Raw genomic sequence first — 68000 nt, 5'->3', positions numbered from 1 at the left:
CTTCATAGAAGACAAAGTCTACTCATCCCCTTCTTCAAAACAACCTTTCTGTTGGTTTTTCAGTCATGTCTTTACCCGAGGTGAACACCCAACTAATTGTCCTCCAACACAGTGACCTCTTCTCCCAGAATGTGTACAGGACTCGTCACTGTCCTCTTCCCCCTAAAATCAATCACCATTTCCCTGGTTTCGGCCACATTCAGGAGCAGGTGATTCCTCCCTCATTATTCCACAATCCTGTCCACCAGTCCTCTGTTCTCCGACTCCTGCCCATCTCTGATGCACCCAACTACCGCAGAGTCATCAGAGAACTTCTGCAACTGGCCAGACTCAGAGTTGGACTGAAAGTCTGAGGAGTGCAGTGTGTACAGAAAAGGAGACAGGACAGTCCCTTGTGGGGCTCCAGTGACACTCACCTCCACCTCAGGCACAGAACACCCAGCGGTACAAACTGGGGTCTGTCTGCCAGGAAGGCAGTGATCCAGGAGAGAGTGGATTTGTGTACACCCATTCTTTGCAATTTCTTGCTCAGAAGACTGGATGGATTACACTGAAGGCACTAGAGCGATTTAAAATTATGATTCTCACAATGCCACCAGCATCATTCCGGTGGGAGTAAGCTCACAGCAACAGGTGGATGACAGAACACAGAACCAAAGAGAATCTGCAGCACAACACAGGCCCTCCGGCCCACAAAGCTGAGCCCAACATGTCCTTATCGTAGAACTGCCTAGGCTTGCCCATAGCTCCATGTACCGGTCCAGGAGTCTCTGAAAAGACCCTACCGTTTCCACCTCCACCACGGTCGCCGGCAGCCCATTCCACGCACTCACCACTCTCTGCGTAAAAAAACACAGGTCCCTGACATCTCCTCTGTATCTACTTCCAAGCACCTTCAGAATACCTCCATTCGTGCTCGCCAGTTCAGCCCTGGGGAAAAGCCTCTGACTATCCACATGATCAATGCCTCTCATTATCTTGTACACCTCCATCAGGTCACCTCTCATCCTCCGTCGCTCCAAGGAGAAAAGCCAGGTTCACTCAACCGATTCTCATAAGGCATGCTCCCCAATCCAGGCAGCGTCCTTGTAAATCTCCTCTGCACCCTTTCTATGGTTTTCACATCCTTCCTGTAGTGAGGCGACCAGAAATGAGCAGAGTAATCAGAATGAGGTCTGACCAGGGTCATATATAGGTGCAGCATTACCTCTCAGCTCTTAAACTCATGCACCGCGTGCCTTCTTTACCACAAATTCAACTTGTGTAGCAGCTTTGAGTGTCCCGTGGACCCGGATCCCAAGATCCCTCTGATCCTCCACACTGCCTAGAGTCTTACCATTGATTCTACGTTCTGCCATCATATTTGACCTACCAGATGAACTACCTCACACTTCTCTGGGTTGAACTCCATCTGCCTCTTCTCAGCCCAGTTTTGCATCCGATCAATGTCCCATTGTAAGCTGTGACATTCCTGGGCGATCTCTACTCTCTTTCTTGGAAAAGGGAACAGCATCTGCATCCCTCCAATCGTCTGAAACGTCTCCCGTCCTCATTGATGATGTAAAGATCATCGCCAGAGGCTCAGCAATCTCCTCCCTCACTTCCCACAGTGTCCTGGGGTACATCCCATTGGGTGCCGGTGACTTATCCAACAGATGCTTTCCAAAAGCTCCAGCACATGGGATTGTCCACTCCTGACACACAGTAATCCAGAATGACTCACAGAACACAGAAAAAAACGGCGAAACGTAGGAGCTGCAGCAACGAGCTGTCACAAGCGCAGCACCATCTTAGAGTGTGAGTAGCCTGGAGTGTCCCGTCTGACAGTGACTGGTCAGGGTAGGAGACAGCCGGAGAGACTATATCTGCTGACCCGTCTGACAGTGACTGGTCAGGGTAGGAGACAGCCGGAGAGACTACACCTGCTGACCCGTCTGACAGTGACTGGTCAGGGTAGGGGATAGCCGGAGAGACTACATCTGCTGACCCGTCTGACAGTGACTGCAGGTCAGGGTAGGAGACATCCGGAGAGACTACATCTGCTGACCCGTCTGACAGTGACTGGTCAGGGTAGGAGATAGCCGGAGAGACTACATCTGCTGTCCCGTCTGACAGTGACCGCAGGTCAGGGTAGGAGACAGCCGGAGAGACTACATCTGCTGACCCGTCTGACAGTGACTGGTCAGGGTAGGGGACAGCCGGAGAGACTACATCTGCTGACCCGTCTGACAGTGACTGGTCAGGGTAGGAGACATCCGGAGATGCTACATCTGCTGACCCGTCTGACAGTGACTGGTCAGGGTAGGAGACAGCCGGAGAGACTACATCTGCTGACCCGTCTGACAGTGACTGGTCAGGGTAGGGGACAGCCGGAGAGACTACATCTGCTGACCCGTCTGACAGTGACTGGTCAGGGTAGGAGACAGCCGAAGAGACTACATCTGCTGACCCGTCTGACAGTGACTGGTCAGGGTAGGGGACAGCCGGAGAGACTACATCTGCTGACCCGTCTGACAGTGACTGGTCAGGGTAGGAGACAGCCGGAGAGACTACATCTGCTGACCCGTCTGACAGTGACTGGTCAGGGTAGGAGACAGCCGGGGAGACTGCATCTGCTGACACGTCTGACAGTGACTGGTCAGGGTAGGAGACAGCCGGGGAGACTGCATCTGCTGACACGTCTGACAGTGACTGGTCAGGGTAGGAGACAGCTGGAGAGACTACATCTGCTGACCCGTCTGACAGTGACTGGTCAGGGTAGGAGACAGCCGGAGAGACCACATCTGCTGACCCGTCTGACAGTGACCGCAGGTCAGGGTAGGAGACAGCCGGAGAGACTACATCTACTGACCCATCTGACAGTGACCGCAGCTCAGGGTAGGAGATTTCGTGGTTTCTCCTGCCCCAGAAATGACCAAGAGACGCAGAAGATTCTTCAAGAAGGGTTAAACTTTAATTTGCAAATCAAAGCTGAGACAGTCATTGAGCTAGTCGCTGATTGCCCACCGATCCTTGTACATAACATTTTTATAGCAATCTCTTGGTTTAGTTGCATTAGCATATCCGATCGGTCTACAGTTGCGTATCACAAGTACGTCCACCACTATTGTTTCTACCCATTGATTTAATCATGTTCTAAGCTACATCTCGTAGCTCGCCTCTCATTAACACACCATTGTCTTCTACATTCTTAAGATTTCATTCTCCTACTAAATTGGGTACATGTACTCAGCTCCGATGTCACTATTGGAGTATAAAAGTATAAATTTTGCTGTGTAACCAAAACTATGAAGTCAGTTTTGAAACTTGCTATTTGCTATTCTCCTAGTAGAATGAAATCTTAAGTATGTAGAAGACAATGGTGTGTTAATGAGAAGTAGCTAAAGAGATGTAGATTCGAACATAATTAAGTCACATAATCCTAGGACGACTAATTGCTATGCATGTATCCTAAAAATGCAGAAGACAATGGTGTGTTAATGAGAGGTAGCTAAAGAGATGTAGATTAGAACATTGGTTCGTTCTGAGTTTGCTATTTGCTATACATGTACCCAATTTAGTAGGAGAATGAAATCTTAAGAATGTAGAAGACAATGGTGTGTTAACGAGAGGCAGCTAAGAGATGTAGATTAGAACACGATTGGGTCAATGGGACGTACGTTTAGTACGTGTGAAACTGGACCAGGGGATTGATATAAAAATGCTGTGTCCGGGGATCGGTGGGCAATCAGCGACTAGCTCAATGACTGTCTCAGTTTTGATTTGCAAATTAAAGTTTAACCCTTCTTGAAGAATCTTCTGCGTCTCCTGGTCACTTGTGAGGCACGAAAAACCACGACATCACAAGGATTGTTACAGAAACTCTTTCCCACCAAATGTAATCAGAATACAACCGTTCATTTACTGCAACAGGAGAACACACATCGTAGTTCAATAGTCTCTGCGTTATTATTTAATATATAATTATTGTGTATATTGTAAATCTTTATTTTTAGTAAAGTCTGCACAGTGCTAAGTATGTTTTTAAATGTTGCTGCTGTAACGAAAGAATTCCCCACTCTGGATTAATAGTATTTAATAATAATAATTCTCCACCCCTTTATCACTCTCACCAATCAACTTCTCAGCTCTTCACTCCTCCCCGTCTCCCTGTTTACCCTATCATCTCACCTTCCCCCAGATTCTTACTCCCTCCCTTCCTTTCCAGTCCTGAAGAAGGGTCTCGGTCTGAAACGCCGACTGTTCTCTCCTCTCCATAGTTGCTGCCGGCCCCTTTGAATTTCCTCCAGTATTTCCCCTCTTTTGCTTTGGATTTCCGCATCTGCAGATTTTCTCGTTTGCTCAAATGCGCATGCGCAGAGGTCTGAGGCGGTACGACCTATCGCGCATGCGCTCAGTCGGCGTGAGGCTCACAAGGACCGGCTGCAGGTAGGAGGGTCTCCGGGAGGGAATTAATCGTGTCTGAAACGCGATTGAAGGGCTATTACTGTGAGCTCTTGCCGCACTGGTCCTGCACCCCAGGACAGCCCCGGTCCGGTCCCTCTTCCTCAGCCCCACGAACCGTCCCGGGCCTCGGGGAGCTGACGAGCGCTGGAGCCGCCGCCATCTCTGCGGCGCATGCGCATCGCGAGAACGTTCGGTGGCTGACAGACCGGTTTCTCGTTCGTGCGGCCTTCTGGGTAAAGCGGCAGCCATGCGTGACTCTGCCAGCGTTGTCCCAGTACAGTCGGAGGAAATGAGAGCGAATGTCTCTCTCAAACTCTGCCGAGGTCCAGCTGTATACATGCAAGGATTAGTAATTCGGAACAAAAATATGTTTTCTAGTTAATCTTGGATGAAAAGCCTGCCTTCCAATCAATTAAATTGTCAATTAGTGCTGTATGGCAAAAAAAAATCCTTCCGTCAGATTTAGTTCCCTCTGGGTAAGTAACCCCTTTGTCCTCGAGGACAAGTGACTTGTGGCTTTCACATCACAAAAGTGCCACACTCCAATGAGAATAACTGCTGCCCTCCCATTCAGGATTGCTGGCATTGACATTAATGGATTCATCACTATCAATCAGCTGGGGTGGGGATCTGAGTAATTAGGTAATCTCTGGGATTCTATATGTTGTGACAAGTGATCTTGGTAGTGTTGTGGAGCATGGCCAGAACTTGAAATAATCCCAAAGGACAGAGACAAATTGAGCCAAGTCATAGGTGGATTGAACGCAGAAACATCCTCGTACAGACAGGAATACAGAGAATTTAATGGTCAGCCAGGATAACTGATCCGTGCCTTGTTAGAAGATGAGGAGTTCATATAGAGACAGAAATCCACAGTGTAATTACAATTTCCCTACCACATCGCCCATGTACCTATCTAAAAGTCTCTGAAAAGTTCCTATTGTACCCACCCTTTGTGTGAAAAACATACCTCTGACATCACCCTTGTACCTACTTCCAAGCACCATAAAACTATGCCCCCCACCCATGTCAGCCATTTCACTCTTGGGAAAAAGCTTCTTGCTATCCACACGATCAATGCCCCTCATCATCTTATTCACCTCTATCAGGTCACCTCTCATCTTCCTTCGCTCCGAAGTTCACTCAACCTATTCACATGAGGCATATTCTCCAATCCATGCAACATCCTTGTAAATCTCCTCTGCCCTCTGTCTATAGTATCCACGTCCTTCCTGTATTGAGGGACCAGAACTGAACACAGCAGCAAAAGTGAGGTCTAACTAAGTCCTTATATCTGTAAATCTCCTCTGTCTGTAGTATCCACATCCTTCCTGTATTGAGGGGACCAGAACTGAACACAGTACCAAAAGTGAGGTCTAACTAAGGCCTTATATCTGTAAATCTCCTCTGCCCTCTGTCTATAGTATCCACGTCCTTCCTGTATTGAGGGGACCAGAACTGAACACAGTACCAAAAGTGAGGTCTAACTAAGGCCTTATATCTGTAAATCTCCTCTGCCCTCTGTCTATAGTATCCACTTCCTTCCTGTATTGAGGGGACCAGAACTGAACACTGTACCAAAAGTGAGGTCCAACTATGTCCTTATATCTGTAAAGTTACCTCTGGCATTTGAACTCGGTCTCATTGTTGATGAAGGCCTTCTTAGCAACACTGTCAACCTACCCAGCAGCTTTGTGTGCACGATTGACACAGACCCCAAGATCTCACTGATCCTCCACCCTGTCAAGAGTCCTAACATTATTGTTGTATTCTGTCTTCAAATGTTACCTACTGAAAGGAGCCACTGGGTTGAACTCGATCTGTCACTTCTCAGCCCAGTTCTGCATCCTATTGATGTCCGGCGGTAACCTCCAGACTATCCACAACAACCTCAACATTTGTGTAATCGACAAACTTACAAACCCACCCTTCTAGAAACGTAGGAAACCTACAGCACGATACAGGCATTCGGCCCACTTAGCCCTCTATTTTACTAAGCTCCATGTACCTATCCAAAAGTCTCTTAAAAGACACTATCATATCTGCCTTCACCACCGTTGCCAGCAGCCCATTCCACACACTCACTACTCTCTGAGTAAAAGACTTTACGACTGACAACTCCTCTGTACCTACTCCCCAGCACCTTAGACCTGTGTCCTCTTGTGGCAACCATTTCCGACCTGGGTAAAAGCCTCTGACTATCCACACTATCATGCCTCTCATCATCTTATACACTACTTCCTCATCAAGGTCATTTGTAAAAGTTACAAAGAGGAGGGGTCCCGGAAAAGATCCCTGCTGAACAGCACTGGTCATCATCCTTCATACAGCATCTACATCCACCCTTTGCCTTCTGTGGGCAAGCCAATTCTGGATCCACAAAGCAAGGTCACCTTGGATCCTTGCCTCATTAATTTCTCAATGAGCTTTGCTTGAGGAACCCTATCAAAAGTCTTACTGAAAGCCACGTCCACTGCATCCAATGCTCTACCTTCATCACTCCCTCTCTCTCCCCTTTCCCCCTCTCTCTCCCCCTCACTCCCTCTCCCTCTATTTGCACTGTACTTCTCTCTCTCTCTCTTACAGGCGTGATTCTTAAAGGCACAGTCCATAATGAATAAAACTTAAGATTTCATCGCAATAACCATTTCATACCTGGGATCATTCTCGTGAATCTTCGCTGAGCATTCACCAATGTCAATATATCCTTCCCAAAATGAGTAGCCCAATCCTGTACACAATACTCCAAGTGTGGTCTCCCGAGTGCCTTATAAAGCCACAACATCACATCACTGCTCTTATATCCTATACCTCTAGAATTTTCCCTTATTCACAACCGGCTCAACCTGGAGGTTCACCTTTAGTGCATCTAGCACAAGGATTCCCAAGTCTCTTTGCATTTCTGCATTTTGAATTCTCTCCCCATTGAAATCATAGTCTGTCCACTTATTTCTTCCACCAGATTGCATCACCACACACTTTCCAACATTGTATTACATTTACCACTTCTTTGCTATTCCCCTAAACTATCTATGTCTCTTTGCAGGCTCTCTGTTTCCTCAACACTACCCGCTCCTCCACCTATTTTTTTATCATCGGCAAATTTAGCCATAAATCCTTTCATATCATAGTCAAAATCATTGACAGGTATTGTAAAAAGCAGTGGTCCCAACTCTGACCCCTGTGGAACTCCACTGGTAGCAGGAAGCCAGCCAGAATAGGATCCCATTATTCCCACTCTCTGTTTTCTGCCGACCAGCCAATGCTCCACCCACTTTAATAACTTCCCTGTCATACCATGGGCTTTTATCTTGCTAAGCAGCCTCATGTGCAGCACATTGTCAAAGGCCTTCTGAACATCCAAGTACACCACGTCTACTGCATCTCCTTTGTCTACCCTGCTTGTAATTTCCTCAAAGAATTGCAGTAGTTTTGTCAGGCAGGATTTTCCTTTCAAGAAACCATGCTGGCTTTGGCCTATCTTGTCATGCGCCTCCAGGTACTCCATAATCTCATCCCTAACAATCGATTCCATCAACCGCCAACCATTGATGTCATGCTAACAGGTCTATAGTTCCCTTTCTGTTGCCTCTGACCCTTCTTAAATAGCGGAGTAACATTTGCTATTTTCCAGTCATCTGGTACAATGCCAGAATTTATTGATTCTTCAAAGATCATTGTTAATGCCTCCACAATCTTTCCAGCTATTTTCTTCAGAACCGGAGGGTGCATTGCATCAGGTCCTGGAGATTTATCCACCCTCAGACCATTAAACTTCCAGAGCACCTTCTGAGTCGTAATTGTCAGTGCACAAACTTCACTTCCCTGATACCCTTGAATGTCTGGTACGCATTCAGTTCCTCTTACTTCTCAGCAACTCTCATTACAATAAGTCCAGCGATATATTGTATTGGTCCTAAATCTACCCTCGACTCTTTTTACCCTTTATATATATATATATATTTAAAAAAGCTTTCAGTATCTTCTTCGATATTAGTCACCAGCTTCCTCTCATAATTCATCTTTTCCTTCCGAATGACCTTCTGAGTTTTCTTTTGCAAGTTTTAAAAAGCTGGTGAAGCTGTCTTCCCACTAGCTCCAACTTCCTTGTTTGCCCTCTCTTTTGCTTTTACTTTGGCTCTGACTTCACTTGTCAGCCACAGTAGTGTCCTTCTTCCCTTTGAACATCTCTTCTTATTTGGAATATATCTGTCTTGTATTTCCCTCATTATTTGCAGAAAATCCACCCATTCTGCTCTGCTGTCCTTCCTGCAAATGTCCCTTTTCAGTCGACTTCAGCCAGTTCCCCTCCCATCCATTGCAATTTCCTTTATTCCACTGAAATACTGACACATTGGTTTTATTTTTTCCCTCTCAAATTTCAATGTGAATTTGATCATATTGGGATCACCCAATCCAGCATAGCCGATCCCCTCGTGGGCTCAACAACCAGCTGTTCTAAAAAGCAATCCCTTAGATATTCTACAAATTCTTTCTCTCGAGGTCCTCCCAATTCACTTTCATGTTAAAATTGACAATGATTATCAATGTTATCATTGCCTTTCTGACAGGCCTTTTCTATCTCCTGCTGTAATTTGTAATCCACATCCCGACTGCTGTATGGAGATCTGTATACAACTGCCATTCCCCTCCCCATTTCGTAACTCAACCCGTAGAGACCCATGACCCCATCATGTGGATAGGGTGGTGAAGAAAGCTTTTGTTATGCTGGCCTTTATAAATAAGAGCATTGAGTTGGGATGTAGTGTTAAAACTGTACATGGCATTCGTAAGGCTGAATTTGGAGTATTGTGAACAGTTCCGGTCACTGAATTATAGGAACGATATCAACAAAATAGAGAGAGTACAGAGAAGATTTACTAGAATGTTACCTGGGTTTCAGCACCTAAGTCATAGGGAAAGGCTGAACAAGTTAGGTCTTTATTCTTTGGAGCATAGAAGGTTGAGGGGGGACTTGATAGAGGTATTTAAAATAATGAGGGGGATATATTGAGTTGACGTGGATAGGCTTTTTCCATTGTGAATAGGGGAGATTCAAACAAGTGGACATGATTTGAGAGTTGGGGGCAAAAGCTTAAGGAGGGAAATTCTTTACTCAGAGAGTGGTAGCTGTATGGAATGAGCTTCCAGTAGAAGTGGTAGAGGTAGGTTCGGTATTGTCATTTAAAGTAAAATTGGATAGGTATATGGACAGGAAAGGAATGGAGGGTTATGGGCTGAGTGCGGGCCAGTGGGACTAGGTGAGTGTAAGCGTTCGCATGGACTAGAAGGGCCGAGATGGCCTGTTTCCGTGCTGTAATTGTTATATGGTTAGACGGTCACACCTTACAATCCTATGTCATCTCTTTCCAATGATTTAATATTTTTTTATCCAGAGAGCCACACCACCCTCTCTGCCCAGTCACCTATCATTCTGATACACCGTGTATTCTTGGACATTCAACTCCCATCGGCAGCCACCTTTTATCCAAGTTTCAGAGATTGACCAATTTGCCAATTTGCAGCTGAATTTCAAGATCGTCCATTTTAATCCTCATGCTCTGTACATTCAAATAACACTCTCAGCCCAGGATTTGTTGCTTTCTATTTTCACTGCCCCACATCTCTGTTGCCCTGTTGCACACTATCTTCGATTTATTTCTGTTTCCCGTTTCCTCAGCCCCATCACTCTGATTCCCATCCCCACGCCAAATCAGTTTAAACCCTCCCTAACAGCTCTATTAAATGTGCTGGCTAGGATATTGGACCCCTTTGGGTTCAGGTGTAACCCGTCCTTTTTGTACAGGTCATACCTCCCCCAGAGGAGATCCCAATGATCCAGGAATCTAAAGCCCTGCCCCCTACACCAGTCCCTCAGCCACACATTAATATACCTAATCATGCTAGTATTGCTCTCACCAGCACGTGGCACAGGCAGCAATCCCGAGGTTACTACCCTAGATGTCCTGCCTTTCAGCTTCCTACCGAACTCCCTGAATTCTCTCCTCACGCCCTCCTCTCTTTGTCTACCTGTGTCATATATACCAACGTGTACCAAGACTTCTGGCTGGTCACCCGCTCCCTTCAGAATACCTTGCACCCAATCTGAGAGATCCCGTACCCTGCCACCTGGGAGGCAACACACCACACACGTATCTCTATCAGGCGTGCAGAACCTCCTGTCCATTCCCCTCACTATTGAATCCTATGACTACTGCATTCCTCAACTTCCTCTTTCCCTTCTGCACCACAGAACCAGGGTCAGTGCCAGAGACCCGATCGTCGTGGTCGTCCTCTGTCAGGTCATCCCCTCAACCGCATCCAAAGTGAGGTAACAATTACTGAGGGAGATGGCCACTGGGGCACTCTCCACTCACTGGTCTATAATTCCTGGGTTCCCTCTACTCCATTCCCTAACAAGGGGACAAGGTCTTCCAATCCTCTGGTACATCTCCCTTCCTGAGTGGTAATACAAAGGTCATCGCCAGAGGCTCAGCAATCTCCTCCCTCGCTTCCTACTGTATATCTCAGGTTGTGTTGCTCCAGCTTGAGTTGAATTGGGTAAAATTGTGATTCCAGCGCTCACATTGAGAGGAGATCTTACAGAAACATGTAAAGTTATGAAAGGGGTAGATAAGCCAGAGGCAGGAAAGTTGCTTCCACTGGTAGCTTAGTACGAGAGGACATTGCCTCAAGATTAGGGGATGTGGGACGGAGATGAGGAGGAACTGCTTTTCCCTGAGCGTGGTGAATCTGTGGATTTCTCTGCCTAATGAAGCAGTGAAGGCGACCTCAGTAAATGTGTTTGAGATAAGGTCGGATGGATATTGTCCTTCTCCCATTGATGTATTTTGCATTGTTGTTGATCCAGTTGGAGTTGTATCTGTGTCTGAAGGGAAATTTTCTTTTGTAACTCCGTGTTATCCACAGGAACCGGGGTGCTGAGAACATACCAGCATTTGTTCACTGGAGATCAGTTCTTCAACTCATTGATTGTACAAGGGATTCAAACATCTGACTGTCTGAATTGCCAGATGATTGATCGCAGTGAGATATCATTCTCCTTCTCTCAGTGTGGGAGGGGATTCACTCACAGCCTACCCACAGACACGCCAGTGAGTTCACAGTGGGGAGAGGCCATTCACCTGCTCTGTGTGAGGGAGGGGATTCACTCACAGCCTACCCACAGACACGCCAGTGAGTTCACAGTGGGGAGAGGCCATTCACCTGCTCTGTGTGAGGGAGGGGATTCACTCACAGCCTACCCACAGACACGCCAGTGAGTTCACAGTGGGGAGATGCCATTCACCTGCTCTGTGTGAGGGAGGGGAACTACCCAGTCAACCAGCCTGAAGATACATCAGCAAGTTCACACCACAGTGAGATGCTCCACCTGTTCTGACAGCGGGAAGCAATTCATTCTGTCATTGATGCTGAAGATATATCCTAAAATTCACCAGTGAGGAGACTTTTCTCAGAGTGCAGGAAGGCACTGACACAATCAACCACACTACAGAGACACCAGCAAATTCACATGGTGCCATGGCCTTTCCCCACCTCTGAATGTCGAAACAGATTCATTTAGTCATCTCAAATGAACGAACGTCACCAGTTCACACTGAGAAGATGCCGTTCACCTGCTCAGACTGTGGGAAGGAGTTCACTTCATCATCTCAACTGAGGGTACATCGGCGAGTTCACACTGGGGAGAGGCCGTTCACCTGCTCAGAATGTGGAGAGGCATTCACTCGGTCATCTCACCTACTGAGACACCAGCTGGTTCACACTGGGGAGAAACCGTTCAGCTGCTCAGAATGTGGGAAGCGATTCACTCGGTCATCTCACCTACTGAGACATCAGCTGGTTCACACTGGGGAGAAACCGTTCAGCTGCTCAGAATGTGGGAAGGCATTCACTCGGTCATCTCAACTACAGGAACATCAGCAAACTCACACTGGGGAGAAACCGTTCAGCTGCTCAGAATGTGGGAAGGGATTCACTCGGTCATCTGACCTGAAGGTACATCAGCAAGTTCATTCTGGGGTGAGTCCGTTCACCTGCTCTGAATGTGGGAAAGGTTTCATGCATTCATCCAAACTACGGAGACACTTGCTGGTTCACACTGGGGAGAGGCCATTCACCTGCTCTGAGTGTGGGAAGGGATTCACTCAGTCATCCAAACTACAGACACACTGGCTGGTTCACACTGGGGAGAAACCGTTTGCCTGCTCAGTATGTGAGAAAGGATTCACACGGTCATCTCAACTGAAGGAACATCAGCGAGTTCACACTGGGGAGAAACCGTTCACCTGCTCAGACTGTGGGAAGGAGTTCGCTCGTGCAGCTCAGCTGAGCGTCCATCAACGATTTCACACCGGGGAGAAACCGTTCAGCTGCTCTGAATGTGGGAAGAGATTCACTCTGTCATCTGACTTGAAAGTACATCAGCGAGTTCACACTGGGGAGAGGCCATTCACCTGCTCGGACTGTGGGAAGCGATTCATTCGGTCATCTCAACTGAACACACATCAGTGCTTTCACACTGGGGAGAAACCATTCATTTGCTCAGACTGTGGGAAAAGATTCACTCTGTCATTTCGCCTACTGAGGCACCAGTTAGTTCACACTGGGGAGAAACCGTTCATCTGCTCAGACTGTGGAAAGGAGTTCGCTCGATCATCTGGCTTGAAAATACATCAGCGAGTTCACACTGGGGAGAGGCCGTTCACCTGCTCAGATTGTGGGAAGGCATTCGCTCACTCATCCACCCTTTTGTCACACCAGCGAATCCACACTGGGGAGAGGCCATTCACCTGCCCTGAATGTGGGAAGGGATTCACTCGGTCATCCAAGCTACAGAGACACCAGTTAGTTCATACTGGGGAGAAACCATTCACTTTCTCAGATTGTGGGAAGGGATTCACTTAGTCATCTGACTTGAAGCTACATCAGCGAGTTCACACTGGGGACAGACCGTCAGACTGTAAGACTTAAGACCAGAATGAGGCTGTTTACCCCATCGAGTCTGTTCTGTCATTTTATCATGGCTGATCCAAATTTGCTCTCCACTCCAATCTCCTGTCTTGTCCCTGTATCACTTCATGCCCGGATCAATCAAGATTCTATCCACCTCTGCCCTAAATGTACATAAAGAATTGGCCTCCACAGCTGCCTGTGGCACGGAATTCCCCAGATTCACCACTCTCTGTCCGTTCTCTGTCATCTCCGTTCTAAAAGGACACCCCTCTATTCTGATGCTCTGTTCCCTGGTCGCAGACTCTTCCACCAGAGGAAGCATCCTTTCCACATCCACTCTATCAAGCCCTTCCACAGTTTGATAAGTTTCCATGAGGTCAGCCCTAATTCCTCTGCTGATCCAGGCTCAGGCCCATTGAACGCTCTTCATATGACAATCCATTCAATCCTGGAATCTGTTTTTGTGATCATACTCTGAACCTTCTCCAGTTTCGGCACGTCCTTTCCAAGATCAGGGGCCCAGACCTGTCCTCCGAGTGAGGCCTCACCAGTGATGACCAAATTCCCAAATTACATCCTCGCTGATATATTGTAGATCTCTCGAAATGAATGCTGACGTTGCGTTTGCCTTCCACACCACAGACTCGACCTGCAAATTAACCTTCAGGGAATCCTGAACATGGACTCCCCGTGACCCTTTGCACCTCAGTTGTTCGGTATTTTCTGTCCATTTCGAAGAAGTTAACACTTTCATTTCTTCTACCAAAATGCATGAACATACACTTCCCGGCACTGTATCCCATCTGCTGTTTTTTTTTCCCATTCTCTAAATCTATCTCAGTCCTTCTGCACCCTCTCTACCGAAAACTACCTGCCCCTCCTCATGTCTTCATATCGTCTGCAAACCTTGTAACAAAGCCAGCAATTCTGTCTTCCAAACTATTGGAATATTACAAAAATCACCAGTCCGAACACAGAGCCCTGAGGAACATCACTAGTAACTGGCAGCCAACCAGAGTTGGCTCCCTTTATTCCCAGTCTTTGCCTCCTACCATTCAGCTTGTCATGGTCCTGTCCATGACGTCTGCGTTCCGGTTCACGGTCCGGTCCGTGGACTCTGGGCTCCGGGTCTTCGGGCTGTCCATTGTTTCAGTTGGGCTGAATCACAGGCACCTGATTCTCAAATTGGGGCTGGAATATCAGTGGCCCTGGGTTCGAGTGTAGGTGCGGGTTGGTCTTGTCAGTATCCTGTCCTTGCCACTGTGGGGTAGGTCAGGCTGTCTTTGCCATTGCCCTGCGGTTGATTCTGTCCCTCCCTGTCCTCGCCTCCGTCGCGTAAGACAGGCCGGCTTTGCCGTTACCCTTCCCTGGACTGTTCCCTTCCCTTCCATCCCTTCCCCATCTTTCAGCAACCCACGCCTGAAGCCTTGCCTGCAACCTCGCCTGTGTCATCGCCTGAATCACCATCAAGTTTAACCGCTAGAGTGAGACTGGAGCCTTGTCATGCCAACAGAAGGAACTGTCTATCGATGAGCTTGGAACTGTCTCTTTGTGTCCCCGTGTTTAGTGTCCGTGTATGAGTCCCGACCCTACGTCCTGTCCCCAAGGAGGGGTCCTGACTCTGTGTAAATCCCCGGCCCTACGTCCTGTCCCTAAGGAGGGGTCCTGACTATGTAAAGCCCCGGCCCTACGTCCTTTCCCCAAGGAGGGTTCCTGACTCTATGTAAAGCCCCGGCCCTACGTCCTGTCCCTAAGGAGGGGTCCTGACTCTATGTAAAGCCCCGGCCCTACGTCCTGTCCCCAAGGAGGGGTCCTGACTCTATGTAAAGCCCCGGCCCTATGTCCTGTCTCCAAGGAGGGGTCCTGACTCTGTGTAAAGCCCCGGCCCTACGTCCTGTCCCCATGGAGGGGTCCTGACTCTGTGTAAAGCCCCGGCCCTACGTCCTGTCCCCAAGGAGGGGTCCTGACTCTATGTAAAGCCCCTACGTCCTGACCCAAGGAGGGGTCCTGGCTCTGTGTTCTGTGTTCCTGTGCTTGAGTCCAAGGCTCAGTAGGAAGACTGTTTGCCGCTACTCGAGTGGACTGCCGTTGTTTGTCGTTCCGTGTCCAAGTCCAGTCCAAGTCTCAGGCTTCGAGTCAAGTCCAGTCCGGGTCAAAGTCTCCGAGGAGGTTTCCACTCCATGTTCGAGGCTCCGAGGAGGTTCCCAGTCCTGTTAGCTTGCCACGTCCAGTCCTCGTCTGGATCCGGAGTCCGAGCCCGAGTCAAGACCCAGGTTCCGGGTCCCTCTCCAATCTCTGGCTTGGAATCCTTGTCCAGGTTCCTAGTTCCCAGTTCTTAGTTCCTCGTCCAGGCCTCACCTTCCTACCCTTGTCCTAGCCAATGCCCTGTCACCTAGTCTTGTCCAGTGTCGTTTCTTCCCCACTTCTTGCTTGATACACCTGGTCCTCTCCCTCGCACTTCAGTGTCTGTGTCTTGCATTTGGGTCCGTTGTGGTGCACCTTGTCAAAGGCCTTCTGAAAATCCAAGTATACAACATCTATTTCTTCATTCGGGTTGCTTTTCCAGCACGAGTTTCACTTGAGGAAACGAATTCTCCTTTGTCGATCCTGCTTGTGCTTCTTCCAAGAATGCTAACAGATTTGTCAGGCAAGATATTCCCTTCAGGAAACTTTGCTGATTTTGAGACATAGAAGGCTCGAAGAAAAATAGAGGGCGATGGGTAACCCTAGGTAATTTCTGAGGTAAGGGCATGTTTGTCACTGCTTTGTGGGCTGAACGGCCTGTATTGTGCTGTAGGTTTTCTATGATTCAATGACATATGGTCTTCAGTCAAGGATTAAAGGCAGAGCCTCGCAGCAGTTTTTTTTTTTCCGTTGGACCTTTGAGCCGCGGCCAGTCAGCATTTGGGTTTGCTCAGCAAGAACTGAAAGTTGGGCAGGAGCGAGTGGAGCGGTCAGTGTCAGAGTGAATGGAGTCGGAGTGGAGATTTTGAGGCTTTAGCTGAAGGTAGAGATTTTTTTGCCCCCTTCTTTTCAGTTGCTTAGTGAGAACAGCAGAGATTACAGACGGGGTAGCAGATAGCTCCTCTGGTGGGGTGTGGGAAGCAGGGACACCTCCATCTTCTAACAAGGCATGGAACAGGCACTCTGACTGACCATCAAATTCTCGGACTGTATTCCTGTCTGTGTGAGATTGGGCTGTTTCTGACTTCAATCAATCTATGACTTGGCTCAATTTCTCTTTTGACATTATTTCAAGTTCTGGTCATGTTGCACAACACTACAAAGAACACTTGTTACTACATGTACGATCCTGGAGATTTACTAATTACTTGGATCGCCCCCCCCCCCATCTGCTGATTGACAGTGATGAACCCATCGATGGCAATGCCAATGAATATATAGTGGAGGGCAGTGGTTATTCTCATTGGAGTGCGGCACCTTTGTGATCTGAAAGCCAGAAGTCACTTGTCATCGAGGCAAAGGTGTTTCATATCGTTACTGACCCAGAGAGAACTAAATATGATGGAAGGTTTTAATTCCATAAAGCACTAATTGACATTTTCACTAGTTCAACGGTCTCGGAGTCCGCAGCGGTCGGAGCATTTTCATTGTGTGCTGCGTCTGCGAGGCTGAGTCGGGCGGCGCTGTTGAAGTATAGCGGGGGTATTCCCTTCTGCCGCTTGCGTGGGATGACCGGTCTGTTGGGACCCTGAGGCCTTGTGGAAACTGTGTGGTGGTTTCTTTTCGAACTTATAGTCTTTTAACTTTTAACTTTTAACATCTTTGGACTATTTTAACTGTGCCCATGTTTTTTTTTAAATCAATTATGCTATTGTTTGCTCTGTTGTAACTATATGTTGTAATTATGTGGTTTTGTGCAGGTCTTGTAGCTTTAGCTTTTGTTCTTGTTTTGTCTGGTGCATTTGGAGCTCCTTTCCAGAGAACGCGCTAAGATCGTAGCGCGATATTAATAAGCAGCATCCTCTCCGGACTCTGGATTGAGGATTGCCAAACGTTACGTGGATTTTCTGGTGTAGTCTGTTCTGTAATGTGCTTTTGTGATATCTCACAAAACGTTGTCTCATTTTTTAACTGCATTGCATTTGTGGTTTCTAAATGACAATAAACTGAATCTGAATCTGAATCTAAATGGAAGGTAAACTCTTTAACTGAGATAAACTGGTAACTATATTTTTGTTCAGAGGTCATAATCCTCGGATTTAAATAGCTGGAGCTCAGTAGTGTTTGGGAGATACATTCGCTCACACTTCCTTCGACTGTACGAGGCAACACTGGTAACAACGGCCATGGCTGCCTCTTTACCCAGAAGCCCTCACGTAGAGAAACCTCCCTGTCCGCCATCGAAAGATCCAGGAATGCGCATGCGCCGCAAAACTGGCGGCGGCGTCGCCCACGAGTCGAAAGCTCCCCCCGGCCGGGTACGGATCATGGGGCTCAGAGAGAGGGAGAGGACCAGGACTGTCGTGGGGTGCAGCACTAGTGTGGCTGGAAATCACAGTAATTGTACTTTGGTCGCGTTTCAGACGCCGGTGAATAAGTTCACCCGGAGTTCGCTCTTACCTGCGTCCGTTAGTTCAGCGCCTCTCGTCTACTTAGCGCATGCGCGATATTCGGGAATCGGCCGCACCGACCACGCATGCGCATTGGTTTATGGTGTGACTGCAGATACGGAAACCCAAAGCAACACAGACAACATGCTGGAGGAACCCGGGGTCAGGCAGCGACTATGGAGAGGAGTGATGCTGAGGAAAGTCCATCTCACACCCCCCTCCCCCCAATCCTCATCATATTCTACAGAAGTTGTATTGAGAGCATCCCGAGCAGCTGCATCACTGCCTGGTTCGGCAATTGCACCATCTTGGATCGCAAGACCCGGCAGCGGATAGTGAGGTCAGCTGAGAAGATCATCGGGGTCTCTCTTCCCGTCATTACAGACATTTATACTACACACTGCATCCGCAAAGCAAACAGCATTATGAAGGACCCCATGCACCCCTCATACAAACTCTTCTCCTTCCTGCCGTCTGGGAAAAGGCTCCGAAGCATTCGGACTATGACCAGACTATGTAACAGTTTCTTCCCTCAAGCTATCAGACTCCTCAATAGCCAGAGCCTGGACTGACCCCTTGCCCTACTGTCCTGTTTATTATTTATTGTAATGCCTGCACTGTATACAGTCCTGGGTAGGTAATGGTAAGGAGTGAAAGTGAGCTTTGTAGGCAAGAGAGTGGGGAGGGCGGAGGGACAGAAATGGATGGGTATGTAGTGGGAGGTGCCTCATCTCATCTTGCCTTGATGACGGATGCTGCTTTTCCTTTTGCTAAGGCAGACGTTGATGGACTTTCGATCGGTCAGGGCATGAAAGGATACGCGGCGAAGGCAGGAAATTGGGGCTGGGAGGAATAATGGATTTACCATGACGAAGCGGCAGAGCAGTTTTGATGGGCCAAATGGCGTAATTCTGCTTCTTATGGTCCAAGAGCAGCCTCTCATTCAATGAGAGCAAGAGCAATGAGCTGGTTCTGGACTTTGGAGGAGGAAACAGGAACCCATGAGGCAATCCTCATCGGGGCTCAAAGGTGGAGACGTTCAGCAACTTTAAATTCCACAGTGTTAACATTTCAGAGGATCTGTCCCGAGCCCGGGACACAAGTGCAATTACAAGAAAGCGGGAACTCTCTGTCCTCAGTAGTATGGCCCAGCACATCATAGTGGATGTGGCCCAGCACATCACAGGTAAAACTCTGCTCACGACTGAGCACATCTCTGTGGAGTGCTGTCGCAGGAAATCAGCATCCATCATCAAGGACCCCCACCACCCAGGCCATGCTCTCTTCTCAATGCTGCCATCAGGAAGAAGGTGCATGAGTCTCAGGAGCATCAACTCCAGGTTCAGGAATAGTTATTACACTCAACCAACAGTTCCTGCTTTCTTTTTACAATATTTTTATTCAGAAGAAAAAAAAAGATTTACAGAGTGCAACACATAGATACATCTCATCATAACTTGTGTACTTTCATATATTGTAATAATATTGATCAAGATGTTATAGCATAACACATAAAGGTATAGCACTCGGTAATCAAAAATTTAAAGACAGATCAAATCATAAAATAAATGTTATATATATATATATATATATATATATATAAAAAGTCAACCCCCTACCAACTACCAAAGAAAAAAGCTGATGGATGACAATGGATTAGAAAAAAAACATATTCACTTAAGAAGAGAAGATAAAAATATACATCAAAGTCTGTGCACTGTTAAACTTTATAAATTGGAAACGCTATTTAGGAAAGGTCCCAAAATATCATAAAAAGATTGTTTCGAATTTAAGACTGAGCAGCGGATCTTTTCTAAATTTAAATACGACATAATATTACGTAGCCTTTGAAGATGTGTAGGACGGGTTGACTCCTTCCATTTAAGCAAGATTGCTCTTTGTGCTAAAAGAGAGGTAAAAACTAAAACCTGTAGGTTAGGAGTATTTAAAGTTATGTCTTCATTTGCAATAATACCAAACAAGGAAGTAAGGGGATTTGGGTCAAATTGGATCCTAAAAAGTTGGGAGAAGGTATGAAATACTTCCCGCCAAATCTTTTCAATTGTAGGCCAAAACCAAAACATATGAATTAAAGAGGCATCAGCAGAGTTGCATTTATTAGAAAGTGGGGAAACATTTGGGTAAAAACTGGACAACTTCTGTTTAGAAATGTAAGCTCTATGAACCACTTTAAATTGTAGAAGAGAATGACGAGCATGTGTGTAGATGATTTATTAACCTGTTTAAGAATTTTATTCCATCTATCATCAGAAATCTGACAATTTAGGTCATCCTCCCAAGCGTTTTTTTATTTTATCTAAAAAGTCTTGTCTAGAATCAATCAACAAGTTATAGATACTGGTAATAGAACCATTAACAAAAGGTGTTAAATTTAAAAGATCTTCCAGTAAATTTTTATCAGGACCTATAGGATAAGTAGCTAATTGGAAATGTAGAAAATCTCTAATTTGAAGGTATCTGGAAAAATGTGATTTTGGGAGTGCAAATTGATTTGACAATTGGTCAAATGATGCAAGAGATCCTGAGATAAACAAGTCCCAAAGACACTTAATACCGAGTTCATCCCAATCCTTAAAGACTTTGTCAGTCATGGAAGGGATTAAAAAAAAATTAAGGAGATTGGGAGATGATAATGAAAAATTCGCTAAACCAAAAAAATTTCTAAATTGAGACCAGATCCTTCAACTTTGCTATTCCCACAACGAATGGACACAATCAACAGCTCTTCATCTCATGTTCTTGATGTTTATTTCTGGGTTATTTTTTGGTTTTATTTCTTTTGTATTTGAATTTTGTTGTCTTCTGCACATGGTTATTTTGTTTGTCTTGTTGGGGGCGATCTTTCATTCATTTTATAATGGTTCTTGAGTTTACTGAATTTACAACATAATCAAATCCCAGGATTATACATGGTGATGTGCCTATACTTTGATAATAAATTTACTTTGCACATTTTAAATTGTACATTTCAATTTGTAAATAACACTGAAACACAAGAGCGGGTTATGAGCTCAGTCTGCTGGGTAAATGATTTTGTTCTGATCTGAATAGTCGGCCCAACACTGTGACCCGTCTTTCAAGGCACACCAATTACTGGAAATATTCCTGCATCGAACTGGAAAGCCTCAAGTACTCTGTCTCTCTGCTCAAGCATGCAAACACACGTAGACATACACACACACGCGCGTTTCAGAACGTCAACAATTATACCAGTGCCCAAAAATACCAGGGTGACCTGCCTCAACAACCATCGCCCAGTGACGCTCACTACTGTAATGAAGTGCTTTGAGGGGTTGGTCATGGTCAATCAACTCCTGTCTGTGTGCAGGGATCCACTGCAATTTGTCAATCGCTACTATCGGTCAACAATTCTCACTGGCTCACAATCAGCATCAAATCACCCGGACAATAGCAATACACAAGATAGGCTGATGATTACAGCTCAGCGTTCAACACAGTCAGACCCTCAATTGTAATCAACAAGCTCCAAAACCTGGGCCTCTGTACCTCCTTCTGCCACTGGATCCTCACCAGGAGGACTTTGTGGAGTTTGTGGAGTGTCTAAGGGATGTATTTTTGGAACAGTTTGTGCTTGAGCCAACCAGGAACGAGGCTATTTTGGACTTGGTGATGTGTAATGAACAGGAATTGATAAGTGATCTTGAAGTAAAGGAGACATTAGGAAGTAGTGATCATAACATGATAAGTTTTTACCTACAATTTGAGAGGGATAAGGGCAGATCAGAGGTGTCAGTGTTGCAAATAAATAAAGGAGACTACGGAGCCATGAGGGAAGAGCTGGCCAAAGTTAAATGGGCGGATGCCCTGGCAGGAAAGACAGTGGATCAGCAGTGGCAGATATTCTTGGGGATAATACAAAAGATGCAAAAGCAGTTCATTCCAAAGAGAAGGAAGGATTCAAAGAGGTGGAAGGGGCCACGGTGGTTGAGAAAGGAAGTCATTGATTGTATAGCATTAAAGAAAAAGAAGTATGACAGGGCTAAATGAGTGGGAATGCAGATGATTGGGAAAGTTTTAAGGAACAGCAGATCTTAACTAAAAAAGCAATACGGAGAGAAAAAATCAGGTATGAGCTCAGTCTAGCCAGGAATATAAAAGGGGATAGCAAAAGCTTTTTTAGCTATGTGAAGAGAAAGAAGATAGTTAAGAACAATGTTGGCCCCTTGAAGAATGATTTGGGAGAAATTGTTATGGGAAACAGGGAAATGGCAACAGAATTCAATGCGTACTTTAGATCTGTCTTCATCAGGGAGGACACAAGCAATCTCCCAGATGTATGGATGGGCCAGGGTCATAAGTTATCAGAGGAATTGAGATAGATTGACATTAGGAAAGAAACTGTGATGAGTAGACTGGTAGGACTGAAGGCTAATAAATCCCCTGGTCCAGATGGTCTGCATCCGAGGGCTCTAAAAGAGGTGGCTCAGGAAATTGCGGATGCATTGGTAATCATTTTCCAATGTTCCTTAGATTCAGGATCAGTTCCTGAAGATTGGAGAGTGTTAATGTTATTCCACTTTTCAAGAAGGGAGGGAAGGAGAAAACGGAGAACTATCGCCCTGTTAGCCTAACGTCAGTCGTGGGGAAGATGCTTGAGTCCATTATTAAGGACAAAATAGTGGCACATCTTGATGGCAGTAATAGGATTAGGCCGAGCCAGCATGGATTTACCAAGGGCAAATCATGCTTGACTAATCTGTTGGAGTTTTTTGAGGGTGTAACAAGGATGTTAGATGAGGGTAAGCCAGTGGATGTTGTGTACCTAGATTTTCAGAAAGCATTCGATAAGGTACCACATAGGAGATTGGTGAGTAAAATCAGAGCTCATGGCATTGGGGGCAGGGTTTCAACATGGATAGAAAACTGGTTGGCAGATAGAAAGCAAAGGGTAGCAGTGAATGGGTGTTTCTCGGACTGGCTAGAGGTGACTAGTGGGGTACCACAGGGCTCTGTATTGGGACCACAGCTCTTTACGATTTATGTCAACGATTTAGATGAGGGCATTGAAAACTATATCAGCAAGTTTGCTGACGATACTAAACTGCGTGGTAGTGTGACATGAGAAGAGGACGTTAGGAGAATACAGGGAGAATTGGATAGGCTGGGTGAGTGGGCAGATACTTGGCAGATGTCATTCAATGTGAATAAATGTGAAGTTATCCACTTTGGAAGCAGGAACAAGAGGGCAGAGTATTGTCTGAACGGTGTCGAGATAGGTAAGGGAGAAATGCAAAGAGACCTAGGAGTCCTAGTTCATCAGTCAATGAAGGTGAATGAGCAAGTGCAACAGGCAGTGAAGAGGGCAAATGGAATGTTGGCCTTTATTACAAGGGGAATTGAGTACAAGAGCAAGGATGTCCTTTTGCATTTGTACAGGGCCCTGGTGAGACCACACCTGGAATATTGTGTACAGTTTTGGTCTCCAGGTTTAAGGAAGGACATTCTGGCAATTGAGGAAGTGCAGCTTTGATTCACTAGGTTGATTCCTGGGATGGTAGGGCTGTCTGCCGCAGAGAGATTGGAGAAATCGGGCTTGTACACGCTGGAATTGAAGAGATTGAGAGGGGATCTGATTGAAACATTTAAGATAAGTAAAGGATTTGATAGGATTGAGGCAGGAAATATGTTCCAGATGTTGGGAGAATCCAGTACCAGAGGGCATGGATTGAGAATAAGAGGTCAGTTATTTAAAACAGAGTTGAGGAAGAGCTTCTTCTCCCAGAGAGTTGTGGAGGTGTGGAATGCACTGCCTTGGAAGACGGTGGAGGCCAATTCTCTGGATGCTTTCAAGAAGGAGCTAGATAGATATCTGATGGATAGGGGAATCAAGGGATATGGGGACAAGGCAGGGACTGGGTATTGATAGTGAATGATCAGCCATGATCTCAGGATGGCGGTGCAGACTCGAGGGGCCGAATGGTCTACTTCTGCACCTATTGTCTATTGTCTATTGAGACCCCAGACTGTGTGAATCAGAAATAACATCTCCTCCTTGCTGACAATCAACACTGGCACACCTCAACGATGCGTGCTCAGCCCACTGCTCTACTCTCTCTGCACTCACGTCTGTGTGTCTAGGCTCATCTATAAACTTGCTGATGACACAACTATTGTTGCTGGAATTTCAGACGGTGACGAGGAGGAGTACAGGATTGAGATAGATCAGCAAGTTGAGTGGTGTCACAGCAACAACCTTGCACTCAGCATCATGAAGACAAAGGAATTGATTGTGGATTCAGGAAGGGGAAGTCGAGGGAACACACACCAGTCCTCATCGAGGGATCAGAAGTGAAAAGGGTGAGCAGTTTCCATTTCCTGCCTGTCAACATCTCTGAGGAACTATCCTGGGCCCAACATATTGATGCAGTTACAATGAAGCCACAACATCGGCTATATTTCATTCGGAGACTGAGGGGAATCGGTCTGTCACTAAAGACACTTGCAAATTTCTACAGATGTACTGTGGAGAGCATTCTAACTGGTTGCATCACTGCCTGGTGTGGAGAAGCCACTGCACAGGATCGGAAAATGCTGCAGAAAGTTGTAAACTCAGCCAGCTCCTTCATGGGCACTGGACTCCACAGCATCCAGGACACATTCAAAAGATGATGCCAGAAAAAGGTGACATCCATCATTAAGGACCCCAATCACCCAGGACATGACCTCTTCTCATTTCTACTATCAAGGAGTATGTACAGGACCCTGAAGACACACTCCCCGGTTGAGGAACAGCTTCTTCCCCACTGTCAGATTTCTGAATGGACAATGAGCCGATAAGCACTTCCTCAGGATTTTCCCTCGCTTTTTGCACTACACTTTAAATATAATTTTATACATACTTATTGTAATCCGTAGGTTTTATTATTAAATAATGCAATCTGCTGCTGACAAATTTCACCACATACGCCGCTGATATTAAACCTGATTCTGATACACAAACACACACGGCTGGGCTCAGACATACAACACTCCCTCATTCCTCCATTTGTGACACCCTGCTTGCTCCGTGGCCCCCGGTATGAAGCTCAAACTGTTGCAACACCTGCCCTTTAAATTCATGTCTGAGGCTGTGTTGTGTCTGCTCACTGTTTGAGTTCGATATTAAATGAAGAACATTGAATGGGAAGGAAGGTTTGAATACAAGAATAAAGATCTCCTCTGAAGGTATTCGGGATCCTGGTGAGAGCGTACATGGAACACTGTGCACAGGTCTGGTCTCCCTCCCGGAGTCAGCCTGTGGGATGAAGGGAATGAAGAGATTTCCCAGATTGATTTAGGAGGTGAGGTAGTGTCCTCGGAGAGATTATACTGACCGGGCCTGTCTCAAAATTAGAGAAATAAAAGGCCGTCTGACTGAGACAGACACAGTCTCGCAGTGTATTGACAGGGTAGAGGCAGGAATGATGTTTCCTTTGGCTGTGTTGAGGAACCGGTGTCACAGAATCCGAGCGCTGGTTCCACACCTTATGGGAAACTTCATTCCAGCTCTTCCGCTGTAAATATCCTGTGTGTAACGTTCTCCTTCGGGTGTAACGAACGCCGAATTTAACGTCCGGATAAACCACAGTTAATAAGAACCAGATCGCAGTAAGATTAACCATTTACTGTTCACTCTTCACATTAACATATGGTGAAAACTGTTGATAAAACAATACAAGATTGATACAGTATTTGTTCCTTCCTTAATATCACATTTCAAGTGTAAATACTTGCAAAGGTGACTATAACTACATTACACTAAGGTGCAGTATACAGGGAGAGTTTACCTGCTCCATTGACTACTTTAAATATACTTCCATGCAAACTATCCGCGACTCTTTAACTAACGAAAGCATAAACATTATCTTCCGTCGTTACTTCTAACAGGATCGGCATTAACATCTTAGTTCAATATATCGATTATCTATTAACTTACAGCGTTGCTCTCACTGTGATTTCTCATGCCTGCAAACAACTTCTGCTCAGGTGAGCCTCGTGGAAAGCCCCCACCCTCGCGCTCATTCCAAACCGGTATTTTCCCACAAGACGCGGCGAAACCGGATGTGACGTCATCGCATGCCGATATATTTTACGTGCAATGAATATACTTTAAACATTTCTAATTCTAACTAGAAAATACTATTGAATGAATTACTAAGCGAAAATATTATAAACTAAATAACTGTCGTAAAGACAGCACACTCCCCGCTTGACCTTCGTAAGGTCATAATGAGCATAGTACAAACTTAGTCTCTTAATCAGTCATTGGGTAGAAGTAGAACAGCTTCTGTAACTGGCCTTTGGTTAATTTTCACATCGCCTTGGTCGGTAGTCTTCAATTCGATCTTCCTGACATGTGCATCCCCGCTAGGGAATGTAGCAGTGATTCTGGCCGTTGGCCAGCTGTTGCGGGTGGCTTGCTTGTCCCTGAGCAAGACTCAGTCTCCAACTTGAAGATTCCTGCGGGGTTCTGTCCACTTTCGTCTCTGTTGCAACGAGGGTGGATATTCCTGTCTCCAGCGGGACCAGAACTGATTTGCCAGAGCCTGGACTTGTCTCCATTACTTTGTGTACAAATTCTTGTCTGAGAAGTCTCCTGGTGGAGGAGGTGCTCCTGCCTTCTGCGTAAGGAGCGTTGATGGCGAAAGTATAAAGGGGTTTTCTGGGTCAGAAGACACAGGTAGGAATGATTGTGCGTTTATAATGGCTGTGACCTCTGCCATTAGGGTGCACAGTACCTCGTGGGCCAATCGGGTGTGTTGCTGCATCTCAGGTTTCCTTTTCCGGGTTTTCCGTAAGGACGTGAACCGTTTGACTGCCTGCTCTTTGTTATCTGGTGAGCGCTGGCATGGTTCTCTGATAGGCAATGGGGCAACCCCATTATTTGCTTCATCTCTGAAGACCTTGGTGTCTTTGGTTTTTAAAGAAATGGTATCTTGAGCTGACTGTGCAAGTTTGTTGTCATACTTCGTTAGAGCGAAGACTGACTGGCCCAGCGACTCGTCGCTTGCCTCGCGCTTGTTAACGCCTTGTTGTGCTTCCTTGATGCACGGGACACTCGGGCAGGGTTGAAAGATTGAATGGCGGCCACTCTCTAGCACATTGGTCTTGAGTGTGTTAACCATCGGTTTGTGTACGTCACCGAGACACACCTCTCCTATCACCACCCAGCCCAGATCCAGACGTTGCGCGAATGGGGCGTCGAGTGGTCCATTGATCTGCTGCCTAACCTTGTGTACCTGGATAACATCTCTTCCTAATAGCAGGAGTATTTCCGCTTTCGGATCCAGTTCTGGGATGTGTTTGGCGATGTGGTGGAGATGCGGCTGGTGTAGCACCGCACTTGGTGTCGGGATCTCAGCGCGGTAATTCATGATTTCATTGCACTCTAAGAGCGGAGGGAGACAGATGACGACTTTACCATCCAGGGACTCGATCTGGACGCCTTCTGCCTTCCTTCCTTGGGTTTCCATGTTGCCTGAGCAAGTTTTGAGGTAGTATGGGAACCGCTCACTCTCAATGTTGAACAATTTAAAGAACTCCGGACTGACTAGTGAACGATTGCTCTGATCGTCCAGAATCACATAGGCTTTGATGGCCTTGTCTTTGGCTCCTTTAGGGTACACCTTAGTGAGGCAGACCTTGGAACAAGAACGACTTGACTGAGCTTGATCGCAGACTTCTGTACAGTTCGAGCTGACAACTGTTAACCTGGAGTGAGCCTCTCCCTCCCCGCCGTCCTGTTGTGGGGGTGAAGGAGCGCTCTCGGTTTGCGGTGACAGGTCGGGATGCATGGCCCCGACGTGATCCGTGCTATCACATTCCGGACACTTCACGGCGATCGTACATTCTCTGGCGAGGTGAGAGGTTGAGGAACAGCATCTAAAACATATTCTTTTCTCCTTGAGAAGAGCCGTCCTCTCTTCAAGGGGTTTTTCCCTAAACATTCTGCATGCTTTCAGGGGGTGAGGTTTGTTATGCAATGGATAATACTTGCCAGGGTCGTTGTTAGTTGTAAGGGCTTCGGTCTTGAGCACTGACACGGGTTTATCAATGTTGAAAACATTCGAAGAGGATCTACCTGGACCCACGAGGCTAGGGTCGTTTCGCCTCTTCGCCTCCTTGCACACAAACTCAGTGAGGTGCTCAAAGGGAGGAAATCGACCACCGTATTCTTCCTTGTACTCTGAGGCAACAGTCAGCCACTTGTCCTGCAGCCCAAATGGAAGTTTGTCCACAATTGGTCTAATCCCGGATGGAGTATCTAGGTATACTAGACCAGCTGAATAGCCATCTTCTTTGGCGCCTTGGATCTCCATGAGTAAATCTCCGAATTCTCTTAACTTAAAGTGGTCTTTGGCTGACACCTTAGGAAAGTTTTCCAGACGTCGATATAGCGCCGCTTCAATAATGTCGGGGGCCCCATATCTCTCCCAAAGTCTCTCCCACGCTTCGCTTAAGGCTAGCTCGGGTTTGTTGATGTACACTGAACGCATGCGTCTCACCTGGTCGCGTGATTCTTTCCCCAGCCATTTCGCCATAAGGTCCAACCTTTGGGTTGCACTGAGCTGGACCCCGTCGATCACGTTGGTGAATGTGGAGTGCCAAGCACCAAGCACGGTAATTTTCGGGTTTATCGTCAAACTGGTACAGTCCCGAAGTGACGAGATCCCGTCGTGCTAAATACTGCAGCGTGGGATCGGCTGCGAGCGGCATGCGGGCTGGAGAAGTACGTTGGCGCCTATATGACTGAGAACGCACGTTTCTCATGGAATTTGCCATCCTGGATTCAACCTCCGCGTCTCTTCGCATCGAACTTTGTAACTTTGGTGTCAAAGAATATCGGTTGTCAGCTCTTTCATTCTTGAATTCATCGCGGAGCCGCGAGGGTAAATTCTCTTCCTCATAGCTGGGGAAGTTATCGAATAGGTATGGAGAGGGGAGACGAGCCTGCCTGTCTGCTTGATATTGTACATAGTCGCTCGTGCGTTCCAGTCTGGTCCTTTCTAAAGCAGAACTTGTTTCGGTCAGATCACGCGACCCTTCAGCTTCTTCTATGTTCTCTGCTTCCACCATGGCAGCTTCTTCTTCTCTTTCTCGCTGCAGCACTTGCAACTCTGTCGATATTTTTGTCATTTCCAACTGGGTTTCGGCTTCTCTGGCGGCCTCTTCTCTCTGGATTACGACTTCTCTGGCAGCCTCTTCTCTTTGTCTGGCGGCCCTTTCGGCTTCTCTGGCGGCCTTTTCTTTCTGGATTTCGACTTCTCTGGTGGCCTGTTTCATTTTCAAAACTGCTTCTTGTTTGGCGTAAGGCAGTCGCACCTTGGCGGCTTCTGCTTTGGCTCTTGCCTGTGTGGACTTACTTGATGTCGTTCTACTGCCCTTGTCGCTGGGCGCCATCGACTTGATCCCGGATCGAGCTGACATTGCAGCACTTGGAACACCTGATAACGCCCGGGTGGGCTTACTTGATGTCGGTTTACTGCCCCTGTCGCTGGGCGGCGTCGACTTGATGCTGGATTGAGCTGACATCGCAGCACTTGAAACACCTGATAATGCCGCTTTTTCACTGTAACGTTCTCCTTCGGGTGTAACGAACGCCGAATTTAACGTCCGGATAAACCACAGTTAATAAGAACCAGATCGCAGTAAGATTAACCATTTACTGTTCACTCTTCACATTAACATATGGTGAAAACTGTTGATAAAACAATACAAGATTGATACAGTATTTGTTCCTTCCTTAATATCACATTTCAAGTGTAAATACTTGCAAAGGTGACTATAACTACATTACACTAAGGTGCAGTATACAGGGAGAGTTTACCTGCTCCATTGACTACTTTAAATATACCTCCATGCAAACTATCCGCGACTCTTTAACTAACGAAAGCATAAACATTATCTACCGTCGTTACTTCTAACAGGATCGGCATTAACATTTTAGTTCAATATATCGATTATCTATTAACTTACAGCGTTGCTCTCACTGTGATTTCTCATGCCTGCAAACAACTTCTGCTCAGGTGAGCCTCGTGGAAAGCCCCCACCCTCGCGCTCATTCCAAACCGGTATTTTCCCACAAGACGCGGCGAAACCGGATGTGACGTCATCGCATGCCGATATATTTTACATGCAATGAATATACTTTAAACACTTCTAATTCTAACTAGAAAATACTATTGAATGAATTACTAAGCGAAAATATTATAAACTAAATAACTGTCGTAAAGACAGCACACTGTGAGATTCTATTTCTCTAATTCTGAGACAGGAATGTGATCTGTCTCAGTCAAACCACCTCCAATTTCACTCATTTTGATACAGTTCCAGTACGATGATTTGTTGTAGGAGCCTCTCTATGGAGAGCAGGTGAGTGCAGTTGTCCTGTGTTGTTCCACAGCCCGATGGTTGAGGTGTAGTAACCGTTCCTGACCCTGGTGGGGCGAGTCCTGAGGGTCTTGTACCTTCTACCTGATTGCAGCAGTGAGAAAAGAGCCTGTCTGTGTGGTGAGCCAGATCACAGCTGCCTGTATCACCGTCCCCTCTGGCCTGCCCTATCAGGGACCAAAGGGATTGTGCAGAGTAAATGTGGTACTCTGTCGAGTATCACTGTGAACCGTCACCTCTGGCCTGCCCTATCCGGGACCAATGGGATTGTGGAGAGTAAATGTGGTACTCTGTCGAGTATCACTGTCATCCAGGCTCTCTTCCTGCCGCTTATTATTCTTGTCTGTGAATGCAGTGCGACAATCTCTGGCCCAATGTCCCCTCTTTCTACAAACCCCGTTTCTGTCCTTAGCCAAGTGTCCTCTTCATCTGCACCGTCCGCACGATCCTGACACCCGTTCTGGGTTCTTCGCCGGTACCCGAACTCCATCTCCTCACTACCGGTTCTCTGCGCATGCTCTCGCTTTTCCACAGTCCCTTTAAAGAGTCAACTGCGCTCCCTATTCATCAGAATTTATGTCACCCGGTGCCAGGTCTGACACATGGAATTGAGATTAGTTAATTTAAAGGAGTGGGCAGGCTTGGGCCTGAGACAGTGTAGAAAAGTCTGCACTGCCAGCTGGACATACTGATCTGTTCAGGGGTTTGCCGGCATTGGACTCTCACGTATCCTTAAAATGAGCTATAAAGTACGCAAGGGATTCTCCTTTTTTCTGTAGCTTTCGGATAAATTCTCAAAATCCGCATGCAGTCGGGCTGTCATTCAAATGGGTTCCCTTACCTCAGTGACCCACCGTGCCATGGCTTGTATTACATCAGCCCCTCTGGTGGCTCCCGGTCACCTTCAGGCATCTGCCTGGGAAAGGGGAACCCACTCCCTGTCTGTGTCAGAAAGGTTCCATATATACCCCTGAGGAGTGGCGGAAGTTCCTGGGCAGGGTCTGGAAAGGGGAACCCACTCCCTGTCTCTGCCCAAGAGCTTCCATATATAACCCTGAGGAGTGGCACGAGTCCCTGGGTAGGGTCTAGAAAGGGGAACCCAGTCCCTGTCCCTGTCCGAGAGGTTCAAAATATAACCCTGAGGAGAGGCACAAGTCCCCGGGCAGGGTCTGGAAAAGGGAACCCACTCCCTTTTTCAATGAATTCAGTTAAAGCCACTGGTCCGGACTGTTCTACTGCTGAATTTTTTAAATCCTTTTCTTCTATACTCACTCCTTGGCTTTGTAAAAATTTTTAAAGATGTGTTAACTGTAAGTAAATAATCACAATCTCTTTATGATGCCTCCATTTCTCCAATTCGTAAAAAAAAGTTGAAGACCCCACTGAATGTGCATCCTATCGGCCAATATCCTTGCGGAATACGGATTCTACGATTTTTTCCAAAATTTTGGCCACTACATGGGAAAATGTATTACCTCAAATTATCTCTGAAGATCAGACTGGATTTATTAAAACCTGTTATTCATCTTTTAACATTAGAAAATAAATTAATATAATTTATACTTCTTCATCTAAAATACCAGAATGTCATTTCCGTAGATGCTGAAAAAGCGTTCGATAGAGTTGAATGATTTATTTAATATATATTTAATAAATATTTATTTAAAACGTTGCAGAATTTTAATTTCAGCTTGAAATTTATATCATTGATTATATTAATGTATTATAAACCTTTGGCTTCGGTTCTTACCAGTAATCAAAGATCTTTTTATCAGTTGTCCCCTGGTACGAGGCAAGGCTGCCCTTTAAGTCCTCTATTATTTGACATTGCTTTGGAAACTTTAGCCGTTGCCATTTATGAATTACCTAATATTTTTGGTATTACCCATGGGTAAGGGACTTATAAGTTATTATTATATGCTGATGATTTGTTACTATACATATCTGACCCTGAGAGATCTATTCCTGCTATTCCATCCTTGCTTGCTCAGTTTAGTAGCTTTTCTGGCTATAAACTGAATTTTAATAAGAGTGAATTATTTCCATTAAATATGCTAGTTCCAATTTATAAACACTTACCATTTAAAGTTGTCACAGATCATTTTACTTATTTGGGTATTAAAATTACCAAGAAACATAAGGGTTTATTTAAAGTTTTTTTTTACCTTTAATTGACCAAATCAAGCAACTTGTTACCAGGTGGTCCCCATTATCTCTGTCATTGGTTGGTCGAATTAATACTAACAAGATGATAGTATTACCCAATTTTTTATATTTAATCCATGCATTACCAATTTTTATTCCTAAAACTTTTTTTGATATTATTGATTGCAAAATATCTTAGTACATGTGGCAGAATAAAATCCTACATTAAGTAAGAAATATTTACAGAAGCCTAAGATTTTACTACTGGGCAGTTAACATCTGATAGTTAATATTTTGGACACGAGAATTGGTCGTAGTACCTTACCCACAATGGGTAAATTTGGAGTGTAAATCTGTACAAGGCTTCTCATTGTTTTCTATTTTAGGATATTTTCCTCCTTTTGCTTTATCTGAACAAAATAAACAAATAACTAATCCTATAGTTAAACATACACTAAGAATAAGGTTTCAGTTTCATAAATTCTTTGGCTTGAATAATCAAGCCCTCTTATATCTAACTTTTTGTCCAGCCCTCTTTTATGGACCAAGCCTTTGTGTTATGGAAAACAAAAGGTATAACATGTTTTCGTGATCTATTTTTAGATAACAGTTTTATGTCCTTTGAACAGCTATCCAGCCTAAAACTCTTTTTTTTTTAGATACTTGCAAGTTAGAAGTTTCTTGAATGTTAGTCTTTTCTGAAATTATGTCCAATGGACATTACAGAAAAAAATCTGGCTCTGAATCCTTGCCAGAAGGGTTTAGTAGCCATCATTTATAATACGATCATGAAAATACAGCCAGGACTATGAGAAAAAATTAAGAAGGAATGGGAAAAAGAACTTCATTTTCTTATACCCACAGGGCAGTGGGAGAACATTTTACAATTAATCAATTTTTCTTCTATTTGTGCTAAACATGCCTAATACAATTTCAGGTTGTTCATAGGGCTCACATGTCCAAGGATAAACTTGCTCGATTTTATTCTTATGTTAATCCAACCAGTGACAGATGTCATTCTGAAGTTGCTTCATTGACCCACATGTTCTAGTCTTGCCCCTGTTTGGAAAATTATTGGAAAGATGTTTTTGGTATTATTTCAACAGTTCTGAATATCAAATTGCAACCGCATTCTATTTCTGCAACTTTCAGTTTACCAATGGTGGATAATAGTCATTTATTCCCCCCTCAGCCCGGCGGATGATTGCATTTTTTACATTAATGGCTAGATGATCTATCCTATTTAACTGGAAAGAAATTAATCCTCCAACTATATTTCAGTGGTTTTCTCAAACTATTTCTTGTTTGAGTTTAGGAAAAAATTCGAAGTGTTGTCTTTGACCCTTCAGTTAATTTTCAAGAAATTTGGAGACCATTTATTCAACATTTTCATATGAGCTAAATTTACTTTTCCTAAACTTTACTTTTAATATCCTTAATTATTTGGTTGGAGGTGCGGAGTTATTGACGTTACTGTGTATAATTGATATAATGCAATGGCCCATGTCGGTTAGGATTTGTTTAATTTATTTTCTCCATTTTTTGTAACATCTATGAGTTTTGGAGGTTATTATCATCTATTTGTATTTATACCTTAACCTATTAATTATGTACTCTCAAGCTCTTTGTATTCGTGTTTCATTTATGTTTGTTTAAACTCAATAAAAAGATTTAAAAAGGACTATTCTGTGGAAAGGATGGAATAGGCGCAACGGGCCGAACGGCCAGACATGCTCCTGTTCTTTATTTTCTAAAGCACGAGTTTACCTTTGCCCCTTGTTCTCCCTTGGTTTTCAGCCGTTCGGATTGCACAGGGGAGCAGTGAGAGCTCCGGAGATCCACCGGCAGCCGCTGCGGAGCAGCTCCCGTCTGCCAGCAGGAAGGGACGGGGCTGGGAGACAACTCCAGACAACAGGCCCCGATCCTCGGCGGGGAAAGGCCGGGCGCCCTCCGTGTAGCTGAAACATCTCACGGAATCTCCGCCGGTCGCTTCAGCTCTGCCTTCGAAAGGATTCACGACCCGCCGGTGGTGCAGCCGAAACCCGAGGCGCAGCTCCCGGTCTCCGGCCCACTCGGTCCCGGTCCAAACAGCGTCCCGCCCACTGACACCCCTCAGCCAATGGCAGCATCCCTCTCCGAGCAGTGATCGCTGATTGGCTGTGTGTGTGAGAACGGGCTGCTACTGGGAGCTGGAGATGTCAGTCACAGTTTGTTCACAGAATTAAAGGAAAATCCCCGAAACTCAAATTTCAAAGTAAATATTATCAGAGTACAGATAAATCACTACGTTCCACCCGGAGAAGCATTTTCCTGCAGACATACTTAGAAAAAGTGTAGAATAGTAACGATAACAGAAGCAGGCAGTGAAAGATCAGCCTGAGTGCTTAAGGTAACAAACTGTGCAAATACAGAGAAACAACGATAAATAACAAGAGCATGAAGTAACCGCAGCGGCTGCTGGTGGATCTCCGGAGCTCTCACCGCTCCCCTGTGCAATCCGACAGGCGGAAGGCCAAGGGAGAACAAGGCGCAAAGGTAAACTCGTGATTTAGGAAATAAGAAACAGGAGCAGGGGTTGCCTTTCGGCCCGTTGCGCCAGTTCGGCCTTTCACTCCGATAATGGCTGATCTTTGACCTCAGGGACACTTTCTTGCAATGTTCCCATCTTCGCTCCGCCCTTCAATATTCCTTGTGAATTTAGAAACCTTGTGGGGAAAAAATCCAAAGATTCGCTGCACTCCTCATCTGCGACCTGTCAGACGACATCGGATTCTGAGTCTGTGACCTTATTCAACACTCAGTGAAGAAAAACGCCATTCCTGCCCCACTCTGTCAATACCCTGTGAGACTGTGTCTGTCTCACTCAGACCACCTCTTATTTCTCCAATTTTGAGACAGGCCCAGTCAATGTAATCTCTCTGAGGACACTACCGCACCCCCCAAATCAATCTCTGAAACCTTCTCTTCATTCCCTTCATCCCACAGGCTGTCTCCAGGAGGGAGACCAGACCTGTGCACAGTGTTCCATGTACGCTCTCACCAGGACCCCATATACCTTCAGAGGAGATCTTTATTCTTCTATTCAAACCTTCCTTCCCATTCAATGCTCTTCATTTAATATCGAACTCAAACAGTGAACAGACACAACACAGCCTCAGCCATGAATTTAAAGGGCAGGTGTTGCAACAGTTTGAGCTTCATACTGGGGGCCCGGAGCAAGCAGGGTGTCACAAAGGGAGGAATGTGGGAGTGTTGTATGTCTGAGCCCAGCTGTGTGTGTTTGTGTGTCACAGAAGGCCCACTGATCCTCGGGCTGTTCCCAGGATGCTCTGGAAAATAGACAGCGAGTGCTGCTGGAAGATCATCAACTCGGGGAAAGACGCCCGAAACTTGTTGGCCTGCCATCACATCGAGATGTCTGGAGAGCAGCGGTTCCCAACCTGAGATCCACGGTTACTGGTATTGGTCCTTGGCATTAAAAAAAGTTTGCGAAGCCCAGTCGTACAGGAATGCTGCCTACTGACACATTCCAGACGTCAGGGACACCATTGGAACTACAGGGGTCCTCTACACTGGACAGGGAGAGGCCGGGTTGGCTGAGGAAGCCTCACAGTTATGGTAGTAGTGAACCACCCCAGGGGGCACATGGCTTCTCCTTTCATCTCAGGACTTCAACCGTCTTCCAGGGGAATGTCCTTCCGACCGCATGGATGAGGCCTATGGAGATTCAGCTGACGTTTTTGTCGCACTGGAATTTTACAAGATGGGGTTGCCAGCCATACGGCCAACCGTCCTCCGCTCGTAGCCGGGCTTAGACAGTCCATGGATGCGTTTTTGTATCCGTTGTCTGTTTAATGTGTTTTTGATCCCACACTCAACATAGAAAAGGCCAGAATTTCCACTGAACACATCCAGCAAAACCACGTTGATTCCCTGAGCAAACACGAGGAAATCTTCAGATGCTGAAATTCAAGCAACACACACAAAATCCTGGTGGAACACAGCAGGCCAGGCAGCATCTATAGGAAGAAGAACTGTCGACGTTTCGGGCCGAGACATTTCGTCAGGACTAACCGAAAGGAAAGATATTAAGAGATTTGAAAGTAGGAGGGGGAGGCAGAAATGCGAAATGATAGGAGAAGACCGGAGGGGGTGGGATGAAGCTAAGAGCTGGAAAGGTGATTGGCCACAGGGATACAGAGTTGGGGAAGGGAAAGGATCATGGGACGGGAGGCCTAGGCAGAACTAAAGGGGAAGGGAGCACCGGAAAGAGATGGAGAACAGGCAGTGATGGGGAGAGGGAGAGAGAAGAAAAAAGACGAACAACTAAATATGTCAGGGATGGGGTAAGAAGGGGAGAAGGGGCATTAACAGAAATGAGAGAAGTCAATGTTCATGCCATCAGGTTGGAGGCTGCCCATGTGTTGTTCCTCCAACCTGAATGTGGCTCCATCTTGACAGTAGAGGAGTCCATGGATAGACATATCAGAATGGGAATGGGACGTGGAATTAAAATGTGTGGCCACTGCGAGATCCTGCTTTCTCTGGCGGACCGAGCGTAGGTGTTCAACGAAACGGTCTCCCAGTCTGCGTCGGGTCTCACCAATATATAAAAGGCCACACCGGGAGCACTCGACGCAGTGTACCACACCAGCTGTCCTGACGAAGGGTCTCGGCCCGAAACGTCGACAGTGCTTCTCCCTACAGATGCTGCCTGGCCTGCTGTGTTCCACCAGCATTGTGTGTGTGTGTTGTGTGATTCCCCGAGTCTGCAGCGCGCGTAGTGGACAATCGCGGTACTGCAGGGGATCAGCAACTCCCCGAAAATGAAAGCATTCTGAATCAGGAAGTGCTGGAGTTAACATGGCTTCGAAAGGACCGGCCGAGAGTTGGACCGAGGAGGTAATTTGCCCCGTCTGCCTGGATTTCTTCACCGATCCGATTATACTGGAGTGTGGACACAACTTCTGTCGCTCTTGTATCACACGGTATTGGGAAAGGGAGGAGAGAAACTCCTGCCCGGAATGTAGAGAGGAGTTTGCTGACCGCACCCTCAGGGTGAATCGGGCCTTAGCAAATCTGGCTGAAAAAGCTCGAAATCTAAACCTGAATCCGAAAGGGAAGGAAAGTAAACGTCACTGCGAGGAACATGAGGAAGAACTGAAGCTGTTTTGTGAAACGGACAAGACACTGATCTGTGTGATCTGTGCAGCTGCGCAGGAACACAGAGAGCATCGATTTGTGCTGATTACAGAAGCTGTTAAAAACTATAAGGTAAAAACTAACGTTAATTTAACACTTAACACATTTCCTTTGTCCTTTGCAACACCTGACTCCTAACCTCCTCCCTCGTCGCCATTCAGGGCCGCAAACAGCCTAGTTCCTCCCGTTTCTTCCACGGTCGATTGTCCTCTCGTATTAGATTCCTTCTTCTCCAGCCCTTTACCTCTTCCACCTGTCCCCTCTCAGCTTCTCACTTTATCACCCTCCCCCACGTTCCCCCTCACGTTGTCTCACCCGTCACCTGTCAGCTGGTTCTCATCCCCAACCTTTATATTTTGGCTTCTCTCCCATTCCTTCCCAGTCCCAAAGAAGGGTCTCATCCCGGAACACCGACTGTTTATTTCCCCTGAATAGATGCTGCCTGACTCACTGAGTTCCTCCGGCATTTTCTGCGATATTCGGGTTTGATCACCTGTTTCTTTTGATGCATCTTTGTTTCTATTTCCTTCACTCTCGGACTTCCAGGATCAGCTAAAATCTTCCTTAGACTCTCTCACAAAAAAGAAATCAGACTTCCAGGAAAAGGAGCAGCAACAGAAAGAGAAGATTACCGGAGTTCGGGTGAGGCTTCCTGAGCGGAATTTCTGATATTACTGTCGAGCTTTGCTCCATTTAATGCAGAATAGCAGAGTATCGCAGCTCCAGTGACCTGGGTTCGATCCTGACCTCTGCTGCTGTCTGTGTGGAGTTTGCATGCTGTCCCTGTGACCACGAGAGACTCCGACACATCCCAGGGACATGCTGGATGAATGGCTAATTACCGTTAACCCTGAAAAGGTGGGGAAGGTGTGTGTGAATCAGATGGGAGTTTATGGTTCAATATGTGAGAGTAGGTTTCAGGAAAACGTGAGGGAATGGTGTTGATGGGAATGCTCTCAGAAGTAGCATGGACTCCAATGGACCGAACTGAACGACAAAAGGAAACAGAGCACAGTAATGCAGTATTTTAATCTTCACCTTTCCTTCGACAGGAACAGTCACACAGTGTTCAGTCCCACATCACATCCCAGTTTGCTGAACTGCGCCAGATTATCACTGAGAAAGAGCAGAGCTTACTCAGGGATCTCAGGGAAGAAGAGAAGAGGATTCTCAACCCAATGGAGAAAAATCTTCTAGCTCTTCAAGAGAATATAAGGATTATTCAGGAGGAAATCACTAAGTTAAAGGAACAGATGGATCAGAAAGATAGTGTGATATTTCTCAAGGTGAGGGATTATATTTCAATTTGTTTCTGTCAAAGGGCACGAAATGAACAGTGGTATATTTGAAATAAACACAGCACCGAGGCCAATTCTAACAAATCAATTGTAGCTGCTGGCGACCTCACACAAGTTGTTATATTTGCATGACGTGCCCTCCCATCACTCTAATAATGACATTTCAAAATGTCCAAGATACGCTTTCAGTCCTTCATTAGCCAAATACAACCTTGAAGCGCTGAAACTTCAGGGTAATTCATTGTAAAGTAAGCTGCAACACAGCAGTCAAGAACAGAATGACATCCGCCCGTCCCCAGCTCAAAACTGCCCAGAACAAAGTACAGATACGTAACCTTTTCCCTTCGCTTTTACCACGTCCCCACTCACGTGACGAGTTACCATAATAAACACGTAACACAGAATACAATGCAGACAGAAAACAGACGCGTTGCTCCTACACACAGCATTTACAAATGGCAGTAAACTGTTTCTCACCAGACAATTGTTGCATCTATTCAGGGTTGTTGTTGTCCCATAATAATAAGATTATTAAGGGATTGGACACACTGGAGGCAGGAAGCATGTTCCCGCTGATGGGTGAGTCCAGAACTAGAGGCCACAGTTTAAGAATAAGGGGTAGGCCATTTAGAACAGTGATGCAGAAAAACTTTTTCACCCAGAGAGTGGTGGATATGTGGAATGCTCTGCCCCAGAAGGCAGTGGAGGCCAAGTCTCTGGATGCATTCAAGAGAGAGTTAGATAGAGCTCTTATAGATCGTGGGGTCAAGGGATTTGGGGAGAGGGCAGGAACGGGGTACTAATTGTGTATGATCAGCCATGATCACAGTGAATGGCTGTGCTGGCTAGAAGGGCCGAATGGCCTACTGCTGCACCTATTGTCTATTGTCCTAAAACTGGGCTTCCACAACTTCTGTACATCCCAGGACAGAATGCAAATCTCTCTGAAATTATTTACTCCGATCACAACACAGAGCTGCTGACTGTTTCCTTAATTACCGCATTAAATATCCTCTGAAACTCCCATTAACACCCGGTTCCAGTCACAGGCTGTGAGTGTGTCTGTTGCAGTTGGTGTGAGGGTCTCTCTGTCAATCAGTGAGAACAAAGAATGTGACCCACACATTAGACTTATCCTCCATATCCGGTTTCCATCAGATTATGGAAACTTTCACTGTCTCTTTATTTTTTGGATATATTTCGCATGGGATTATATCCCATTCTCTATCATAAACAGGCCATTAGGTCCATCTTCTATCAGTTTCCCTGCTTCACAATCCTCCTGCCACCTACTCTCCACACCCAGCAACAGTGCCCCGAACTCCCTGGTCCCTCACGTGTTTATCCAGCCTCCCCATTACAGTCACTCTGCTGTTCCATTTCATCCACTCCTGTGGCAGCGAGTTTCACATCCTCCTCACTAAATTTCTTGTGGAATTTGTTAAAATCCATCTGGAATTACATCTCCCCACGAGTCTCCCCATAAATAGAGGTACTTCCTCCACCCGCACACAATCACATACATCACTGATCTTAAATTCCTCCATCCTATCAGCCTGACGTCATATCCAGATGAAAATGCGCAGCCTGTCCTGTCTTCCCTGTAAGTTTCATCCTCTCAGTAATGGTTTCACATTCAGAAACTTTCCCTGTCATTTACCCCATGGTTCTGTATTGTCCGTGTGTCTGAGTGATTGTGGGAGTGGGAATTTTCAACTCCTTGTAATGATTTGGATGAAATTCAGGATGTGGACAGTAAGTCCAAGTCTAATCAGATTTGTGTTTTATTTATTTCAGGAGGAAGCTCGTCGGAACAGAAGGTAGGACAGGCTCTTCACTGAAATCCTGAATGGATTTGAAAATAGTTCAGAAAAGCAATTTATAACCAGCAGTTTAATATTTACAGGATTAATGACGATGTCCAGGAATTAGCAGTGACAGATGAGGCCCTACCGGTTGAAAAATTCGATCACCTCTATTTGTTGAACACAGTGCTGAGAGAAACGCTTGATGCTATTAATCGAGGTAAAACTTACAAAGATTCATTTCTCTTTGTTTATGAAGATCAATTTAGTTCCAATTTGAGGCAAAGATTGTCTGTAATACTGGGGTGCAGGGGAACTGAAGTTTATTCCACATCAACCCCACTGACTGGGGGACATCACTGTCACATGGTCAGCTGGAGATGCCAGACCCCTGGACACACCAGCACAGGGTCACAATACAACCAATACACGGGACTGGCGGATGAACCACTGTGTTCCAATCCCAGGCGAATGCACTAACACACCAGTGCATAAGTTTGGATCCAACCAGTGGAACTGGTGTTGTGATGTTGTTGTGGCCATCACGGAATCATGGTTGTAGATGGGATCCAAGGTTACACAATGTATTGGTGGTATAGGAAGGTCGGGTGAGGGGGTGGTGTGGCTCTGCTGGTAAATCAGTAGCAAGATGTGACATAGGATTGGAAGATGTTGAATCTTGTGGGTTGAGGTAAGGAACTGCAAAAGTAAAAATGACACTGACAGCAGTCATATACAGGCCTCCCAACAGTCAGTGGGTTGTGGCTCACAGATTACAACTGGAAATAGAAAAGGCTGATGAAAAGGACATTGTTATGATAATCATGGGAGATTTAAACATGCAGGGCAATTGGTGAAAATCAGGTTGGTAAAGGATCTCAAGAGAGTGAGTTTGTTGAATGCAATGTGATGGCTTTCTAGAGCAGTTTGTCGTTGAGCCTACTCGGGGAACAGCTCTACTGGATTGGGTGTTATGTATTGAACCAGAGGGGAGTAGTTGAAAGAAACCTTAGGAGGCAGAGCTCACAACATGACCGAGTTCAACTTGAAATCTGATAAGGAGACAGTAAAGCCTGACATTGTAGTATTTCAGAGAAGTGAAAGAAATTACAGTGGTCTGAGTGAGGAGTTGGCCAACGCAAATTGGAAGGAGATGCTGGCAGGGATGAGAGCAGAGCAGAAATGGTGTCAATGGCGAAATAGTACAACCATGGCTGACAGGGGAAGACAAGTTAATGTAAAGGCAAAGGAGAGGGCATACAACTAAACAAAAATTATTCGGAAGAGAGAGAATTGGGAAGCTTTGAAATATCTACAGAGAGGAACTAAAAGGATGATGGGTGGGAAAAAATAAACAAGAAATTGATTTGAATTGAACTGGCCTGGGTGAAGAGGCTGTCCCGGAGCCTGTTGCTCCCGGCATTTATGCTACGGTACCGTATCCCGGATGGTAGCAACTGGTACAGGTTGTGGTTGGAGTGACTCTGGTATCCAATGATCCTTCTGGCCCTTTTTACACACCTATATTTGGAAAACAAGATAGCAAACAATATCAAATTGTTTTTCAAGTATTGTAAAAAAATAAAACAGAGATGAGAGTGGATATAGGACAGCTAGAAAATGAGGCTGGATACATAATAACAGAGGATAAAGAGATGGCAGATAAGCCAAATATTTTGCACCAGTATTCACCGTGGAAGACACCAGCACTGTGCCCGGTGTTGAAGAGTGCGAGGGAAGAGAAGTGAGTGCAGTTACTGTTACAAGGGACAAGCTGCTCAAAAAGCTGAAAGCCCCAAAGATACATAAGTCACCCAGACCAGATGAACTGCACCCCAGTGTTCTGAAAGAGGTCGCAGTAGAAATTATGGAGGCATTCCAAATGATCTTTCAAAATCACTGGACCCTGGCATGGTGCCAGAGGACTGGAAAATGGCAAATGTCACTTGACTCTTTAAGTAAGGAGGAAGGCAGCAGAAAGGAAATTATTGACCAGTTTGCCTCACCTCTGTGGTTGGGAAGAAATTGGAGTCAGTTGTTAAGTATGAGGCTATGGAATACTTGGTGACACTGGACAAGATAGGACAAGTCAGCATGGCTTCGTTAGGGAATATTCTGCCTGACAAACCTGTTGGGATTCTTTGAGGAGATTACAAGCAGGATCGATAAAGGGGATGCAGTGGATGTTGTATACTTGGAATCTCGGAAGGCCTTTGACAAAGTGCCACGCATGAAGGTGGTAACCAGGTTAAGAGGCCATGGTATTACAGAAAAGTTACAGGCATGGTTAGAACATTGGCTGATTGGTAGGAAACAGCGAATGGGAGTAAACGGAACCTTTCCTGGTTGGCTGCCAGTGACTCGTGTTCCTCAGGGACTCAGGTGTTAGGACACCTTCATTTTATGCTGTATATCAAGATTTAGCTGATGGAATAGACAATAAGATATAGGAGCAGAAATAGGCCATTCGGCCCATTGAGTTTGCTCCAATATTCAGTCATGGGAAGACCCAATTCTTCCGGACATCCCCACTCCCCTGCTTTCACCCCATACCATTTGATGCCCTGGCTAAATGAGAACCGGTACATCTCTGCCTTAAATATGCCTTGGCCTCCACAGCCACATGTCGCAACAAATTCCACAGATTCTCCACACACACTGACTAAAGTAATTTCTCCGCATCTCAGTTCTAAAAGGACGTCCTTCAATCATGAAGTCATACCCTCTTGTCCTAGAGTAAATGGCTTTGTTTCCAGGCTTTGCAGATGATACGAAGATTGGCGGAGGGGCCGGTAGTGTTGAGGAAACAGTTAGGCTGGACAAGGACTTGGATGAGGAGAATGGGAAAGAAATTGGCAAATTATATACAATGTTGGAAAATACATGGTCCTGCACTTTGGTCGTAGAAATAATGTGCAGATTTTTTTTTCAAATGGGGAGAAAATCAAAAAATCTGAGCCGAAATTGGATTCAGCAGTCATTCTGCAGAACTCCCTAAAGGTTAACTTGAAGGTAGAGTCACTGGTGAGGAAGGCAAATCCAATGTTAGCATTGAATTCAATCGGTTTAAATAGCATTCATTTCAAGAGCAGGGATGTGATGCTGAGGATTTATAAGGCACTGGTGAAGACTCACCTTGAGTATTGTGAACAATTTTGGGCTCCTCGTCTAAGAAAAGATGTGCTGGCATTGCAGAAGGTTCATTTCATAAGGATGATTCCAGGAATGAAAGGGTTATCATACGAGGAACGTTTGATAGCTCTGTGTCTGCACTCGCTGGAATTTAGAAAGATGAGGGGGAATCTCATTGAAACCTTTCAAATGTTGAAATTCCTAGAAACCTTTCGAATGTTGAAAGTCTCAGACAGAGTAGATGTGGAAGGGATGTTTCCCATGGTGGTGGAGTTTAGGACAAGAGTGCACAGCCTCAAGACAGAGGGGGAATCTATTTAAAACATGCGGAGAAATTTGTGCCAGCAGCTAGTGAATTTGTGGAACCTGTTGGGTGTATTTAAGGCAGAGCTTGATAGGTTCTAGATTGGACACAGCATCAAAGGTTACGGGGAGAAGACCAAGTAGTGGGGCTGAGGAGGGAAAAAAAGGATCAACAATTATTGAATGGCGGAGCAGACTCGATAGGAAAATGGCCTAATTCTGCTCCTATGTTTTATGGTGATCAGACCACTTCATTGAAGCATTGTGAGAATCAGCTCGGACACACCAACAAGCATTGACATGAGTCAAGATTTCATCTCGGGAGAAGCACACACAGCATAACCGGCCTGGCAAAGCTCCCTCACACACATACACAGGAAGGACTGGCAGATTGTAGTCAGAGCCTCAGCAATGTACATTGTTATTTCCCTCAGTAACCTGGAAACCAGTCTCTTCAGAGACAGTAATTTATTCATTTAAACAACTCAATCACGTGTGACACATTGTCAACACACACCAGACATGTGATGACACACTGTAACATACAAATTCTTCAATGTGCACACTATCCTTCAATGTGTATACACACCACACGGATATTTACCACAATCAACACACACACACACACACACACACACACACACACACACACACACACACACACACACACACACACACACACACACACACACACACACACAGATATACTATTAGAGTGTGACACACGGCCACAGTTATAGGCACAAATTCCCATTTAGGATTGAAATCTGCCGTCCTTACCCAGTCTGTCTGTTCTGTGTCACTGAGCTGCCCTCTGACGTGACGTCACATCAACACTTCACAGACAGACTCCAGGGTGAGATTCCTCAGGAGGATGATCTGGGAGGGTTTGATGGATGTTGAACTCACGGCCCACTTCATCAATCTGCAAGACTAAGATGTCTTCTTGAGCATGGCCCATTTGTGTGTTTGCCCCCCCCCCCATCCCTCTAACCATTCCCCATCTGTGTATTTATTTTAAAATATGTTATTTTTTACCTGTTTCTACAGCGTCTGAGGGCAAATTCCGTTCAACAACCTCCCTCTCTCTGAGAATGTTACCCGATTTCCCATCTCACTTTCCATCTGAGGCCTCTGGTTCTGTACTCCCATTTCTTGGAAAAAGAACGTTATTTAAGCTCCTTAGAATTATTTACCTTGATAAGGGGTCACACCTGAACATCCTACACTACAGCTGAATAGCCCAAGCTTACCCACTCTCTGATTTTAACCCAAGCCCCCAGTCCTGGTAACATCCTCCTGAAGCCTCCTGTCCAGTGTAATGACATCCTCCCCATATTCGGGAACCGGAAAAGCAGACAATACTCCAAGTGTGGTCTGTCATCGACATCAAAGGCCTTGCTTAAGTTCATGTGGACAGTGTGGAATAGGCTGATGAATACAGGACTGAAGGTGTTTTTTAGATTGGGACAAGAAGGGCGGCGTGGGAGCTAAATTCTGAAGGAAGACAGTGTAAAAAAAAAACTTTGTGTACAAGAACGGCGAGACTGCACAGGACAGCGCGGAGAGTTTAAAAAGATGACCACCCTATACAGCGGGCAGCGGAGTGGGTGGCAGCAGAGTGTAGGGCTTTGGCTCAACGGGCTTAGGCGGTAACGGGAAGAGCTGAGAGCGAGGAACCGACTCTTTTTCTCCCCTTGGCAAATCGGCCTGGACGGACGGGGGAACAGCAGGGCACATTAGTTAACCGTTTAAAAAGTCCGTGTGCTTGGTGAAGTAAGTGGGTGAGTAGACCCATCTTTCTTTGTGTCATTCCTGTAGAATTAGGTAGCATGTCTGCAGGGTCTGTGCTTTGTTCAGGGTGTCAGATGTGGGAATCCTGGGAGACCTCCAGCCTCCCTGATAGCCACATCTGCACCAGGTGAACCGAGATTCAGCTCCTCGGAGACCGTGTTAGGGATCTGGAGCTGCAGCTTGATGACCTACTGCTTATTAGAGAAAATGAAGAGGTGATAGACAGGAGCTACAGGGCGGTAGTTATCCCTAGGCTACAGGGGTCAGAAAACTGGGTGACTGTCAGGAGAGGGAAGGGAAATGCCCAGATAGTGGAGAGCACCCCTGTGGCTGCCCCCCTCAGCAACAAGTATATCGTTTTGGACGCTGTTGAGGGGGATGACCTGACAGGGGACGGCTACGGTGACCGGGTCTCTGGCACTGAGCCTGGCGCTGTTGTGCAGGAGGGAAGGAGGGAGAAGAGGAATGCGGTAGTCATAGGGGATTCCATAGTCAGTGGAACAGACAGGAGATTCTGTGCGCCTGGCAGAGATACCCACATGGTGTGCTGCCTCCCAGGTGCCAGGGTACGGGATGTCTCGGATCGGGTCCAGAATATTCTGAAGGGAGAGGGTGAGCAGCCAGCTGTCTTGGTACATGTTGGTACCAATGACATAGAGAGGAAAAGGGAGGAGGTCCTGAAGAGAGATTTCCGGGAGTTAGGAATGAAGCTGAGAAGCAGGACCTCCAGGGTAGTAACCTCAGGATTGCTACCTGTGCCACGTGCTAGCGAGGGCAAGAATAGTAGGATCAGGCTGATGAATGTGTGGCTGAGAGACTGGTGCAGGGGGCAGGGCTTCAGATTCTTGGATCATTGGGATCTCTTCTGGGGGAAGTACTACTTATTCAAAAAGGACGGGTTACCCCTGAACCCGAAGGGGATCAATATCATCGCGGGAATGTTTAATAGAGCTGTTAGGGAGGGTTTAAACTAATTTGGCAGGGGGATGGTAAACCGGAATGATAGAGCGGAGGAGAGGGAATCTATAAATCTAAGATAGTGAGCAGTAAAGATGTCAGGAAGGACAGGCAGGTGATGGGGCAAATTTGCAGCCACTGGGATGAGTTGCAGTGCAATCAAAGCAAAACTGACCAAATACTGGACTTAAGGTGTTATACTTAAATACACACAGCATAAGGCATAAGGTGGATGATCGTGTCGTACAGCTACAGATTGGCAGGTATAATTTTGTGGCCATCACTGAAACGTGGCTAAAGGATGCATGGCTGTGAGAGCTGAACATCCAAGGATACACGGTGTATCGGAAGGATAGGCAGGTAGGCAGAGGGGGTGGCGTGGCTTTATTGGTATGAAATGATATTAAATCATTAGAAAGAGGTGACATAGGATCGGAAGTGCAGAATCTTTCTGGGTTGAGCCAAGAAATCGCCGGGGTAAAAGGACCCTGATGGCAGTTATCTACAGGCCTCCTAACAGCTGCAGTGATGTGGATTACAAATTACAACAGAAAATAGAAAAGGCTTGCCAGAAGGGCAGTGTTATGATAATTGTGGGGATTTTAACATGCGAGTGGATTGGGAAAATCAGGTCGACACTGGATCTCAAGAGAGAGAATTTGTAGAATGTCTACGAGATGGCTTTTCAGAACAGCTTGTTGTTGAGCCCACTAGGGGATCAGAGATACTGGATTGGATATTGTGTAATGACCCAGAGGAGATTAAAGAGATTGAGGTGAAGGAACCGTTAGGAGGCAGTGATCGTAACATGATTGAGTTCACTGTGAAATTTGAGAAAGAGAAGCCGAAATCCGATGTGTCGGTATTGCAGTAGAGTAAAGGAAATTACAGTGGCACGAGAGAGGAACTGGCCAAATTTGACTTGAAAGGGACATTAGGGGGAAGGACGGCCTAGCAGCAGTGGCTGGAGTTTATGTGAGGAGTGAGGAATGTGCAAGACAGATATATTCCAAAAAAGAAGAATTTTTCAAATGGAAAAAGAGAAGTCAAAGCCAAAGTAAAAGCAAAGGAGAGGGCATTCAAAGAAGCAAAAATTAGTGGGAAGACAGAGGATTGGGAAGTTTTTAAAAGCTTACAAAAGGAAACTAAGAAGGCCATTAAGAGGGAAAAGATGAACTATGAAAGGAAGCTTGCAAATTATATCAAAGAAGATACGAAAAGCTTTGTCAAGTATATAAAGAATAAAAAACGGGTGAGAGTGGATATTAGACAGATAGAAAATGATGCTGGAGAAATTGTAATGGGAGATAAGGAGATGGCTGAGGAACTGAACGAGTATTTGCATCAGTCCTCACTGAGGAAGACATCAGCAGTATACCGGACACTCAAGGGTGTCAGGGAAGAGAAGTGTGCGCAGTCACAATTACGACAGAGAAAGTACTCAGGACGCTGAATAGTCTCAGGGTAGATAAATCTCCAGGACCAGACGGAATGCACACTTGTGTTTTGAAGGAAGTAGCTGTGGAGAGCGCGGAGGCATTAGCAATGATCTTTCAAAAGTCAATAGATTCTGGCATGGTTCCGGAGGAGTGGAAGATTGTACATGCCACTCTGGTATTTAAGAAAGGGGCAAGGAAGCAAAAAGTAAATTATAGACCTGTTAGATTGAGAAATGGTTGTAAAGTTTCTGGAGTCAATTGTCAAGGATGAGGTTACGGAGTACCTGGACGCATATGACAAGATAGGCCAAACTCAGCATGGTTTCCTTAAAGGAAAATCCTGCCTGACAAACCCATTGAAATTATTTGAGGAGATTACAAGTAGGCTAGACAAGGGAGATGCACTGGATGTTGTGTATTTGGATTTTCAGAAGGCTTTTGACAAGGTGCCACACATGAGGCTGCTAAACAAGATAAGAGCCCATGGAATTATGGGAAATTTACATTTGTGGATAGAGCGTTGGCTGATTGGCAGGAAACAGAGAGTGGGAATAAAGGATCCCATTCTGGTTGTCTGCCAGTTACCAGTGGTGTTCCACAGGGGTCCATGTTGGGGCCACTTCTTTTTACATTGTATATCAACGATTTGGATTATGGAATAGATGGCTTTGTGGCTAAGTTTGCTGATGATACAAAGATAGGTAGAGGGGACGGTAGTGCTGAGGAAACAGAGAGTCTGCAGAGAGACTTGGATAGATTGGGAGAATGGTCAAAGAAGTGGCAAATGAAATACAATGTTTAAAAGTGTATGGTCATGCACGTTGGTAGAAGAAATAAACGGGCTGACTATTATTGAAATGGAGAGAGAATTCAAAATTCTGAGATGCAATTGTACTTGGAAGTGCTCGTGCAGGATACCCTTAAGGTTAACCTCCAGGTTGAGTCGGTGGTGAAGAAGATGAATGCAATATTGGCATTCATTTCTAGAGGAATAGAAAATAAGAGCAGGGATGTGATGTTGAGGCACTATAAGGAACTGGTAAGACCTCACTTGGAATACTGTGTGCAGTTTTGGGCTCCTTATTTACGAAAGGATGTTCTGACGTTGGAGAGGGTTCAGAGAAGATTCACGAGAATGATTCCTGGAATAAGAGTGTTAACATGTGAGGAATGTTTGACCGCTCTTGGACTGTACTCCGTGGAGTTTAGAATGAGGGGGAACCTCACAGAAGCATTTCGAATGTTAAAAGGCATGGACAGAGTGGATGTGGCAAAGTTGTTTCCCATGGTGGGGGAGTCTAGTACGAGAGAGCATGACTTAAGGATTGAAGGGCGCCCATTCAGAACGGAGATGCAAAGAAATTTTTTTAGCCAGAGGGTGGTGAATCTGTGAATTTCTTGCAGCAGTGGAAGCCAAGTCATTGGGTGTATTTAAGACAGAGATTGATAGGTATGTGAGTAGACAGGTCATGGTGAGAGGGTGGGAGAGTGGGACTAAATGAGAGAATGGGAAAATGGATCAGCTCATGATAAAATAACTTCTGCTTTAAAAATCAAACACAAGAAAATCTACAGATGCTGGTAATCCAAGCTGCACAGGTCCTGATAAAGGGTCTCGCCAGATCTCTCTGACACCTGTCTGGAGAGAGTTGATGTTGGGAGGATGTGGGTGGGTCGAGAACGGTAAGCACAGCCTCCAACTATAGGGATGTCCATTTAGGACAGAGATGAGGAGGAATTCCTTTATCCACAGGAGAGTGAATCTGCCACAGGCAGCTTTGGAGTCCAAATAATTGAGTATATTTAAAGCAGAGTAACACACACAAATTGTTGGGTGAACAGCAGGCCGGTAAGTTTCTATGGAAACGAGTAAACAGTCTAGGGTTCAGACTGAAATAATTCCTCAATACCTGTGTTGCTTAAGGGTTCCTGCAAATTCATCCCCTGTCCTAATGAGGGGCTGTGGGGGATGGGGTTGTGGGAAAGGGGACAAAGTCATCCTCATCTGCCATCTTTGCCCCCTCCAGCTTCTCATTACGTCTACACACACAGTTCACCCACAGGGTTTCCACCCCTCCCCCTCCTGGTCCAATCTGCCATTCATCTCTCCCCCACTGGTTCCCATTGTCACCTCCTTTAATGTCTCAAACCATCACACTGCCCCCTTCACACTCACAGATGAAATTCTCTGCTTCTCCCCCCAGTCTCTGTCACCCTGGATGTGGAAACGGCGAGTCCGTGGCTCGAGGTGTCTGAGGATCGGAAGAGTGTGAGACGGACCCGGACCTGGAGAGATCTCCCTGACACCGGGAAGAGATTCACACACTGGGCATGTGTGCTGGGATCGGAGGGATTCACATCGGGGAGACATTACTGGGAGGTGGAGGTGACGGGGAATCGGTTCTGGTGTCTGGGAGTCGCCGCAGAGTCTGTGAAGAGGAAGGGACGGGTCAGTCTGAGTCCGGAGACCGGATTCTGGGTCATCGGGCGGGTTGGTGACGTGTTACAGCGGTTTGGTGACGTGTTACATCGGGATTGTGACGTCTCCGGTCGCCCCTCCCCCGGGTCCCGTCTCCCTGCCGGTCCCATCCCCGGGAGGGTGGGAGTTTATCTCAGTTACGAGTCCGGGACAGTTTCATTTTACAACGAGGAGACCAAGTCCCATCTCCACACCTTCACTGGGAATAAATTCACGGGGAAACTTTATCCTTTCTTCCGGACCTGGGGTGTGAACCAGTGGCTGAGAATCTGCTCCGGTTCCGCTCCGGGTCTGTAAACGGGTCCAGTCCCGGGACCGGCGTCAGAAGTAAAGTCCCTGTAAATATAAATGTGCGGAGAGTGCAGCTAAATACGTGGCTAAGGGGATGGTGCAGGAGGGAGGGCTTCATGTTTCTGGACAATTGGGCTTTGTTCCCGGGAAGGTGGGGCCTGTTCCGACGGGACGGTTTGCCCCTAAACTGGGCGGGGGGGGGAGGAATAACATTCTTGCGGGTAGATTTGCCAGTGCTGCTCCGGGGAATTTAATCTAGATTTGCAGAGGGAGGGGAACCAGAGTGTTAGAGCAGATAGTGAGGTGCAGGAGGATAAGGAACATGAGAGGACTGCATGTATAAACGGAAATGAAAAAAAAGCGGATGATATACATATTCTCAGGTACATCTATTTCAATGCACGGAGTATTGTCGGTAAAACAGATGAGTTCAGGGCTTGGGTTGACACGTGGGATAACGACATGACTGCTATTAGTGAGGGGCAGAACTGGCAGCTTAACGTTCCGGTAAAATTGGAGAACGGCCAATTTTGTGGAAATGAAAAAGGATCTAGGAAGAGTGGATTGGGATAAGTTTTTTTTTCTGGCAAGGATGTGTTCAGTAAGTTCACAGGCATAAGAAATTAAATAGAGATTGGGTTGGAAATGTTATAGCAATTTCATTTAATTCAAAATCGAGAGGAGTTGCAATTTCGGTTAATAAATCTTTACCAATTAAAATACAAAATGTAATAATTGATTCTGTGGGGAGATACGAGATTATACATTGTCAAATTTTTTCAGAATTATGCAAATTTTATGAACATTTATGCACCAAATGAAAATGATGCAAAATTCATACAAGAAGATTTTTTGAACTTGGCTGACGCAAATGATAAAATATTAATAGGCAGAGATTTTAATTTTTGTTTAGATCCAGTTTTGGAAAGGTCAACTACAGTTGTTACAAAATTAAAAGAAATAAAACTAACTTTATCATTAATGAAAGATTTAAACCTGATTGATATATGGAGGAAAATTAATCCAAGAGAAAGAGATTATTCATTTTATTCAAATAGACATAAAGCTTAGATGGAGATTTAATACAATTTTATTAAAACGTCAAGATTTTTGTGATTTTATGAAAAAACAGATTCAATTTTTTTTGGATACAAATTTACATTCAGTTGAGGGTAAAATTGTATTATAGGAAGCGATGAAAGCATATTTAAGGGGTCAGATTATAAGTTATACATCTAAAATTAAGAAGGAAAATTGGGAAAAGATATCATAAAGTTAGAAAAAGAATCTCAAAGATATATGACAGAAGAAAAACAAAGACAACTTGTTAATAAAAAACTACAATATAATACACTCCAGACATATCGTACAGAAAAAGTAACTATGAGAACTAAACAGAAATATTACGAATTAGGTGAAAGATCACATAAAATTCTTGCTTGGCAGTTGAAAACAGAACAGGCTTTTAAAACAATAAATGCAATTAGAACAAGTGTAAATAAGGTTGCTGATAAACCTTTGGAAATTCATGAAACTTTATTTTTTTTTTATATACTGAACTATATCAATCAGAATCACAAAATAAGATTACTGAGATGGATAAATTTTTATCACAAATAACCCTTCCGAAATTTAATTTGGAAGAACAGAAAGGATTAGATATGCCCTTTACATTAAAAGAGGTTGAAGAAGCTGTAGGATCACTTGAGAGTAACAAATCCCCAGAAGAAGATGGTTTTCCTCCTGAATTTTATAAAAAAAATTAAAGATATATTAATTCCTCCCTCTATGGAATTAATATACCAAGTGGAAAGAATGCATAAACTCCCACAATCTTTTTTAACAGCGATCATAACTGTATTGCCAAAAAAAGAGATCCTCTAAAACCAACATCATATAGGCCTATTTCTTTGTTGAATACAGATTATAAGATAATAGCAAAAATTTTATCTAATAGAATATCTAAATATTTACCAAAATTAATGCATATGGATCAAACAGATTTTATTACAATCAATGGATAATCTAACCTGGTTACTTAGTATAATTCATCTGGCACAAAAAAGAGAGGAAATGAGTGTGGCATTTGCTTTGGATGCAGAAAAAGCATTTGATAGATTGGAATGGGATTTTTTTGTTTAAGGTATTGGAAAAATATGAGCGAGGAAAATCTTTTATACAATGGATTAAAACCTTAAATACTAATCCTCAAGCTGAAGTAGTTACAAATGCTCAGATTTCAACACCATTTTGCTTAACGAGGTCAACTGGACAAGGCTGCCCGTTATCACCTGCTTTATTTGTATTGGCAAAAGAACCATTAGCTGAATTAATTAGAACAGATTCAGATATTGGCGGTTTTAGAGTTAATCAAGAAGAATATAAAATTAATTTATTTGCTGATGATGTTTTGATTTATTTTACAAACCTATTACAATCTTTGCAAAGATTATCTTTTAAATTGGAAGAATACGGGAAAGTATCAGGGTATAAATTAAATTGGAATAAAAGTGAAATTTTACCCCTTACAAAAGGAAATTATAATCAATGTCGATTAGTAACTCAATTTCGATGGTCAATAAATGGGATAAAATATTTAGGTATCAGAGTTGACAATGATGTAAAAAATTTATATAAACAAAATTATTTGCCATGATTAAAAAAAAATAAAAGAGGATCTTGATAAATGGATGATGTTACCAATAACATTAATAGGTAGAGTTAATGCTGTAAAAATGAATATATTCCATAGATTGCAATATATATTCCAAACTTTACCAATACAATTACCGCAGAAGTTTTTTCAAGAACTAAATAAATATGTAAGGAAATTTCTTTGGAAAGGAAAGATGTCAAGAATATCATTGGAAAAATTGAGATGTAAATTTGATTTAGGAGGGTTACAACTTCCAAATTTTAACAATTATGATAAAGCAATTCAACTTAGATTTATTGCATCTTTTTTTGATGAAAAAAAAACCCGGCATGGATTAGAATAAAATTAGATAAGATAGGAGAAAACATACCAGAAGATTTTACATATAAATGGGAATCCAAATTGATACGGGAAAAAAAAAGAATCTCCTATATTAAGACACTTGAATGATTTATGGAATAAGGTAAATATGGACGATAAGATAAAGAAATCTTTATTAGCAAAAATAAACTTTAATTCAAAATAGGCTTATTCCTTTTACAATGGATAATAAACTTTTACATAATTGGTTCCAAAAGGGGATTAAATATATATGTAATTGTATTGATGTCGTTTGAGCAATGAAAAAATAAATATAAAATATCAAACAACACTCTTTTCTCTTATTTTCAATTAAAGGACAATTACGAGAAAAGCTGGGTCAAACAATGTTGATGCCAAAACTTAGTGAAATAGAAATATTAATTCAAAAAGGAAAAATTTAAAAAATTACATCTTGTATGTACAATTTGATTCAAAAACAGACTGAATCTGGAATTCATAAATCAAGACAAAAATGGGAAACTGATTTGAATGTTAAAATTGTTGGAAAAAGTTGGTCAAAATTATGTTCTGATAGTATGATAAATACAATAAATGTTCAAATTAGATTAATACAATATAATTTTTACATCAATTATATATAACACCACAGAAAATAAATAGATTAAATTCAAATATGTCTGACCAATGCTTTCGATGTAATCAAGAAATTGGTACTTTTTTACATTCTACTTGGTCTTGTTTTAAAATTCAACCATTTTCGATATATCTGACTTTTATTGGAACAAAGTACTGGAGTTCAACTCCCAAATAGTCCAATATTATTTTTATTAGGAGATATTGAAGGGACAATACCGAAAATTAAATTGAATATGTATCAGAAAAAAATTATAAATATTGATTGGCAGTAGCTAAAAAAGTTATCGCAATTACTTGGAAATCTGAGTTATATTTAACTATGGATTATTGGAATAATGAAATATATAGTTGTATTCCACTTGAAAAAATTACATATAATCTAAGAAATGAATATGATATATTTTTAAAAATTTGGCTCCCATACCTACAAAAGATAGGATTAAATATATAGGTCCTTTGAAGATAAAATTATAATGTAATTGGGGAAAGTAAGAATAAATATTAAAATTATTTTGAACTCCATGGAGCATGTGGGTATCCTCCAATATCGAGGCAATCTTTTTCTTCTTTATTTCTTTCTTTAGATAAGGGTTAAGGTGGGGATGGGGAGGAGGACTAATATTATTTTTCTTTTTCTTACTAATTTTTCATTACATTTATTCTTTGTAATTTTCTAAAAATTTAATAAATAAATAAAAAGAGCATCTCAGTAATCCAACAGCCCACTCACCTTTGCTACCCTTTATGTTATTTCCTTACGTTTAACACAATTATTACGTGCCTTTTCCAGCTCAAACTGTGAATTGATTTAAAGTCAGTCCCATAATTTAATAGCTTTTATTTGAAAACTATCTACCCTCGCAAAGATTGTACTGAAGACTGCATTTGATTTTTCTTCAGCCTTGTACGCTTCACATTGAAATAGTATGTGTTTCGACGGTTTCATAATGACAAAATGTACACGACACAGAATGAAGTTTTCCAATTAGTTACAAGGCATAATTAAGCATAGTGTGGATATTTCTGTCATGTGAATATCATTCCTTCCCTTGTTTTAAGCCCTTCTTCTATAAACCCAACAGGTTTATGTATTCTGGAAAGGTGTCTGTCTTTACGTCCATTATCCTACGTCTTGCCATAAGCCCCTAATTCTTAACACTACCAACCCTTTAGCTTCTAATTTGCTAAGTGGAAGGTCTATATCCACAGCTTAACATTTAACAGCTTTTGGTGCTAAACAGTCAACATCATCATTTCCCTCAACAGTGTGATATGCAGGCCCCATAATGTGCAGACATATAAATCAAACTTTATATATGAAATACCGTTTGTCAAGTTTCCAACAGTCAATCTGACCTACTGCCAGAATGACCTGTTTAAGACTCATCAAAACTGAAATGTATTCTGAGCAAATTATAAGGACCAATTTCCTCCATCCACTGTAAGCCTAAACTGTTGGCAAAGAATTCTGCTTTCTATGCTGATAAATGGCTATAAGTCATTTCTTTATCATTACCTGCTATTCAGGCACACAAAAACAGCCACACCAACATCCCCAATTAAATTATCTTTTGATTCATCTGTAAAAATGGTTACTGTATGATAATAACTTTCATTAATATACTGATGAGCAACAGACTCTCAGGCAGAACCGAATCCGATCGTGTAAAAAGTAAAATCACCTGAAGTCAATGGAAAAAACAATGTGGGGTTACAGAGAACGCTACAGTGGGACATACTGTGTCATCAAATACACCCATATTCGCAGCATGGTAAGAACCCAGCCACCCAAAACAAAAAACACTCTTCTAGTGATGTTCCCAACCGTCCTCTAGCACAACTTTAACAGGATGATCATTTCCTTGACCCGCAAATTAATCCAGTATGTTGACATCAACTTGAACCTCTGTTACTTTGAGGGCAATTGTCCCATTGCAATCAGTAAAGCCAAAGCAGGAGACAACATTACCGCACCAGAACACAATTAAAAGTCTGTAATTGTATCACATACAAACACTTTTAATTTGAAGATGAAGGTGATCCACAAGCCACACAGACATAATCATGAACAGATCAAATTAAACAAATATAATTGGTCAACAAAGATTTTCATGTTGCACCCAAGAATACCCACATAGATGTCTGAGGAGATTTAAAGCTCCTTTATATTTATCAATTATTTTACTGACAGGTGCTTCCCCATCAGCTTATTATTCATCCACATACTGAGAAATCTTACCACTGACACTTCCTCGAGACATTAATCCCATAAGTTAAAATCAAGTGCAAGTCTATTAATGCTGTTTGTAAACCACGTAATGTGTTTTAACGACTGAAAGCTTACAATCCTCATCAATCTGCCCACTGTTTGATCTATTAATTGTAAATTGCAGTTAATACCTCAAATCCATAAAGCTAAGTCATCTGTATATTGTGATTTACCCAGGGAATCCCATTTTCCCATCTCACAGAAAATATCATTAATCATAATATTAAATAATGAAGGGCTACAAATACTGCCTTGTGGGATTCCATTCTCTATCTCATAGACACAAACATGCCGACCGTTACTTGGACAGTCCATACAAAAAAAAACTCAGAAAAAAATACAATGACCCCCTTACTCCTAATTTAATCAAAAGTCCTTTCTTCCATATCATTTCCCTTTTCAGTCTCAATACTGCTATTACAACATCTTTATTTAATTGTGCTTTCCGAATATCATCTTCCAAACCTAAAACTGAATCTAATGTCATTTCACACTTCCAAAATCCACTCTAATAAAACACTTTATCACCACTCTTTCCAAAATATAACTCAAGCGCTTGATTACCATACATTCCATAAGTTTACATAAATGAGACTTTCACGATATAGGCACTTAACTAGAAGGATCAAATGGGGATCTACCAGGTTTTCAGGCACTACTATTTCCATTTTCCATGAGGAAAGTGGATGCACAATTCAAATATTTAATATTTTACAAATGCAAATTATATACAATTACAATTTCAAATATCACTCTTTCCTGGAGACACCTGACCTGCATTATTAATAGACTTCTTAAATTCATACAAAGAAATCTCTCCATCTGTGATACTATCATTGCTGCAGCAGACTTCCAACACATCAGGGTATTCACTGAAAAAACATATCCCTATATTGTTTAATTTCTTCACTTAAATTATCCTGATTATGAATCTCTGCAAATGACCCAGCCAGTAACCCAACCTTCCCTGTTTCAGTAACAATCATTTTGCCCTCAATAATCAACACAGGAATATTATGATCCCCACAAATCCCCCCATTTTCTAAATCATATCCCAAACAATTCCAAGTTTGATATCCCTTCCAATATTATCTCCATATAACCTCCAGTAAATCACCTCCTTCCTCACCACGGCCTTTGCCCTTTTATTGTTAATAATGTAACTCGGAGACTGATGCACCATCACATAAAAACTCACATTTCTCCCAATTTGCTTCCTGTCCCGTTATAAATCCAAATCCAAACTCATAAAGACAGGAAGGCTGACTGACGTTCACATAAACTAATCACCCTCCGAGTTCCCATTTGAGCGACAGGCACTGCAGCCAATGACAGCAGGCGTCAGTGTTAGGTCTGAGCTGCGATAGGCTGGAGGAAATCGGCCCTTGACCAGCCCCTCCTCTTCCGCTCCGTCGCCATGGCGGAGATCAGCGAGTCGCTTCTGTCGTTGTCGCCGGCCTCGGCGCCCACAAGGACGGGTGTGATTCCCCTTCGCGCCTCGGTGGGTCTGTTTCGGTGGCGTCTGTGGTGGCTGACAAAACATGCTTCGACAGGGAGCGAGCGAGGTCCAATGACTACAACTCCCAGAAGGCCCCACTGATGACGTTGTGGTGTTTAGGGGTAAGGTATAAAAGCAAAATGGAGGAAAATGTAATGCATTACGTTTTCTGGACTGTGTCGTGCCTTCAATAAACAATTAAACTAAAAGAGAGATTCCAGCGAGAAATAGATAGAACATAGAACAATACCGCACAGTACAGGCCCTTCGGCCCACAATGTTGTGCCGACCCTTAAACTCTGCCTCCCAATCTTAACTTCCTCCATATACCTGTCTAGTTGGCACTTAAACTTCACCAGTGTATCTGCCTCCACCACTGTCTCGGGCAGTGCATTCCACGCACCAACCACTCTCTGAGTATAAAATCTTCCCCCTTGAACTTCCCTCCCCTTACCTTAAAGCCATGTCCTCTTGTATTGAGAGTGGCGCCCTGGGGAAGAGGCGCTGGCTGTCCACTCTATCTATTCCCCTTAATATCAACTATACCTCTATCATTTCTCCTCTCATCAGCCTTCTCTCCAGAGAGTAAAGCCTTAGCTCCCTTAATCTCTGATCATAATCCATACTCTCTAAACCACACAGCATTCTGGTAAATCTCCTCTGTACCCTTCCACAACATTCTTATAGTGAGGTGACCAGAACTGGACAGAGTACTCCAAGTGTGGCCCAACCAGAGTTTTACAGAGCTGCATCATTACATCGCGACTCTTAAACTCTATCCCTCGACTTATAAACGTTAACACCCCATAAGCTTTCTCAACTACTTTGTCTACATGTAGCCCCAGCTCCCTCTGCTCCTCCACACTTCCAAGTATCCTGCCATTTACTTTGTACTCTGCCTTGGAGTTTGTACTTCCAAAGTGTACCAACTCACACTTCTCCAGGTTGAACTCTATCTGCCTCTTCTCAGCCCACTCCTGCATCCTATCAATGTTTTTCTGCAATCTTTGACAATCCTCTTCTCTATCTGCAACATCACCAACCTTTGTGTCTTCTGCAAACTTGCCAACCCATCCTTCTACTCCCACATCCCGGTCGTTAATAAAAATCACAAAAATTAGGGATCCCAGAATTGAAACTTGTGGGACACCACTAGTCACAACCCTCCAATCCGAGTGTACACCCTCCACCACAACTCTCTTTCTGCCGGCAAGCCAATACTGAATCCACCTGGTCAAACATTCCTGGGTCCCAGACCTTCTGATTTTATGAATAAGCCTACCGTGTGGAACCTTGTCAAATGCATTACTAAAATCCATGTAGATCACATCCACTGCACTACCCTCATCTATATGCCTGGTCACCTCTTAAAAAATCTCCATCAGGCTTGTTAGACACGATCTGCCCTTCAGAAAGCCATGCTGACTGTCACTGATCAGACCATGGTTCTCTAAATGCCATCCACCTCTGCGTGTTTCCCATTCCCCAGTGTACTATGACAGGTATATGTAGCCTCAGGTCCCCCGGGCGGGAGGGGGCAAGAGAGCAAATGCTCCGGGGGCCCTGGCCTTCATCCTATGGGGGGGGGGAGAAGGTCTGTCACCCCTGTGGTGAGGCGCCTTGGTGGCTGAGGTGGGGCATTTCCTGTCTCAGGAAATCTCTGAGTTCTGCCCTCAGGCAGTTTCAGGTAAGGGAGGTGCAGAGGGTGGGTTGGTGTGGGCATAATCTGGCTGGGTGGGGCGGTCTGGGTGGTCTTGTTGCAGCTAGATTTGCCCCTGTAATGCAGAGAACGAAGTGAGATTGGGGAGAAAGACGGGGGAGTGGGGAGAGGAAAGAAGGGGGAGTGGGGCCTGTGAGAGAGAGGGAGAGAGGGCAATAGAAGGGAGTGTGGGGACCGGGAGAGAGACGGGGAGTGGATATGAAGAGACGGGGTAGTAAAAGAGAAAAGGGATTGTAGGGGGAAAGAGAGAGAGAGAGAGAAGGGAGAGTGTGGATTGAAAGAGGTAGAAGTCCGAGTGGGGAGATGAAGAGAGATGAGGAAGAATAGGGAATAAGTGACGAGTAAGGGCAAGTGTGTTGTGGAAGAGGGATTCCGGAGAAAGGGGAGTACAACAGTGTCACTCCACTCTTCAGGAAGCGAGAGAGGCAGAGGGAAGAGGGATTCCGGAGAAAGGGGAGTACAACAGTGTCACTCCACTCTTCAGGAAGCGAGAGAGGCAGAGGGAAGAGGGATTCCGGAGAAAGGGGAGTACAACAGTGTCACTCCACTCTTCAGGAAGCGAGAGAGGCAGAGGGAAGGAAACTGAAGGCCAGTTGGTCTGACCTCAGTGTTTGGGAAATGTTGGATTCGATTGTTAAGGATGATGTCTCAGTGCTCTTTGGGCAAATGATAAAAAGGGCCAGAGTCAGCATAGTTTCCTGACAAATCTGTTGAAATTCATTGAAGAAATAACAAGCGGGATAGACAAAAGACAATCGGTTGATGTTGTGTGTTTTGAATTTCAGGCCTTTAAAAAGGTTGCAGACATGAGGCTGTTTAACACGCTACGAGCCCATGGTATTACAGAAAGAGCCCAGCACATATAAAGCAGTGGCTGATTAACAGGAGGCAGAACCTGTGAATAAATGGAGCGTTTTCTGTCTGGCTGCAGATGTCCAGTGGCATTCCACAGGGGTCTGTGATGGGACCCATTCTTCTCTGCTATATGGCAATGACTTGGATGATGTATTTGATGGTTTTGCTGCAAAATCTGCAGAGGAACAGAGATTGAGGGAAAGGTAGTTCTGAGGACGTAGAGAGGCCACAGAAGGAGCTAGACAGATTAGGACTGGAAACGGCAGATGGTATTCAGAGCATTCATTTCATGAGGACTAAAAGGTAAAAGCAAGGACGAAATGTTGGAACTTTAAAAAGCTCTGGTGAGGCCTCACTTGTATTTTGAGCAGGTTTGAGCTCCTTGTCTTAGAAAGGATGTGCTGAATCTCGAGGGGGTTCAGAGGAGGGGCACGAAAATGGTTCCAGTATTGAACAGGTTGTCATATCACCATTGATGTCTCTGGGCCAGAATTCAGAAAAATAAGGGGTGAACTCATTGAAGGAGGAGCCATGATAGAGTGGATGTGGGCAGGATTTTTCCTGTGATTGCTGGAAGACCGGATGAGCCATAACGGAGGGCATCCTGTTAGAATGGAAATGAGGAGGAGTTTCTTCAGCCAGAGTGGAGAATCTATGGGATTCTTTGCCACAGGCAACGGTGGAGGCCGTCTCTCTGTACATTTACTACAGAAGGTCATATATTACTGATTGTTCAGGGTGTGAAAGAATACGGGGAGAAGACAGGAGATTGGGTCTGGGACGAAATTGGATCAACCAGGATGATATGCTGATATATTGAAATAGAGTCGATGGGCCGAATGTCCTAACCTGCTCCAGCACCTCATGGTCTTATGGACTTTCTGCCTTTTGAACACTTCTGTCTCTTTGGGATGTGTATATCCTGTGCTTTCTGAATTGCTTCCCGAAATTCCACCCAGTCTTGCTTTGACGTTATCGGTGCCAAAGGTCTTTTCCAATCACTTTTGGCCAGCTCCTCTCTCATGCCTCTGCAGTTTCCTTCATTCCACTTCAACACTGCATCTCCGTTGTGCTTCCCCTTCTCAAATTGCAAATTCAATCCCGGTTCATTGCATCACACCCTAACCAGAATAGCAGATCCCTTAGTGCAGTGGTCCCCAGCCACCAGGCCGCAATGCATGTTCTACCGGGCCGCGAGGAACCGAAATGATTTGGCGATAGTGGGGTTAACCACGAGCTGCTCTGTGAAGCCACCTCGCAGGCATTCTAGAAATTCTCCCCCGGGGCATCCAGCACCAACCGGGCTTTCCCAATCTATTTGTGTACTGAAATCCCACATGACTATTGTAACGTTGACCCGCTGACTTGCATTTTCTGTTTCCCGTTGTAGTTTGTAGACTACGTCCTTACTACTGTTTGGGGGTCTGCACAAACCTTCCACCAGGGTTTCTTTGCACTTGCAGTTCCTCAGCTCTCCCCACAGCGACTCAGCACCTTCCGCCCCTATGCCAGCTCTTTCTGATGGTTTGATTTTGTTATGTTTACCAACAGGACCACGCTGTCAGTGATGCCCACAACCTCATGTATGCCAGTCCGCAGCTCTTCCTCCACGTCAGTCTGTACAATGCGCGCATTCAAATGTAATACCTTCAGTCCTGTGTTCAGCCTTTTAGATTCTGTGTGTCTTTTCCATCGCAACTCATCCTGTCGACTGCCAGGTTGCCCTATCAGCAGCCTTTCATTGCCAGCAGTCTCACAACATACTGTCTCTGTCTACAAACCAACTACCTCATCCTCGGCGGTAGCACATCGGTTCCCAAACCCCTTACCTAACTCACAAAATATCTTTTTTAGGGCCTGCTGACATTTTTAACTGTCATTGGTGCCAATATTTACCAACAAGTCTGGTTGCTCGCCCTCCCCCTTTAGAATGCCAGGGGCCTGATCGGAGTCATCCCTGTCCCTGGCACCTGGACACATCTCACCATCCGGGTGACTCTATCGCCAGCACAGAACCGCTGGCCGTTGGTTGACAACAGGAGGAACTCTAACCCTGTTACGGCGGAGGGAGGATCGGGTGAGAGTTAATGTTCTGGAAATGGAGGGGTTGTCTCATGGATCAGAGGGAATGAAAGGTTGGAGAGGCTTCAGTTGTTTGCTCTGTAGCGATGGGGGCTGAGGGGAGACCAGAGGCAGACTGACGCTGAGTAGGGATCTGAGAGAAGAGAACCAACATTGTTTGTTCACCAGGTGAATATCTCAATTACCAGAGGATGTGATTTCAAGGTGAGCGTGGGACAGTTCAAAGATGATGTTTACCTGTGTCCCGGTACTCTACTCTGCTCCACAGTCCTCTCTCTCTCCCTTTCTCCCTCTCTCTATCCCCCTTCATTTTCTTATCTCCGTCTTCTCTCTCTCTCTCTCCCTCTCCCTCTCCCTCTCCCTCTCCCTCTCCCTCTCCCTCTCCCTCTCCCTCTCCCTCTCCCTCTCCTCTCCCTCTCCCTCTCCCTCTCCCTCTCCCTCTCCCTCTCCTCTCCCTCTCTCTCTCTCTCTCTCTCTCTCTCTCTCTCTCTCTCTCTCTCTCTCTCTCTCTCCCTCTCCCTCTCCCTGTCTGTCTCTTGCTCCCTCTCTCTTTGTCTCTCTCTCTATCTCCCTCTCTCCCTTGCTCCCTCTCTCTCTCTCCCTCTGCCTGTCTCTGTCTCTTGCTCCCTCTCTCTGTCTTTCTCCCTCTGTCTCCCTCCCTCCCCCTCTCTCTTCCGCTCCCTCTGCCTTTGTATCTGTCTCTTGATCTCCTCTGTCTCTCTCTCTCTCACTCTCTGTTCCTCTTTCTCCTCTCTCTCCGTCTCTCTCACTCTCTCTATACATGTACAATTCCTCAACTTCTCTATCTCCTCTTTTCCTCTTCTTTATTCTTTTGCACCCTCCCAGTCTTTCCTTCAAACATTCTTCCCGACACAGTCACTAACCTGCATCTTTCCCTTATTGTCTCTTACTCCGTTTATGCCTAACCTTTCGCTTGCCTCTCGTTTTCTCCCCAATACCCCCTTTCCTGTAGCTTGCTGTCTCCGCCACCCACCCGTCCAGACCAGCACCCCTCCCTCACCCCGCACTGTGATGACGGTTTTACACACTCAGTGGATTACAGATGTTGTATAATTTCTCATCGGTTGGAAAGATTCAATGTTCTCTCAGAAGATAAAGGCTTGTGGTTTCCAGGAGAGGCCTGTATGTTTCCGTTTAGTGTGCTACAGAACAGGCGGTGGAGGAGTGTGGAGAAGGGGGAGAGAGAGGGTAAGTGAGGACGTAAGAGAGGGGGAAAAAGAGGGGAAAGGAGAGGGGTAGAGAGAAAGGGAAGAGAGAGAGGAGAGAGAGCGAGAGAAAGAGAGAGAGGATAGGCACAAAGAATGAGAGAGGGGGGAGAGAGAAGAGGAGAGGTGAGGAGAGGACAGTTGCTTTCAATGAATCAAAGTACAGTGATAACCTTTGATTCGCAAGCCGCCCATAAAGATTAATTCTTCACCTCGTGACTGGGAGTGCGGGGTCGCGAAATGTGAGGGCCAATTAATTAACTTAACGAATCATACATCCATGAGGTACTGAACTTGTTCACAGCTCTCTGCAGTGTTTCCGGTGGTGGCCAGTGCTGTTGCCATGACAACACGACTAGTTTCCGCACAGGATGTGTTCTGTAAAAACAGATGATGGTCGTCCAGGAGGCGCCGATTTTCTTCAGCCTCTGGAAGAAGCAGAGATGCCGCTGAGCTTTCTTGGCGATAGTGTCCTTGTGGCTGGACAAGGACAGGCTGTCAGTGGTGTTCACTCTCAGGAGATTGGAGCTCTCAACCCCCTTATCCTCTGCCGTTGATGTAAACAGGAATGTCGGCATCGCCCCGGCTGACTTCCTGTTGTCAGTAACCAGCTCTACTGTGTTGGTGAAATGGAGGGGGTGGGGAGTGTTGATACCAGGTCACAAAGCTCTCCAGCTCCGACCCGACACGCGGGTGAAGAAGGTTTACTGGAGTAAATTCCAACCGTGTGCAAACAGCACTGGCTCTGTGAACACGGGTGGAACTGTCCAGACGGACTGAAGGATCTATTTCCGCGCTTTCCCCGAATCTCGTCCTTCTCTCTTACTTTTCTCACTCTCACCTTCCTCTCTCTCTCCTCTCTCATCCCAAACTCTACTATCCCTCCCCTTATTCTCCTCCATTACTCCCCACTCCCTCCGCCTTACACCACTCTCACACTGACCCCTCACCGTCTGCTTACTCCCTCCCTTCCTGAATCCTACATCACTCATATGAAACATATTCCTCCCGCGCCCTCCTCATCCAGCCGAAAGTCTTTATCTGCTGTCGCTTCCGCAGGACACGGATTTACTCAACTTCCGGTGACTCTGATTCACTGTCAAACCCTCAGCTGATTTACTGTCAAAGATAGAACAGGTAAAGAGCTCGGGAGAAGTTGAGAGGCAGCAGTTACTGGGAAGTTGGAGAAACAGGACTGAATGGAACCAGACAGGAGAGGAATTTCACTCTCACCCTTTCCATCTCCCTATACGTCTCCATCTCTCTCTCTCTCACTCTTTCTCTCTCTCTCTTTCTGTCGCCCTCCCTCTCTCTCACACTCTCTCTACTCGCTGTCGTTCTCTCTCACTCTCTCCACACCCTCTCTCTCCCCTCTCTGTCTCTGTCTCTCACTCACTCACTCTCCCCATCTCATTCTCTCTACCTTTCTGTCTCTCTCCCACTCTGTCTCTCCATCTCTCCCCCTCTCACTTTCTGTTCTCTCCCTCTCTCTTCTGTCTCTCTCTCTCTCTGTCTCTCCCTCTCTCCCCACCATCTCTCTGTCTTCCTCTCTCTCTGTCTCTCTCACTCTCTCCCCACCCTCTCTCTCTGCCTGTCTCTCTGACTCTCCTCTCTCTCTCTGTCTCTCCCTCTCCCTCTCCCTCTCCCTCTCCCTCTCTCTCTCTCTCTCTCTCTCTCTCTCTCTCTCTCTCTCTCTCTCTCTCTCTCTCCTCTCCCTGTCTGTCTCTTGCTCCCTCTCTCTTTGTCTCTCTCTCTATCTCCCTCTCTCCCTTGCTCCCTCTCTCTCTCTCCCTCTGCCTGTCTCTGTCTCTTGCTCCCTCTCTCTGTCTTTCTCCCTCTGTCTCCCTCCCTCCCCTCTCTCTTCCGCTCCCTCTGCCTTTGTATCTGTCTCTTGATCTCCCTCTGTCTCTCTCTCTCTCACTCTCTGTTCCTCTTTCTCCCTCTCTCTCCGTCTCTCTCACTCTCTCTATACATGTACAATTCCTCAACTTCTCTATCTCCTCTTTTCCTCTTCTTTATTCTTTTGCACCCTCCCAGTCTTTCCTTCAAACATTCTTCCCGACACAGTCACTAACCTGCATCTTTCCCTTATTGTCTCTTACTCCGTTTATGCCTAACCTTTCGCTTGCCTCTCGTTTTCTCCCCAATACCCCTTTCCTGTAGCTTGCTGTCTCCGCCACCCACCCGTCCAGACCAGCACCCCTCCCTCACCCCGCACTGTGATGACGGTTTTACACACTCAGTGGATTACAGATGTTGTATAATTTCTCATCGGTTGGAAAGATTCAATGTTCTCTCAGAAGATAAAGGCTTGTGGTTTCCAGGAGAGGCCTGTATGTTTCCGTTTAGTGTGCTACAGAACAGGCGGTGGAGGAGTGTGGAGAAGGGGGGAGAGAGAGGGTAAGTGAGGACGTAAGAGAGGGGGAAAAAGAGGGGAAAGGAGAGGGGTAGAGAGAAAGGGAAGAGAGAGAGGGAGAGAGAGCGAGAGAAAGAGAGAGAGGATAGGCACAAAGAATGAGAGAGGGGGGAGAGAGAAGAGGAGAGGTGAGGAGAGGACAGTTGCTTTCAATGAATCAAAGTACAGTGATAACCTTTGATTCGCAAGCCGCCCATAAAGATTAATTCTTCACCTCGTGACTGGGAGTGCGGGGTCGCGAAATGTGAGGGCCAATTAATTAACTTAACGAATCATACATCCATGAGGTACTGAACTTGTTCACAGCTCTCTGCAGTGTTTCCGGTGGTGGCCAGTGCTGTTGCCATGACAACACGACTAGTTTCCGCACAGGATGTGTTCTGTAAAAACAGATGATGGTCGTCCAGGAGGCGCCGATTTTCTTCAGCCTCTGGAAGAAGCAGAGATGCCGCTGAGCTTTCTTGGCGATAGTGTCCTTGTGGCTGGACAAGGACAGGCTGTCAGTGGTGTTCACTCTCAGGAGATTGGAGCTCTCAACCCCCTTATCCTCTGCCGTTGATGTAAACAGGAATGTCGGCATCGCCCCGGCTGACTTCCTGTTGTCAGTAACCAGCTCTACTGTGTTGGTGAAATGGAGGGGGTGGGGAGTGTTGATACCAGGTCACAAAGCTCTCCAGCTCCGACCCGACACGCGGGTGAAGAAGGTTTACTGGAGTAAATTCCAACCGTGTGCAAACAGCACTGGCTCTGTGAACACGGGTGGAACTGTCCAGACGGACTGAAGGGTCTATTTCCGCGCTTTCCCCGAATCTCGTCCTTCTCTCTTACTTTTCTCACTCTCACCTTCCTCTCTCTCTCCTCTCTCATCCCAAACTCTACTATCCCTCCCCTTATTCTCCTCCATTACTCCCCACTCCCTCCGCCTTACACCACTCTCACACTGACCCCTCACCGTCTGCTTACTCCCTCCCTTCCTGAATCCTACATCACTCATATGAAACATATTCCTCCCGCGCCCTCCTCATCCAGCCGAAAGTCTTTATCTGCTGTCGCTTCCGCAGGACAC

General features: G+C 45.2%; 2 protein-coding genes across 3 annotated transcripts; one reads left to right on the top strand and one right to left on the bottom strand.

Moving 5' to 3' along the window:
- Positions 1-26385: 26385 nt before the first annotated feature.
- Positions 26386-35074, bottom strand: LOC132387363 (uncharacterized). 2 transcript variants are annotated; one of them, XM_059959733.1, is made up of 2 exons: positions 34320-35067; positions 26386-29715 (listed from the first exon to the last, which is right to left on the bottom strand). In XM_059959733.1, the coding sequence occupies exon 2, from the start codon at positions 28556-28558 to the stop codon at positions 26579-26581; it is 1980 nt and encodes a 659-aa protein (XP_059815716.1). In that variant the 5' UTR covers positions 28559-29715; positions 34320-35067; the 3' UTR covers positions 26386-26578. The 2 variants fall into 2 exon arrangements, 1 of the variants encoding a protein (XP_059815716.1); XR_009509869.1 differs by lacking the exon at positions 26386-29715 and adding an exon at positions 32074-33611 and having other exon boundaries at positions 34320-35074.
- A 1537-nt stretch (positions 35075-36611) lies between these two features.
- On the top strand, positions 36612-50732 carry LOC132387362 (nuclear factor 7, brain-like; the record flags this gene model as incomplete). The annotated part of the gene is made up of 6 exons (XM_059959732.1): positions 36612-37826; positions 38301-38396; positions 38807-39040; positions 40850-40872; positions 40959-41077; positions 50687-50732. Coding segments are annotated over exons 1-6 (929 nt in total), but the record flags the coding sequence as incomplete, so codon positions are not given.
- Between the last annotated feature and the right edge of the window lie 17268 nt (positions 50733-68000).

Source organism: Hypanus sabinus, unplaced genomic scaffold (assembly GCF_030144855.1).
Source record: "Hypanus sabinus isolate sHypSab1 unplaced genomic scaffold, sHypSab1.hap1 scaffold_1762, whole genome shotgun sequence".
NCBI classification, from domain to species: Eukaryota; Metazoa; Chordata; class Chondrichthyes; order Myliobatiformes; family Dasyatidae; genus Hypanus; species Hypanus sabinus.
This window is presented reverse-complemented; position numbering and strand designations above follow the sequence as displayed.

Coding starts and splice junctions, on each gene's coding strand:
- LOC132387363 (XM_059959733.1), bottom strand. CDS start 28,558: ATGGCGAAATGGCTGGGGAAAGAATCACGCGACCAGGTGAGACGCATG.